This window comes from Phragmites australis, chromosome 24, assembly GCF_958298935.1.
Source record: "Phragmites australis chromosome 24, lpPhrAust1.1, whole genome shotgun sequence".
Lineage (NCBI taxonomy): Eukaryota > Viridiplantae > Streptophyta > Magnoliopsida > Poales > Poaceae > Phragmites > Phragmites australis.
The window spans coordinates 14440843-14512931 of NC_084944.1; the positions used below are offsets into that span (position 1 = coordinate 14440843).

The 72089-nt window shown below is 48.5% G+C and overlaps 1 protein-coding gene across 1 annotated transcript; it reads right to left on the bottom strand.

The window, feature by feature from the left end:
- Window positions 1-29043: 29043 nt before the first annotated feature.
- On the bottom strand, window positions 29044-29939 carry LOC133908096 (mediator of RNA polymerase II transcription subunit 32). The gene has a single exon (XM_062350222.1). The coding sequence runs from the start codon at window positions 29739-29741 to the stop codon at window positions 29241-29243; it is 501 nt and encodes a 166-aa protein (XP_062206206.1). The 5' UTR covers window positions 29742-29939; the 3' UTR covers window positions 29044-29240.
- Window positions 29940-72089: the final 42150 nt, after the last annotated feature.

The window sequence follows — 72089 nt, forward strand, 5'->3', positions numbered from 1 at the left end:
TCACCGGTTCCTTCGACCGTACGGTGTGGTACCTACTTCAGAGTTCTGCTTGGAGGCCACGGTTACTCTTGGTCAGTGGAGGTGACCATGTTTGAGAAGTCCACCGACGATGGTCTTCGCCGAGTTCGCTGTGTACAGCAGGTGAGGAGTAGAGTCGAGCTAGGAGGATATCCCTAGCTGAATAAATCATTTAGTCTCATGTGTTCTAGTTGTCTTCTATCATTTGTGCTTGTGTCTGTAGTGTAAACCTTATTTTGAGTTAGATCTTTGCATGAGTGTTGGTGTAATATGAGGGTTTCCCCTCTACATTGCATTAGTTAATAATATAATAATAGTTGAGAGTCCCTTCCTTTCTTTCTTTCTTTCGTGCTTATCTATTTTTTTCTATTCTTTTCTTGTTTATCCGCCCCTTTTCCCTTATGTTCCCCGCTCGAACCTTGGCTACCAATAGATGGTGAACACCAGGCATGACAATAACAACAACGTCATCAAGTAATAACCATTCTCCATGGCTTAGTCCCGGCTATCAACCAGCAACCCCAAGGCCAGTAAGCACCGCCGTAACAGCCACAGTGCAGACTTAGAACTTTCTTCAGCACTTAGCCAACCACCTTCTCTCAGGCAGTTGAGCCCATGGAGGCTGATGACTGGCTGAAGATAATAGAAAGCAATCTGCAGATAGCTCAGTGCACTGGATGGGACAAGGTTCTTTTCGCATCGCATCAACTGATTGGTCCAGCTCAAGAATGGTGGACAGCTTACACTGCCGCCCACGAGGATCCCCCAGGAGATCACTTGGGCAAAGTTCTAAAATAGCTTTCTTCCACACCATGTCCCCGCAGGTGAAGTGAATCTGAAGAGGAAGGAGTTCCTCAGTGTGAAGTAAGGACCCATGTCAGTAAGGGAATACCTCACCAAGTTCACCTAGCTCTCCCCCTACGCCCCCAATGATGTGGATACTGATGAAAAGAAACAAGATTGTTTCTTGGAGGGTCTCAACACTGGCTTATAGTATGCCCTCTCAGTCAACGAGTACCCTAGTTTCCAGAAGCTGGTGGATGGAGCTCTCATCATGGAGAAGAAGCGCCGAAATTTGGGAGAAAAATGCAAGCGCGATCTGCAAGGTCAGTCTTCTAGCTGCAACACTCCTCCCGACTTCAACTCTCCTGCCATAGATCCAATGTTCTATCATGGAGGGCAGAATCAGCAGCAGAGGCCACCACAGAAGATGCCTAATCAGGTTTTAGGGTCGTACAAGCCGCTAGTGCAGCTAGCACAGTAGCAACAGCAGTAGTCTCGCCCCAACTATCACCAACAGCGACCCAAAAACAACCAGCCCTAGCAACATCGGCCCATGTTTAAGTTGTGGCAACTTAGGGAACCTTGCCAACAAGTGTCTAGAGAAGCAAAAGGGCCAAGCAGAGGCCCAGGGCGACAACAATCAGCAGCAGTAGCCTCGGTAGAATGCGATGCATGGTCGAGTCAATCACGTTGCGGTGGAAGAAGTCGAGGATGCTCATGATGTAGTGTTGGGTATGTTTTCTACAAACTCTCACCCTGCTACAGTTTTGTTCGATTTTGGAGCTTCACATTCTTTCATATCATCTTAGTTTGTGAATACATATAAATTACCAAGAGCATTAATGAAAAATCATGTGCTAGTTAGTTCTCCTGGAGGAGAAATGGAATCAAGGCATGTATGCCCTAAAATAGGTATATGCATAAGGGGGGTAGACTTTCTTTCTAACCTCATCATTCTGGATTCCAAGGGAATTGATATCATATTGGGAATGAACTAGTTGACCAAGTATAATGGAATCATTGGATCTGCCACAAAGTCAGTACAGTTGACACACAGATGGAACCAAATTGGAATTCCAAGCCATAACAGAGTCAACTATCAACGCTAGTCTCAACAAGGCCAATGCAGTGGTTAGTGAATTTCCAGACGACTTCCCAGAGGATTTGCCAAGCATGCCACCTGATCGCGAAATTAAGTTCGTCATTGAGTTAGTACCTGGAACTGCTCCTATATACAAGAGGCCATATAAAATCGATGCCAATCAGTTGGCTGAGCTCAAGAAGCAAATCCAAGAGCTACTAGACAAAGGGTTTATCCACCCTTGTTCTTCGCCCTGGGGAGCCCCAGTTATCTTCGTACTCAAGAAGGATGGAACTTGAAGGATGTGTATAGATTATCGAGCCCTGAATGAAGTATCAGAACAAGTATCCTCTACCTCCCATTGAAGATCTGTTTGACCAATTGAAAGGATCATGTGTGTTCTCCATGATCAATCTTCAGTCTGGGTATCATCAGCTAAAGTTCATGCTTCAGATATTCCAAAGATGGCATTTGTTACTCGGTATGGTCTATACGAGTACACTATAATGTCTTTTGGGTTGACCAATGCCCCAGCTTACTTCATGTATCTGATGAACAAGGTCTTCATGGAGTATTTGGATAAGTTTATCGTGGTATTTATTGACGTCATTTTGGTTTACTCTAAGAACGAAGAAGAGCATGAGGAACTCAGAGAAAACCAGTTGTATGCTAAGTTGAGAAAATGTGAGTTTTGATTGAAGGAAGTTCCCTTCCTTGGTCACATTATTTCAGCAGGAGGTGTGTTTGTGGACCCATACAAAGTAAGGGATGTTCTGAACTAGAAACCAGCATGGAATGTTTTGGATATCCGCAGTTTCTTGCCCTAGCAGGATACTATAGTCGGTTTATAGAAGGTTCCTCCGAGATAGCGAAGCCTATGATGGAACTGCTAGAAAAAGGAGCAGAGTTCAAGTGGACCACCGCTCGAGAAGCCAGTTTCAATGAGTTGAAGAAAAGATTGACCTCGGCTCTAGTATTAATCATGCCTGACACTCAGAAGCCATTCTCTATGTATTATGATGCATCTTGTCAAGGTTTGGGTGGTGTGCTCATGCAAGAAGGTCATGTTGTAGCATATGCATCCAGGCAGTTAAGGAAGCATGAAGAAAACTAACTGACACATGACTTGGAGCTAGCTGCAGTAATTCATGCACTCAAGATCTGGAGGCATTATTTCATAGGTCAAAGATGTGAGATCTATCATATCATAAGAGCTTGAAGAATATCTTCACTCAACTAGATCTTAACCTCAGACAACGCAGATGGTTAGAGCTCATCAAGGATTACAACTTGGGAATCAACTATAACCTAGGAAAGGCAAATGTAATGGTTGATGCCTTGAGTAGAAAACCTCAGGTCAACGCTATAACTCTTCAAGAGATGAGTATCGAGCTATGCAAGGAGTTTGAGAAGTTGAATCTAGGAATGGTGTGTAACACCGAGATAGTTGCAATAGAAATAAACTCAATGCTTGAACAAGATATAAGGAAGGGTTAGCTTGAGGATAAAAAGATTTTGGAAATCAAGCAGCTGATCAAAGTTGGCAAAGCCCCTGATTTCACTAAAGATGAGCAAGGTACAGTGTGGTACAAGCATAGAATATGTGTTCTAGACATAAAGGCTATTCGGGATATGATTTTAAAAGAAGCTAATGATTCGACATATTTCATTCACCTAGGGAGTACCAAGATGTACCATGATCTTAAAGATCAGTATTGGTGGTATGGAATGAAACGTGCAGTAGCAGAATATGTGGCTTTGTGTGATATCTGTCAGCGAGTCAAAGCCAAGCATCAAAGATCAGCAGGTCTACTACAGCCATTGAAAGTACCTAAATGGAGGTGGGAAGAAATTAGCATGGACTTTAGTGGGTCTACCTTGAACTCAGTCAGGATGTGATTCCATATGGGTCATAGTTGACCAGTTGATAAGAGTAGCTCACTTCATTCTAGTCAAAGAATCCTATCGAGGTCCAAAACTAGCTGAGTTATATATGTCCAAGATTGTGTGTCTGCATGGAGTACAAGATAATTGTATCTGGTCGGGGTAGTCAGTTTACCTCACAGTTCTGGCAACATCTACATGAATCTATGGATACAAGGTTGAATTTCAGCTCAGCATATCACCCGCAAACTAGGATAGACATAAAGAGTGAATCAAATCCTTGAAGACATTTTGAGAGCGTGTGCACTAAAGAACTGTAATAGTTGGGACAAGAATCTGCCATATGCAGAGTTCTCGTACAATAATAGTTATCAAACTAGCCTCAAGATGTCTCCTTTTGAAGCCTTATATGGAAGGAAGTGTAGAACCCCGTTGTTCTGGAACCAGACCGGGGAAAGCCAAGTTTTTTGTCCCGAAGTTCTGAGAGAAGCAGAAAGACAAGACCAAGAAATCAGAGGTAATCTAAAGATTGCTCAATCAAGACAAAAGAGCTATGCAGATAATCAACACCGAAGACTAACTTTCAAAGGAGACTTCGTGTATCTCAAAATATCACCGATCAGAGGTCTACGTAGATTCAAGGTCAAAGGAAAGCTTTCACCTCGGTTTATTAGTATGTACATGATATTGGGAAGACTAGGAGAAGTGCTTACCAGCTTGAGTTACCACCTCAACTATCAGGAGTACACGATGTTTTTCATGTGTCACAGTTAAAAAAGTGTTTGAAAGTTCACGAAGAGGAGCGACCAGTAGAAGAACTGGATGTGACTCTCCTACTCAGAATATCCAATCAAGATTCTTGACATGTCAAAATGGGTTACCAGAAATAGGTGAGTCCATATGTGCAAGGTGCAGTGGAACCATCACTCAGAAGAGGAAGCAACTTGGAAAAGAGAAGATGATCTAAAGGCCGAGTTGCCCCATCTCATTTCTGATCCTTCCGAATATCGAGGGCGAGATTCAACCTAAGGTGGTAGATTTGTAACACCCTAAATTTCAATTTTTGCAATAGTTTTAAATTTTGCTAGAATTTTAAATAGGAGATGCAATTTCGTTCAATAGAAGAAATTAATTTCTAAATTTAAATTTGACATAGGTTATATAAGTTTGATGCATTCAAGTTGTCATAGTTGCAATAGGCTTTTATGTGTGAAAAAGATTTGAAAAAAGATCACTAGAAGTCTCTCATTTAAAACCTGTTTTGAAATTTTGCTCAAATCTAAAAAGAAAAGGGATTTAAAAAATGTTAAGATTCTCGGGCCGAATTCCTTTTCCCCAGCCCATTTCTTCCCCCTCCCTCTCCCTTTCATTCTTTTCGCTTGGGCCGCCCTTCCTTATCCCCGCACTAGGCCGTACTCGAGCCAGCCTACCTTAGCGTCAAGCAGCCCCCTCCCCACCCTCTCTCACTGTCATTTAGGCTCGAGCCGAGCCAAGCCACGCAGCCAAGCCGCACGCCCAAGCCGCCGGCTCACTTTCTTCCTCCTCCCATCGCTCGCCTGGACTGCCCTCAAATCCCATGCGCCGTTCAAAACCACCGCCTCCCCGAGTCGTTTCACTCCAATTAAAGCCCGTGGTCGCAATCCCCGCCCCCTAATCACTCATTTCAGGCCGTTTCCCCCTCCTTCACCCCTCTCAAATGCGGAAAACAACGCATTCATCTCCATCAAGCCGTCGGTCAATTCACTTCAAATCCAGCCATTTCGCTCCCTCTCTCACGCATATAAGTCGCCCATCGACTTCTTTGCGACGGTCCGCACACATTCCATCAATTTCCCACTCATTTCCTGCTCGGTTTTGTCCTCACCGCCGTCGTCTGCTTCGTTTCCAGTGAGATCTCTACCGCCACTGCAATTCTACATGGTCGAGCTCCTCTAACCCCTTTTCTCCCCTCTAAAGCACTGCAAGGTCACCGTAGAAGCTTCCTGCCGCTCCTTGGCCTCCCTCCACCGCCGGAGCACCATCCTTGCTGTGACCGAGCTCCTCCGATCGCTCCTCTCTGTCACTGGCCTCCCTCCGTCCTTCTCCGCCGATGTGATGCCCACGGTGATGATCCCCTTCACCTCCTCTCTCTTTTGCGCTCATCCCCATCGTGATCCATGGCCGGTAGCGCATTTTGCGCTACTCTGATGATGTTTCGGTGACCCCGCCACCATCGGCCGGCTACCTCCCTGTTCGGCGCTGCCTGGCCAAGCCTCTGAACCCGGCCACCCGATTTTCATCCATCAGCCGAAATAGTATACCCCTTCGTTTCATGATTTTGGTCCACCGTGGACCCATGGACCGGCCTCCAGGCCGTGGTCCATGGGCCCATAAACCTTTTCCATTAGTTTTTCAATTGAAAAATAATTTGGTATTTGATTTATGATGTCATAAATAGAATTTTTAGTATAAAATCAATTTGGTTTATTCTCGAAAATCAAGTATAATTTGTTGATTAGTCCCTAAAACTTGAAAAGCTCAATACATTTTTCTTGTACCTCCGATTTGGGAGATTTTCACCCTCAAATTCTCATAGCGTCATGTAGAATATTTTTATAGGATTTTTACCTAGTTTTAGTACTGCTTGGTGTACTTTTAGTAGTTTTCATTGTGTGCTTTCTCCGGTATGTCGTTTAGGAGGTGAGCAGTTCTGGAATCTTCAAGATCAAGCTTTTGAGAACATTGAGCAACCTTCCGCTAAAGGCAAGTGTCCTTGAAAATTTTGCCCTGTTCTAGGAATCTTGTGTAGCTATTTTATTCCTTCTATACATGTTTGTCTAAATTGGGATCCTATATTAGGGTTTACTAGATTTGTATGATCATTCCTTATCGATGTTGTTTAACCATGTGTTAAAATGGGTAGTATATGCTAATGCAATCATAGCCTGTGCAACATAAATTGGGAGTGGTAAGCTTTTGTAGAAACATGGTATAGTGATCCTAATAGGATGGTTGGTTTGCGGTGGTGCTATACAACAGGCTTGAGTTTGTTCCTATGTGGGGTCCTAAGGACCGGTTCTTGAACATGTAACGAAGTGAATCTGCACAACCACGAGGCCTATATGGGTATTGTCTGGCCAACTAATTAGCCACCCATTTAACTCTATGGGCACTGTTGGACGGTTGAGTGGCATAAGAGGGGGCTTCTGCAACGATGTAACTGTCTGTTAGCGGTGAAACCTTAGTGGGTGCCTGCAAGTTAGTGAGAGCTTTGTAAAGGCCTTGTAGTGAGACCCCGACTCTACACCCAGAAGTGTGAAGCAGCATGGGAATCATGACTCATGGGAAAGATATGCAAACTCTGCAGAGTATCAATCTAGTCGATCAGCCATGCTCGCTGACAAGAGCGGACTTGGACTTTTTCAGGATTAGATGGGATCAGGGTTGGTATTGTTGGTTGGGTAGCCGGGTAATGGAATTCCCTGGTTAGTCTTGGTAGTCGGATGGAATCTGATGAGTCAATATTTTTGTTACAGTGGTGTCTTCAATCTTAGCAAATAGGATACCTATTGTTGGAGTCATTTGGTTAAAGTTTGCTTAGTACAGTTAACCGTGTCTAACCTTTCCTTGATGCAAGCTCCATAGCATGTTTTCCCTTCACTTGCTGAGTACATTTTTGTACTCACACCCGTTGTCCCTTCTCTTGCATTCTACCGCTTTTCAGAAGCCGTCAATGAAGCTGCAACCTTTGATGAAGACGACTTTGACCCAGAGTTGTTGTTCTAGGCTGGAGTGCCCCTAGTTGAAACCTGTGGAAGATGGAAGCCCCACTGGCACTGAAGATCTTTAGTTCTATTGTGGTCTCTTTTAGACCCTCTGGTATTTTTGTATTAAGTTAATTACGTTATTGTAATAATGGCACCATGATGATACATTGATGATGTAAACGCATATATGAAACTTGATCCTGGCATACATGTGTTGTGCCTGGTTTTGTTCCTTCAAAACTTGGTGTTACAGAAAATAACTGCAGACACGACTAAGAAGTTCATGAGGAGCATAATTACTTGATATAGAATTCTACATCGAATAATTATAGACAATAGTAGCTAGTTTAGAAGTGAAACATTTACTACATTCTGTGAAGAATTTGGTATCAAAACTTGTTTTTCTTCAGGAGCTCACCCTCAAAGTAACGGTCAGGTCGAGCATGGCAATGCTATAGTCTTGGAGGGTATCAAAATTCAGGTCTTTGGTAGGCTGAAAGCTTACTTGAAACGCTGGGTGAAAGAACTTCCCTCGATGCTATGGGTCATTCGTACCTCAACTAAAAGGGCCACTGGTGAAACTCCTTTCTTTTTAGTGTATGAAGCAGAGACAATGCTTCCGACTGAACTATAGTTTTGGTTGCCACGAGTGGAAAGTTACTTAGAAGAGAGCAAGAGCAATTACAAGAAGACGATATCAATCTACTCGATAAGTATTGTGATTAAGCATCCATTAGAGTGGCTAAGGGTTGTGCAGGTATCACAGTCAGAAAGTCCAGCCCAGGAAATTCACTACTGGAGACCTTGTTCTACTAAAGGTGCATAAACAGGCTAGACGCCATAAGTTATCACCTATTTGGGAAGGGCCCTACATAGTAGTCAAAGTCACTCGACTTGGATCAGTGCAGTCATCTACTACAAATGGTGAGATACTCGAATACTCGTGGAACATTGATCAGCTCCAATAGTTTCATTCATAGATAAGGTAAATTAAAGGTAAGTTGATTACATTTGATCAGACTGGCTATCCTATTATATATTTCTCCTTGCAACCTACGTGTCTCTCGCAAAGATGACAGAAAGGATTCCCTAGCTCATGCAAATAGTGAAGATCCACAACCTCCAAGAGTTCAGAAGTATGTGGACCCCTACTTGTGCTCGAATGAGTCAAGGAACCTCCTCTGCTCCTCCTTGGGACGGCAGCTGATCACCCTGGGGACCAGCCACCGACTAGCGTTAGGGCGAGGGAGAGTGGCCAAGGCGAAGACACTACCTGTACTGGAGCTACTGACTGGTACCGGTGATGCCAAGGGACCCTCTGCAAGACACAGAGGCGATCTGGCAGTTGTCAACGGAGAAGATGACCTCGTTTTCTTCACCACCAAAGGCTCGAGGGCTCCATCACCGAAGACCTCGTTGGTGACCTGGTCGATAATCTTGTCAAGATCACTACCAGCTTCATCTCCCTCTAGCACAGCCCGCGTTGCTAACTCCTACACCGCTCGCTCCGCGCGTCGATGTCAAGGAGTGCTGGAGGCACCAGGTGAAGGGTCGACGACCACTGACAGATATTCTATTCCTTCTTCTCCTAGGACTCTCATTTGATTCCACCTCATTAGAAGAAATGATGATGACTCCAAGTGGAACCATAGCGAGAGGCTTTGGGGCGAGAGATCCTATTTCATTTTCTGAATATTGCTCAAGAGACAATAGTGGAGTGGAGACCATGATCTCAAAATCTATGAGTGCTATTGAGCAATGCACAAGGAAGAATATAAGAAGATTGGGGTGAAAATTAATGGCTTCGGGTCCCTTCTTTTTATAGTCACGGGAACGCGTCGAACGGAAAGGTATGGAGCCGTCAAGATCCGATAATGACGGTTGAAATTCTAAGGTCACATCAGGTGCACGACATTCGTAGGCTAACATGTCAGGCGGAAGTCAAGATATCACCAAGGCATTATGACATGTCCAATCACTATGTAAAGGGATGTAGCATCATTATGGCATGTCACATCAAAGATTGCAGTGAAAACGAGCACAAACGGGAATGGGTTTCTAATGTTCTCCTACCCAACCGTTCGAATTCACTCAATGACAATGACATAATTATAGCCATACGCTCATAAGTTTACGCCTTCGAGCTTGTGTTTGAGAATGATGAGTCGATGCTTATGCTCTACTATTTGTCTTAATTATCACACCAAGCAAAGAGTTGGGGGCTACATCACGCATGTTTTATGCTTATGCTCTACGCTCCACTCGATCCAATCATCGAACAGAGAGTCGAGGGCTACATCATATGTTTTCAATGCTTATGCTTCACTCTCTATTTTAATCATCATGTTAACCATTGAGCTAGGAGTTATGTTGTTTAATGTCAGCACATATACTCTAGTTTCTACTCAATTCAGTCATTAAGAAATGAGTCAGGGGCCACGTCGTGTATCCTTTGATGCTACAACTCTACTCTTAGTTTCTATTATCACATCAAACAGAAAGTCAGAGGCTACATTGTATACTTTCGATGTTGCGGCTTTACTCTCCACTCGATCCAGTCATCGAGCAGAGTGTTAGAGGCTGCATCATATATTTTTGATGGTACAGGTATATTCTTTCTTACTCTCCGATCGGAAAATCTTCTCCACAACCAGAGAGTCGAGGCTACATAGTAATACCATATTTTCATAAATACATATTTTTTGCAAAAGTTTATCTTGCTTTGCATTGAATACAGTGGATAGAACCAACGAAGGCATGTGTTGGGTTGATGACGAACAACTATACCTCATAAGGCATAATGACATTAGAGATTATCAGACATCTCATGCCTAATGGCCCACAAGGTTCCGAAGTTCTAGTTGGCCCCATATGTGTTCTCTAGCAAGTTCATGTTCGTGTGCTGGTTAAATACACAAGTCGGCGAAAGTTTGCAAAAATCATCATGATATTTTCTTTTCCTAGTTTTGTACTAGTCTTTTCTTTATTCTTGTGGTTACCTCAAGTGATTACTCGAGGACCAAGGCATTTAACAATATGTTTAGTTGAGTTTTCAAGTGTCAATGGATATAAAGTTAACTAGTTTTGAGGATGGTCATAGCATGTACTAATCAATTTTGCAGGGAATAGTGGCAAAAGCATACTGGACAAGCAAAATAACAGTAATGTTTACAGACATCTCCAAAATACTGATCAAGTTTCAAATGTTTTGAGTCAATAACTACAGGAAATTAGGTAGAAGGGCTGCACTCAATTTTGTCATTAGGCAGTCTAAGTACTAGGGCTTCAAGTAAGGTAGGGATCAGAGGTCCCATGTTGTGTATAATCTATGTTTCCTACTCTGTAGAACATCCGAACCCTTCTGTCACCACCGATGTGTCGAGGTTGGGGTCATAGCTCTTGAGGAGACCAAGCATTATCTCGATGCTGATGGAGGCTGACTAGTTCATGCAGTTGAGTGTTTGATCCCTCAACTTTTGAAGTGCTTTAACCATAGTGTCCCAACTGGCTGCCAAGGCATCCCGATCAGCTTTTGTTTGATTCAAAGCACTTCTAAGGTCTTCCAAATATTTATCCTTCTTTGTGATAACTTGCATTACCTCATCAAGAATAGTGTATTTGTTTTTAAGTAGGATTCGAGAGCTAGGAAGGCACATGAAAACAATTATCATCAGTTGCCCGATGTTCGAATCACATACTAGTGATCTGTAGGTAAACTAACTGTCAATTCTTTCTTGGCTAGCTTCAAGTAGCACATTCTTTTCCTCCTAGCAGCTAGTGTGGTCAATCTTCAGATACCAATCTTTGGCGATTGCTACCAGGGCACTTGTAGCCTTAACAAGAGCCTCTATCGCCACCCAAGGATCATTAGTTGAGGTTGATGCTAGGGTCTCAACTTTGTTGGGCTGAACGCTTGTTTTGGGTGCATCAGTGGGGCGATTTTCCACTCAAGGAAGCGAAGGTGACACAACAGGAGAGGCTAGAACCAGCTAATTGGTCGATTCGATGGCAGTTTATTCCTTCAATGTCTCTAGGCGTGATGATCTGTAATCGACAAGATGAGGAAGGGAAAGGAAGGCCGCAAGTTAAGACAAATATTCAAGTCAAACCTTTTGGCAATCGGAATGCATGAAAGAATTTTTGACCTATACCTCTTGATTGTTATTTTCTTCTTAATCATACTGGTAGCTGGGATGTCACGTCCTAAATTCTTAATCATACATTTAAGCAAAATCATGCTTCTTAAGCATTATGCTTAATTTTGTGTAATGGTAATTCAGAGTGCTAATGCACTTCGTTAAAAATCATTTGGATAAGAGAAAGAAAATTGGGAGAGAAAGTAATTGAAGTTGCATTGAAAATACCCATTTTTTCTAACATGTGGGCCCCACATGTGGCCCCACACCTCACCCACTCCCTCTCTCAAGTGGGCAGCACCCCACCTATCCTCTCTCTCCTCTGCTCACGTCCCACAAGCTGCAGCAGCAGCTCCCCTCCCTCTCTCCCTCTCCTACTCAAGAACTCTCTCTTTTCTTCCAAAATCCGAGGTCAAGTGGAGGATTCACGGTATATATGTGGTACCATTGCATTCTCTAGCTCATTAGCTACTCATCTATCCAATCCATTTTTGTTTTCGTGGAAGAATCGAGTAGTTCTTGAAGTTCTTGGCACTCTTGAGCTTTTTGGAGCAAAAATGGAGTTTTGGTTGAAAATGAGCTATAGAGTCGTGTTGGTAGTTGATGAGCAAGTTCCAATACCCTTAGACTATCCCTAACACGTCCCCTTTAGGCTTGGAAAGGATCGCAACTCGAATCAACCAAAATCCACTCGAGAATAACTTTTCTGGGCTAACTCGGATACTTCGGACTCACCCGGATACTCCAGGTTCAGCAGAATTTGTCCGTTGAATTGTGTTCAAAATTGGTTAGGGTTTAGGTATGAGTTTGGTTTAGGATCTCTTAGACAGGGCATGTGCATGTTTAGCACATGTTTGTAAAATGAGTCAAAGCACCTAAGGGAAAAATCGTAAGAACCCAAGTCTGTATCACTGGGATTATCCGGACAAACTCGGAGACTCTGGGTAGTTATGTGATCGTGTAGCCGAGAGCTTCGTTCGAAACGTCACTCGGAGTGTCTGGCACATCACGGATAGTCTAGACCAACCCGGAGGTTCCGAGTCAAGTTAGAATAGTGCTAACCGAGAGCCTTCACCGGAGGATGGCCCGGATACTCGGGAACTTGGACATTCCGGATTCACCTGGATACTACGGGCTAGTCAAATAAAAAGCAGCAACCAAGTGCCTCTTCTAGAGGGTCACCCGGAGGGTCTGATCCCGCATACTTCGAACCAACCCGGATACTCCGGATGGTTGTTATTTTTCCGATTTTCTTTTAGATCATTTAGTATTGCTTTGATTCGCATATCTTATACTTCTAGCATGTTGTTAAGCATTGTGGCATGCCTTGTTACATTCATTCATGCTCATCATTGCACGCGTTCTTGTTTACCTACCGTGGTCAAAGACAACTCCGATCTTCCGGATTTCGAGGAGTGTTGCGTGGGTAACTATAGGCAGCTACCTGAGTAGCAAGGCAACCATCTATCATATTGCACCTTTGTCGAATTGTATGAAATCAAAATATTGATGAACTATGCTTATGTATAGGTTTGCATGTATAGGGAGTCGATGTCAGGTTTTTATGGGTAGAACCTATGTTGATTGCATAATCTCTACCTTAAATTATTCATCTATATCATTGTAGCCTTGGTAACGTGGTAAATGTCTAAAAGTTAATCGAAATGCTTAGCAATGCATAGGTCCTTGGTAGAAGACGAGCAATGGTTCGACCGTTGTTCGCGAGCTTAGGATTTACTACTTGTTCACGTATACGGTTATGTGAATGTTGGTTGGATGAGTGGTGAGTATGAGACAGGATGTGGACGGTGTTAGGGGTGACATCTGGCTCGAAGGAAAGTCCTGGGGGCAGTACGAGAGAGGAATTCGGGCACCTTAGACCGCTTGCATCGTGTAAGGCCGATCGTCGGGGTTGTTGGCTTTAGCACTTAACTTACTCACCACATGCCGATCTAATGGTAAGGCGAGCCGAATACCTTCGCAGCTCTAGCTTTGTGGGCCTAGACATCGATAGTGTGAGCGAGCGGACTTGTAAGTGGTACTAGTTTGCTCCGGGAGTAGTTCTTGTACCGCTGCGTGGAGCGATGCACGATCCAGATGGTTGGGGCTGGTTGGGAAAGGGTGTCACGAGTACCCCCTTATGTGCACATTAGCGGGTGGCACAAGCCGTATGGTCCTCATGTCATGTGGGTCCAGGAGTATCCCCTGCAGGGTGTATAAACAGTTCAAACTACCGCACTCTCGGTCATGAGCATGCTATTATTTCATTTGCACTCGGTCGTAGAGTTCTCGTATGTGGTTGATGGTTCGGGTATGTGGTGGATGGTTCGGTTATTATGGTGGTGGATGAGTTGGTTCAATTTTCTTATATGTTCAAGTACTTATGTTACAGTTTTGTTGCAGTTTCATTTATGTTCATTTGGTTATTGCAAGATAGAATGGCATGTTTGGTTAAGTATAGGTGCTCACACATATATGTCTAGGTTGCTTACCGCATATGCTTTACTTAACCTTATGCTCTGTCCTTTCTAACAGCTCAATGTATAATCCTTGGAGTCGGAATATTATATATCCGTATTATGTAAGTCTTGCGAGTACTTTTGTACTCAAGGTATTGCCCCTTAAGTTGTCGCAGGTATTGCTGTTGCCGAGGAAGAGACTGTTTTTGGCTATTTCGTGCCTGCCGATCAGGGTGGCGGGCAAGAGTAGTGCATCCTACTCTGAAGGTAGCGTGTTGAGACGGTGCCTAAGGGCATGTGGCGCCGTTCTCTTTTGTTGTTCATAAGTTTGACTTTCCGCTGCATAGTTTTTTGTTGTTAGGAGTTGAGGGGTTTGTCTCCTCCTAGCTCGCTTTTGTTGTAAATTATTGAAATCAGTTGCATGCTTAATACTTGTAATATAAATGTTTATTACTCGCTCTTTATTAAGCTATGTTGTGATGTATACGTTGGAAGGCATGTGTTCCGATCCTTGGGTACAAAACATGTACCGGGACTACCGAGATAATATTCTGGTTAATCATCGAGATTGTGATTATGAATAATGATTCTCCGGGTGATTAATTAGAATATTATTTGAATGGTTCCTCAGAGCTTGGTTTAATGAAGTAGCCTAAACATAATTAAAGTGTTGTTTAGTAAGTAGTTAACTTCACTATGCCAACTCACTAAAATTTCCTTTGTGCATTTTCATGAATCAATATGTATGAACCTGTTATATTATGCCCCTAAGTATAACGTATGTAGTTGTGATGCTTGATGGGTGAGATGTATTTGAGAAAGATACGTATAGTTTAGAAGCAAGCATGTCTTCATGTTTCATTACTCATTTTGCATCATGCCTTTGAACATGCATTTTCATCAGTTTATAATGTATGGATCCAAATAAGCAAGGTCCGACTTAGTAAAGTGGCATTAGTTGGAGTTTGCTTTTTCACCAATGTCAGAGTTTAACCTTTCGTGTCTCTTTCTTCTCATATCCACAACAGCATGAGAACCCGTGGCAGTTTGGGAGATCTTCCCGAGAGATTTAATGAGAACAACCCTTCGCCACCTCCACCGCCGAGCATGGCGGATGTCCTAATGCAAATCGAGCAAAACCGCCAAGCTCAGACAGTGCTCCTCGAGGCTCTCATGCGCAACACGGCTCCTCATGGAGGAGGTGGAGCCGGGCGCCGAGATGATTTATCGGATTTCTTGCGAACTCAGCTGCCTACCTACACACGTGCTGAGGATCCACTCGACGTCGACCATTGGCTTCACACTATCGAGCAGAAGCTCGCTCTCCTTCAATGCGAGGACCACAAGAAGGCGCTTTTCGCCACCCATCAACTTCAGGGTGCGGCGAGCACTTGGTGGTCCAACTATTTGGCCATGCAACCTGCCAATCATCGGGTGTCTTGGGCGGAGTTCCGCCAGGCATTCTGTGACTTTCACATACCTAAAGGCCTTATGGACATAAAGAGGTGAGAGTTCATGGACCTCAAGCAAGGAGGCAGAACCATCAAGGAGTACGTGCAAGTGTTCAACCACCTTGTGCAGTATGCTCAGGATGAGGTTGACACCGACGAGCGGAAGCAATACCGCTTTGTCAATGGCCTCAAGTCGAAGATGCAGGACCGGCTGTCTGCACACGAGTTCACCGACTTCAACAAGTTGGTGAGCACATCCCTCATGGTGAAGTTCAAGCTCAAGAACCACCAGGAGGAGAAGAAGCGCGAGAGGGGTCCATCGCCTTCCATGGGCGGGAGCTCTCAACGCGTCCGCACAGAGAGTCAATCTCCACCATCTCACATGTCGGCCTCGACAATCCCACGGCCGATGTGGATGGCGCAACGTCCGTCTTTTTCCGCTCCACAAGGGCAGTTTGCAAGACCTGTTGGCTCTCAAGTGATCGTGATAGGTGGCCCCGGCGACCCGTGCTACAACTGTGACCGTGTCGGCCACTGTGCTCGGGATTACCAATATCCGAAGCCGGGAGCAGTGGTGATCGCTCCAAGGCCACCACCTGCTCAGTTTGCACCGCAGTCCTCTCAGGCTACGCATGTCCCCAAGCGTGGCTGAGCGCGTCACACTGCCGCTGAAGGAGTTCACGAGGGTGACAACGTACTGATAGGTATGTTGAATATGAATTTTAATTCTGTCATCATTTTTGCAATTGTTCTATTTGATTCTAGGGCTTCTCATTCCTTCATAGCTATGACTTATGTTTTGGCGACATGGGCTGAAAGTCAGTACCACTCCTACGCTGTATGTTATAGACGCCCCCGGAGCCAAGGTTTTAGTTAATCAATGTGTGACCAAGGCATCAGTGATCATCAATGAAATTCCCTTTTGTTGCAAATCTATTGGTGATGGACTCGAAGGGGATAGACATCATATTGGGGATGAACTGGCTCTCTAAGAATAAGGCTGTCATGGATTGTGCTCAGCAAACAATTACTCTAAATAGTCCGTCCGGCACCCGAATTCAATGGAAGCTTGAGGGTGTCGATTCTTGTCTTTTTGCTTTGAAGGTTGTCCCCACTATAGATCTGTTGAGTATTCCTGTGGTGTGGGAATTCCCGGATATCATTCCAGATGAATTGTCAGGGATGCCGCCTGACCGTGCAATGGAGTTCTCGATTGATCTCATGCCCGGTGCGACCCCAATTTCGAAGAAGTTGTATAGATATCGTTAGTGGAGCTAGCTGAGTTCAAGAAGAAATTACCAGAGTTGCTTGTAAAGGGATTCATTTGCCCAAGCTCCACACCTTAGGGATGCTCGGCACTCTTTGTGAAGAAGAAGGATAACACTCTGAGGATGTGATGATTACCGTCCGTTGAATGAGGTCTCTATCAAGAACAGGTATCCTCTCCCTAGGATTGATATTCTGTTTGATCAACTGACCAGAGCCCGAGTCTTCTCGAAGATCGACTTGAGACTGGGCTATCACCAAATAAAGATCCGGCCGGAGGATATTCCAAAGACAGCTTTCTCGACCCGCTACGAGCTATATGAATTCACCGTCATGTCCTTCAAATTGACGAATGCGCTGGCATTCTTCATGTATTTGATGAACATGGTGTTCATGGAGGATTTGGATAAGTTTATCGTGGTCTTCATCGATGACATTCCCATATACTCCAAGACAGATGCAGAGCATGTAGAGCACCTCCGTATTGTTTTTGGTCAGCTCAGAGATCATCATCTTTATGCCAAGTTCAGCAAGTGTGAGTTCTGGCTTAGGGCGGTAGCTTTTTTGGGTCATGTTCTGTCAGAAAACGGTGTTACAGTTGACCCAAGCAAGGTACAAGATGTCCTTAAATGGGTACAACCCAAGAATGTCACGGACATCCGGAGTTTTCTCGGACTTGCAGGCTATTACAGCTAGTTCATCGAGAATTTCTCCAAGGTTTCCAAGCCAATGACCAAGTTGTTGAAGCAAGGCAACAAGTTCGAGTGGTCAAGTGAGTGTGAGTTCGCTTTCTAGACTTTGAAGAAGCTGCTCATGACCGCCAGTTTTCACTCAGCCAGATATGACCAAGGGTTTCGATGTCTATTGCGATGCTTCTCGCATGAGCCTCGGATGTGTCCTTATGCAAGAAGGTAGGGTTGTCGCTTATGCCTCATGACAATTGAAGCACCACGAGGATAATTATCTAACACATGACTTAGAGCTGGCTACAGTCATGCACGCTCGGAAGATCTGGCGTCATTATCTGATGGGGAACTTGTGCCATATCTATACGGATCACAAGAGTTTGAAGTACATTTTCACTCAAGCCGATCTAAACATGAGGCAATGATGATGGCTCGAGTTGATCAAAGATTATGAACTGGAGGTTCATTGTCATCCAGGCAAAGCGAATGTGGTCGCCGATGCACTAAGCCAGAAGGCTCATTGTCATTGCCTTAGAGTCGAGCCCGGGAATGCTACACTTTATGATGATTTTCGCCGGCTTGGCTCAAAATGGTTCCAGATGGCTTCCTCGCCAATTTGGAGATCAAATCCACTCTCCTGGATGATATCAAAGCAGCTCAAAAGGATGATAAGGGTATGGCCCAAATTCGGGAGAAGATGAAGATCAACAAGGCCATATGCTTTTTTGAAGATAATTAGGGCATTCTGTGGTTTGGGAACTGACTGGTGGTTCCAAGGGTCGAAGCATTGAGGAAGAAGGTTCTTGATGAGGCTCATAACTCTTTGCTATCCATTCATCCAGGGAGCATGAAAATGTATCAAGACATCAAGCCACGGTTTTGGTGGACTCGCATGAAGCGAGAAATCGCTCGATATGTTACTGAGTTGATGTCTGCCGAAGGGTGAAGGCCGAGCATCTCAAGCCAACCGATACACTTCAACCTTTACCTATTCCCTCCTGGAAGTGGGAGAAAAATGGAATGGATTTCATTACTGGCTTGCTGAAGACCTCGAATGGGTATGACTCTATATGGGTGATTGCGGACCGATTGAAGAAGTCTGTTCATTTTATGCCTGTCAAGACCACATTCTCGGCCAAGTAATATGCAGAGTTGTATCTCACCAGAATTGTGTGCCTACATGGGGTCCCAAAGAAGATCATTTCTGATCGAGGCACACAATTCACTTCTCACTTCTGGAGGAGTTTTCAAGAGGCTGTGCAAACCGAGCTCTTTCATAGCACGACATACCATCCTCAGACTGACAGCCAAACCAAGAGGGTAAATTAGATTTTGGAAGACATGCTTCGAGCTTGTGTCCTCACTTATGGGAAGAGGTGGGACATATGTTTACCTTTCATAGAGTTCTCATACAATAATAGCTTCCAAGCGAGTATTGAGATGTCATTGTTTGAAGCCCTATATGGCTGAAGGTGCCGAACACCGCTGAGTTGCTCCGAATCCGATGAACGGGCTTTCCTAGGTCTGGATTTGGTCAAAGAGGTAGAAGATTATGTTCTGAATATCCTCAAGAGCCTTCTCATGGCTCAATCCCAGCAAAAGAGCTATGCGGATCATCGCCGCTAAGACCTCAAGTTCGCAATTGGAGATCATGTGTATCTTAAGGTTTCGCTGCTCAAGCGTGTTCGTCGATTCCAAGTTCGAGGAAAATTAGCGCCTCGATACGTGGGACCAATCCAAATTGTTGCTCGATGTGGAGATGTGGCATATCAACTAGACTTGCCTCCGTCTCTCTCCACTGTGCATAACGTCTTCCACGCGTCGCAACTTAAGAAATGCCTCGCAACTTAAGAAATGCCTCCGAGTTCCAACCGAGGTCGTTGATGTTGCACCTCAAGAGTTGCAGCCAGATCTTACATATTGTGAGAGACCGATCCGGATATTGGATGTAGCGGAACACAAAACTCGGCATCATTCTATAAAATTCATCAAAGTACAATGGAGCAACCACACCGAGCATGAGGCAACTTGGGAGCATGATGATAAAATCTGCTCCGAGTATCCTGAGCTCTTTGCGAGCTTGCAAACATCATGTAAATTTTGCACAATTGGGACCTCTTGCATATCTATGCTTATCACTATGTCGAATAAAAGTATTGCATTAGGTTCTGTACTTCACCGCTTGATATCTCTCACAGCGTGGTTCCTAGTCTCATCATCCTCTCCCCGACTCGTGCCGAATCTCGCATTTAAGCAAAATCATGCTTCTTAAGCATTATGCTTAATTTTGCGTAATGGTAATTCAGAGCGCTAATGTACTTCATTAAAAATCATTTGGATAAGAGAAAGAAAATTGGAGGAGAAGTAATTAAAATTGCATTGGAAATACTCATTTTCTCTAACATGAGGGTCCCACATGTGGCCCCACACCTCACCCACTCCCTCTTTGAAGTGGGCAGCACCCCACCTGCCCTCTCTCTCTCCTCTCCTCACTTCCCATGTGCCCCAAGCTGCAGCAGCAGCTCCCCTCCCTCTCTCCCTCTCTCCCTCTCTCACTCAAGCACTCTCTCATTTCTTCCAAAATCCGAGCTCAAGTGGAGGATTCAAGACATGCATATGGTACCATTGCATTCTCTAGCTTATGAGCTACTCATCTATCCAATCCATTTTCATTTTCATGGAAGAATCAAGTAGTTCTTGAAGTTCTTGGCATTCTTGAGCTTTTTGGAGCAAAAATGGAGTTTTGATGGAAAATGAGCTATAGAGTCATGTTGGTAGTTGATGAGCAAGTTCCAATACCCTTAGACTATCCCTAACATGTCCCCTTTAGGCTTGGAAATGATCACAACTCGACTCAACAAAAAATCGACTCGAGAACAACTTTTCTGGGTTGACCCTCGCTGGAGCAGGAGCCCGGCCGGGTGCCGGGGCTCTTGCGGGAGCCGGTGCCCTAGCTGGTGCCGGGGCCCGAGGATGGGCCCTGGCAGGGGCCCTTGTGGGCGCGGGCCGTCTGTCGGCGGCCGCCCGGCGCTCTTGCCGTCGGTCGGGCTCTTGGGCCGGCCTATGGGCGGGGCCCTGGGCCGGTTCGACAGGAGCGGCTTCGCGCTTTCTTCTCTTCTTCTTTTCCCGCCTATCGGAACGGGAAGAACTTGGCTGGTCGGCGGTGGGGCGCGGAGCATGCCACGCCCGGGCCTCCGCCGCCTTGGCGCACTTATCGGCCAGTGCGAAGAGCTCCGCAGTGGTTTCGATTTCGTGCGTACCTAGCTTTTCGAGCATCCGCTCGTCGCGGACGCCTTGCCGGAAGGCGACGATGACAGCGTGGGGGGCCACCCGCGGTATGGTGTTGCGGACCTGGCTGAAACGCTGGATGAAGCGTCGCAGCGTCTCCCCCTCCTGCTGCTTGACGGCGTGGAGGTCGCACTCCAAACCGGAGCGCGTGAATGTGCCCTGAAAATTAGCCACAAACTGGTGGCAGAGATCATCCCAGGAGCTAATAGACCCTGAGGGTAAGTTCATGAGCCAAGAACGGGCAGAGCCCCTCAAGGCAACATGAAAATAATTTGCCATCACCTTTTCACTGCCCCTGGCCGCTTGGATGGCCGTAGGGTAGATCTGGAGGAACTCGACGGGGTCGATGGACCCGTCGTACTTCTCCGGCAGCTCGGGGCGGAACTTGGAGGGCCACTTGACCCGACGGAGCTCAGTGGTAAAGGCACGGCAACTGGTGCCGTACCCCATGGCGCGGGCGGTGTTTCTTGGCGGCGAACGCCGACAGGCCGCGGATTCCTGGCGATCGTGGGTCGGAACAGAGGAGGCCTGGTCCTCAGCCTCGGCCTCCTGCCGGGTTTCCCACTGACGCTCGAGGGTGACGCGCGCATCCTCGTGGCCCCTCCGCTCGTTGAGACGCAAGCGGAGGTCTTGGGCTTCGGACACGGCCAGGGGGGTGGCGCTCCGCCTAGAGGCCCCCCGGCCCGTGCGAACGTTGCCCGTTGATGAGCCGGTTCTGGCAGCGCCACGCTAGGTGGTGGCGCGAGAACTCCCGGCCAGCACCTGGCGGCGAGCAGTGCCGACCAAGGCGACGACGTCTTGGATCCACCGGCCTTTCGGAGTATTCGGCGTTGCCTGGACGGGCGGGTGCTTGAGAGCATGCGCCGCAAGCAGCGCGCTCCCCGGGCCGGCCTCGCTAAAGGCGAGTCTACGCCGAAGTGGCACCCGGCGCTGTCCAGAGGCGGACCTGGCGGCCGGAGTTTCGACCACCTGCTGGGGGTCGGATGGTGCACCGGCGGCGGTGGCCCTGCTGGTCCCAGCACCCTGGTCCCCTTGGGAGGGGAAAGCCGCGCGCACAGATAGTGGCTGCTGCTGGAATGCAGTAGCGACTGGGGCCTCCTGGACGTCGGGCAGCACTCCGTCACTGGAAGTGGAGCCGGAACGCTGGAGACGGTGTCCACCGGCCATCTTTTCCTGTGGAAGAAAACAAACGAACAGATTCAGGGATGTTCCCCCCTACCTGGCGCGCCAGCTGTCGGAGGATTAACTCCTGTCGCAGGGATCCCAAGAGACCCCTTTTTAGAGATTCGGCCGGGGGATGATCCTGAATAAGTTCGTCGGAGAAATAAATGAAAGTGGAAGTAAATGCAACGGCCGGTGGTGGGGGATGATCGACCTAGTGCAAAGGGAAGTAAATGCGCCGGAGTTTAGACAGGTTCGGACCGCACGGGGGCGTAATACCCTACTCCTGTATGGATGCAATAACTTCCCATGAGGGGGATCCCTCAGGAATATATCTGGTTACAAGAATATATTGTCTAACTAAGAGCTTGAGGCTCCTTGTTCTAGCTCTGCTCAGGTTTGCTTGCAATGTTTTCGTCTGTGTGGCACGGTCGACTGCTTGGGCTTGTCCTTTTTCCGATTGTTCTCTCCTCTGATGTTTCGATCGTTGTCCGATATTTCGATCTCTCCTTCTCTCTGTATGCCCATCCTTTTATGCACTCGCCGGCCACGACATACCCCGAACGGGAAGGAAGGGGCACAAGTTCCAAGACGCCACGACTGAGAAAGGTGTCATCATTTCCTCTGGGCAAAGTGACAGGAGCGGTGGAAAAACGCGGCGCGCGTCCGGTCACTCGTCACTGTGGACGCCCTGGCGACGGGCGCCGTTGAGAGGACCCACCGAGCAGCCACAGAGGCACCCGGCGTGCCCGCCCTGTCTTGTTCCTCTGCCACGGCAGGACGGCAAGCGGAACGCCTTGATCCTGGCAACGTTATCCCGAGATACACCGGATAATACGGGACGGGACCCGTGCAATTAATGGCCCCACGCCTCTCTGCCAAAGCATGGCAGGGACTGACACTGCGGCGGGAGCAGTTGGGAATGTCAGGCCGCGCACGCTCATTAAATGCGGCCTCGGACCTCTGACTGGTTGACACCTCATCGGCGGGCCCCTCAGGGGCCCTTCTGGGTCATCGGGGCATCGAGTGCTCGGGGGTACTGTTCACCTCCCCGAGCACTCTCCCGAGCACTCTCGCACGAACCTTCGGGGAATCGAGTGCTCAGGGGCTGCCACGTGCAACCCCGAGCACCCTCTCCCGAGCACTTTTGCTCGAACCTTCGGGGGACCGAGTGCTCGGGGGCTGCCACGTGCAACTCCGAGCACTCTCTCCCGAGCACTTTTGCACTGACCCTCGGGGAACCGGGCGCTCGGGGGCTACCGCACGCCGCCCCCCGAGCGCTCTCTCCCGGAACTTAGCTCTTCTGATCATCGGGGGACTAGGGTGCTCGGGGGCGACCGGGCACCTCCCCGAGCACTTTCTTCCCGAAACTTGGACTCTACAGGTCATCGGGGAATTGGGGTGCTCAGGGACCAGAGGCTGTGGCCCCGAGCACCTTCTCCTGGAACTTAGATTTTCCTCATCCCGCAGGAGGGACCTTGCGGGATGGTGACACGTGGCAGACGGCTGGCCTGGCCTCGGGACTCAGGGATCCCCGGTTCCTGATACACCGACAGTATATCTAGGGTTTAGAAAAAAACTTTTGTAGAGAAATTTGAATAGGGTTTGAATTCGAATTGAGTTTAGAGTGAATTTAAGAAAAACGAAAAATAAGGTTGAACAAGAATAAGAGTAGATAAGAAATTTGAATTTGGATTTGGGTAGAATTTTAGAAAAAGGAGAGATTGACTTTAAACAATGATTTGGATAAGATTTGAATTAAACTAGAAAAGTATCAAGTATGATCAAGGATTGAATAGATGATGAATTCAAGGATTTTGAATTCTAACCAGTAAGATCCTTAACTTATTCACTAATGAATTTTGTATAAACCTTTTCAAAATATTTTTTCACTCAAAACACCAAAGAGAAAAAAAGAAAAAGAACTCTAATACATTTACCTGGCCCCTAAGAAAACTCAGCATGCAATGCACACAAAATAATAACCTATATTGATTGATTGATTAAGAAAATAGGTTTTAAATCTATACTACTGATGAAGCTATTCAATAATCTTGGAAAATTTTGAAAAGTTATAAATTCTGAAAATCAAGGTGTTACAAAGTTTAAGAGGAAAAAAACCACGATGTGTTGATAGTAAAAATATAGCTGGACCTGAGGAGTATCACAGGAATACTTTGTAATTATACTCCTCTGTGCTGTTTTGAGCAGGCTCTTTCTGACCTCCTCTTTCAGGTGACCACGATCCCCTTATTTATAAAGTAGTACGTAGTTTAGTGTATAAGTTATCACGATGTATAAATATCTAAGACAGGGCCAAATTACTGGGTCTTATCCTGGATAACTATCTTTTACCCTATATAGAAGATAAATATCTACCGTGGTAACTATTTTGGTGCCTCCCCACAATTACGGCTCGGCGCCGCTCTGGCAGGGGTGTCAGGACGACTTGTATCGTGTTGGGATGTCAGGATAAGCACCACTTGCACCGACATTAATCGTCTGTCATCTCACGTCAGGTCAGCTGCAAAGGGGTGTCCTTTCTTCCCTGATATTATCTTCGGAGGCCGACGGCTGCGTCTTTAGGCTTTGGAAGGCTGCATGAGCACCGGAGGGGCGACCCGAAGGGGTCCACAACCTTCGAGGATGAGGCCGCCTGCTGAGTTCAGAGGCCGAAGGCTCTGGGAGGACTTGCTGTAGCTTTGAGTCTTCGGAGGACCACGTACGTGCCGGAGAGGTGACCCGAAGGAGTCCGCATCCTCTAGGGGTAAGGCCTCCTACTGAGTCTAAAGGTCGAGGACTCTGGAGGGACCTTTGATAGCGATCATCAACCATTATCCTCAGGCTAGTATATTTTCTCATAACATCTATTTTTTCTATATTCACAATACGTAAAAAATTGGTGGAAGATAGCTTGTAGATTATGGTAGAAAAGAGGGTTAGATTTCAATCTAATTGTATGTTTAGCTTCAGCTTTTAAAAGTAACTTTGCATAATCTAAAGCTAAAACAAACATACTCTAATATACTTCGCTTCCATTCTTCAGCATCTTGTTTGATCAAAAAATTAGGTTGAAGAGCTTAGTTAACCATGCTATCGCTATGTCTCCACACATCAATGAGGATACTATCATAGACTATCACTTTGCCTCCTTTCATCCTTTTTAAAGCTTGCCTGACCTCAGCTTCATGAATCATTGGTACAAATCATCTGTTGGTATCATCAAAAGATTTATCTAACTTAATAGTAGAGCTCTCATTCTCCCTGTTGAACAATTTGTCGAAGTATTCTCGTTGTCTACTCTTGATCTCATCATCTCTCACCAAAGTCGACCGCTTTCATCCTTGATACATTTGACTTGGTTGACGTTCCTCATCTTTCTTTCATGGATCTTAACCATCTTATAGATGTCATTTTCTCCTCCTTTTGTACCCAAGCACCGATAAAGGTTCTCATAAACCCCACCCCTTGCTTCACTCACAGCTCGCTTTGTAGCTTCTTTGCCACTTTGTACTTCTCTACGTTGTTTGTACTCTTGTCAACGTGTAAACATCTAAAACATTCTTTCTTCTCCTTGATAGCCTTCTGAACATCCTCGTTCCACCACCAAATGTATTTAACTTTCGACATACTTCTTTTGGTCACCCTAAACACCTCTAAAGCTATCTTCCTAATACAATTGTCATCTTCATCTACGTGTCATTTGCATTCTCTCTTTTCTTCCAAGAGTCCTAGTTAATAAGCTCCTCCTTAAAATTCTATAACATCTCTCCTTTAAACTTCCACCATATACCTTAAGAGAAACATAATGATTAATGAAATAATTCACATAGATGAAACATAGCATATTAATGATAATTCCCTTAAATAGTGAAGCAGGAACGGCTAAGATCATGGAATGCTACGAGAATATGTCAACAGCCAACTCATCCAAGGAGCAGAAAAAAATTAAACGAAACCAACAGCTACTGTATAATGTAAACAGCCAAATGAAGATCTGTATTAGAATAAGGCAAACAGGCTCCCGGACCTTCTCAGAGAAAATCCTTTATCACATAAAACACCAACAGGGCAATAATTCTGCAATTTATTGGAGAAAAATCTGTAAAATGATAATAAGAAGGCTCTTAACCCTAGTTTTACAATTTTGAAGACGTTTCACATTAAACTATAAATAGCAATTTCAGTGGCTCCTAATAAGCTGGCTCCTGATGAGGACACTAAATAAGGACACTGGAACTAAATCTCTGATTAGAACTAGCGTTGCTGGTGGGCACAAAGGGAAAACTTGCCTTGTGGACTCTTCATACTAGAACTAAGGCTACAAAGAGTAGGCACCATCCTGCCTAGGCCAGCCTAGGCGGTTTTTCCTAGCCCCTCCTGATTGCCAATTACGTGCGAGGCTCTCGTCTACTGCTCTACTAGCACCTAGGGGAACAATGCTGACTAGATATCCCAATTAGCACCAGCACAGCTTGCTATCCCAGTTTCAGCCATCGTGAGCAAAAGAGCCATTTTATCATTACAATCTTTCTTTCAGAAACAAAATCATGCTCATTGTTCTTATTTTAACGTTCTTTCTTGAAAACTGATTAGACATTCATGATATGGGCATAATGGTTCCATGCTGGTTTAAATTTGATTTTGTAGCATAGCTTAGATGATGTTTGTGTTTCTTGTCTCGATTACTTTCTTGCACAACTGACAGCGAGAATAGAAGTCTAACCATAATCAAAGCAGTGATACATTCAATTTTTATTTTTAATGAGAATAAGTTTCAGTGAGCAGAAATCCAATTGAGTTACACTAAGTCACTGATGTTTGTGTTTGTTGATTTTAAATTTGTTTAGTAAGTGAAACATATACTTCGTTATATGATCTGTACTAGTTGAAGCACATTCATGGTATGGTTTACAATATGAAGCTCAAGGAAGCCTGGAGCTAGGTAAACAAATTCTAACGAGAACCGAGCAATAGCTTAAGGAGTTTGGTACTCCCCTCTCTTAAAGGCAATAGCATAAAGGGTTTGGTACTCCCCTATCTTAAAGCCATACTATAAGTCTTCTCCCTGTGGTTGAGTTTTTTTTTAGTATCTACTGACTGCAGGATTCTATCACTCTGTGAACCAAGTCCAAAAGAAGTTTTGAGTCTAACTAACAAGATACGATAGTTTGTGGTCTTGCCTAATTTACTACCTAAACGAATGACATGAGGCATAAAGGTTGCAGAACCAAGAAACACAGTAAATTCATGCAGTTATATATCCCATAGAAAACTTAAAAAATTGTCTGCAACTACTACAAACTACCACAGTGCAAAAATGCATAGCTTGATTCACCAAAAGGAACAGGAAGTATCAATTAAGCCAGCATATTCTAGCCATAATGGCAAAAACTGCATTAGCAAATATCAGTACACGATACATCAGCTATATTCTAACGGCTAAGGTTGCAAGCTCTAATGGTTGCCGATTTGGAGCTTCATAATAAAGACAACAAAATTGTACTCCATCCGGTCACAAATACTTGTCGTTTTAGACAATGACACAGTCTCTTTTATGATATGTTTATGAAATCCAATACACTGCTGATATTATGAAAGTGTTTCTCAAAACGAATCTACACATATGGTTTAATGTTTCCAATCCATGTATTTTAAAATATATTGGTAGTCAAAGTTTAAAAAGTTTGTTCAGAACCTTGTTCAAAAGGTCAAGTATTTGTGAATGGAGGTAGTTGTTACAGAAGTTACATTGAATGCTTGGAAGAAAAAAATGATTGAACTTTAATAACATTGGCCATTGGCTTGTACAAATGCATATGCAAAGTTTGTCACTATGCTTTTCAGTAAAATAGGAACACACCCTGCTTACCAGTGAACTCAAAAACATTTTTCACAGGAAAGGAGCAGAACACAAAGTCATTTCTGGGTGCATAAAGCTAGAGGAAGATGGATACATGCATGCAGAAAAAGAGCAAGATAATTTACCATGCAGGCTGACCATATTTTACATAGTGAGAAGTGGTAAAGTAAGCGGTATGCAGTTATACATGATAAACAATTTAGACATTTATGGTAGGGCATATCCAGGTCTTCGCACACTAAGTACTACGTACAAGCAAGCAAACAAAAAAAGTGAGCAACTGAGGATGTATTAGTGTAATTCCACAAATATAATCACGTAGTTCCAACAAAAAATGACATATACCCAGGTTTCATAGATCCTGACCAAAAATTCACCTGAACTAATTATGGAATCGATAGTCATTTCTTAAGAAACACATTATTCATTGTATATTTCAAATCTTAAAAGCCATTTAGGAGGTGAATTGTGTGAGAACCCTAAGAGGTTCAGAATGGACCCAAACTAATATTCATAGTCACTTGTTAGTTCGATCCAAATAGTTCAACCTTCCTATAGGCCATAGCATTGAAGAAGTGCAACCTTAGGCAAGGCAGTCATTTCCTCAGCTCAAACATGAACTAATGATAATCTACACATCATATAGACAGCTAAACATTTATGGTAGGACGACATATACAAGTCTCGAGCGCTAAATATTACCTACACTCACATTGAATAACGAGAATGAGCAATCAAGCATGTATTAGTGTCATTACCGAAGTGTAAGCCATAGGATTCAACAAAACCAACATATTCCCGAGTTTCACAGATCATGGGGCAAAGTTTTCATGAATTAAATATGGAAAATTATTGCTCGTTGTAAACAATAGTCATTTCTTAAAACAAAACACATTCCTTATTGCATATTTGACACATAAGAAGAATTTTGAATGTTGCTTATCCGAGAACCCTAATATTTTTGCGCCCAAGTTAGTTGATTCCAAATAGGATCTGCAAGCCTTCTCTTATCGGCTGTGACATTGTGCACTGTGCAGTGCATTCTTTTCTTGGACATTGGGTTTATTAACTCGCACAAGCATCACACGAGGGTGACAAGTGTACCTACATCCTAAGGAAGAGCAGCGATTTTCACAATTAAGTACCTATAAGAAACAAGAACTAATAACAACGTATACCTATAATCCTATATATCATGCTCCGCCCAAAGAGTCACGGAAATACAGCCATCAATGTGCAATCTCGCAATTTGCTTCGTTAAGTTCTCCCAAATATCCACACCATAAGGCGTCAAAGTACCAAGCTTTGATATCTCTAATGCTGCCAATCAAGGAGAATTAGGCAAAGCTACAAGCCTACAACCGGTTTTTTCAAAGCTACAGGTTTATTGTTGAGGGACGACAACAGCAACTCCATACCTACTGGGGACCGTCCTCAGGGAAGCGCGCGTCGACCCCGCCGTGCCCGTGCTGCCCCCCGGCGCCGCCGCCGGCTCCGCCAGAGGGGGTCATGGCACCGCCGCCGCCACCGGCCCCGGGGACAGAGGCGCCTCCGGCACCGTGCTGGAGCTCGATGACGAGCCAGCGGACGGCCTTGCTCATCTGCTCGAGGCGGACGGCGCTGATGGGCTTGATGCCGGGCGCGGAGGCGGATCCGGCGGAGGCGCAGACGGAGGAGCCGGTGGCTTCGTCGACGAGGCACTCGGAGCCGATACGCTGCCGGATGGACTCGACGAGCTCCTCGGCGTGGTCGCAGGCGACGCGGAAGAGCTCCCACCGCTGCTTGAAGGCCTCCAGTGCTGCGTCCGTGGCCGCCGTCTTCTCGCCTCCGCCCGACTGCGCGCGCGCCTCCAGCACCGCTGCCGCCGCCGCCACGAACTCGTCGTACGCCGCGCTCAGCTCGTCCACCGTCGCCTCCATCCCTCCGCCCACTCCTGCCGCAGCTTCCGACACGGCTCCACCGATTCGAACCCCCCCCGCCCCCAATTTAACCCTAGGCTACTGCGGCAGAGACGAGCATGCACCAGCCCGATGTTTCAGCCGCCCGGAGACGGAGAGGAGACTAGTTTCGTAGGGGCTACTGGGCTGACCGGTTGAGGGGCTTCCTGGAGATCTGGCATTCTAGACCGTCCGTTTGGCTTTGGAAGTCTTCTCATGTCTTATGAGTTTTTCGATTTCCTCTTGATGGTTTTTTTCTGATCGGGTATAGACCGTTAGAGTTTTTACTTGATCGGTTTTGTATCGGATCGGATAGGTAGTTTATGCTGTATCATCTTTGTGAGATAATTGTTATGTTTGACGGTTGCTATGTAAACACTTTAGTATTTGTTCAGAGGAAGATGATAAGTGTGAATTCCTATTTAGGATTCAAGTTAGAGCCGATCTGAACAGTCTTATAGGACTCCGCTAGGTCTAAGGGAATTGTGTTTACTTCGCTATGGGACTTCACGACCATCTTGGACCTCGAGTTTTTTATTTCCTTGCCAAGTTGATGTTGTGTGGCCATGTCTAGACTCTGTTTGTCACAGTGTAAGTCTACTTTTGAGTACCCCGGACAGTAATGACTTCTTTAGATCTCAAGATCTTCACGCACTGATAAGTATAATTGCGTGACAACCATGAACTTGACCAGGGTGGGCCGTCCTAACATGGCGTTATACGTCAAACATAATTTTCTTCGTCCTGAAGTTGTCATGCTTTCTAAAGGTGATGGAGAGCGATATTTGGTTGATGAGAGTAGCCAAAGGTTTAGATACTATACTATGGAAGGCTTGAGTAATCGACTTGATTGCAAATCAGGAGATCTGCATCCCTTCGAGTGCGTCTGTAAAAAGAATGTTTAGGGAACTCCCTCCATCGATGAGGACTCGGGTGACCTTGCAGTTGTTCATCGAGAAGCATCCTGGTCATATGAAGTTCTCAGAGTAATCGTTTTGGCCGAATGAGATCTCGATGCTTGACCATTTGACATTCTAACGACCATTAGGGATGGCAGCTAAGACTTCTCGGGTCACTATCTTGTACTGCCTCTTGGAGTCACGGGAGGCAGAATCATCGAACATGTTGTTGACCGTCCTCTCGTCTGGCTGAAAAGACATTAGGTTTGTGTCATCCCCGTTGATGCTAGATCTGGAGTCCATACTCTAGGCCGTGACCTGAGTCTTCGTTCCTTTAGCCACTTTCTCGACCTCTTCTTGGACCATCTTTTTCCAAAAGTAGCACTTGTGGAGGCTGTGGTTGTCAGTTTGGTGGAGACCGCACCAAGGCGTACCATTGCGTTTGCTATAGCCTAGTGTGAAGCTCTTACCCCGGGAAGGATGGTAGTGCTTATCGGGGTGGATATCGAGTAGATCTGCAAAAACTTCATCAAATTTAGCTTTTTTGCCCTTACCTTTTATGGTGTTCTTCTTGTGCTTGCTCTTGATCTTGTCACTGTCGAGCCCAAGTTGAGGACGCTTGATGCCCCGTGTCTTCTCCTTAGACAAAGAGGCGCACGACTACAGCCTTGGTGGACTGATTGATGATTCTCATGAGTTCTTTTACTTTCTCGGGCTCTTTTCTGGTGATATCTTCAACACATATCCGACTCTTAACCCCCTTGAGTGAACGCTTGGATGACATCGTAGTCACTGATCTTGGGGATGATGTTCCGGATGTTGATAAAGTGGCATCCGAACTTGCGCAAGGTTTCAGTCTCCATCTGCTCGCAATGGTAGATATCATTTTTCATGCTAGGACGGACATACATACCCTAGAAGTTAGCTCAAAACACGTCGCAAAACTGCTCCCATAAGTAGATTGTCCCTGACGATAAATTGGTCAACCATGCCTTGACTGCCCCTTTAAGGGTTGTGGGGAGATAGTTTGCCATTACCTTCTCATCCTCACAAGCCGCTTAGATGGTTGTGATGTAGATCTGGAGGAATTCAACTAGATTCGTACTCTCATTGTACTTCTCAATTGACATGGGGGCAGTACCTTGCTGGCTAACTTATGTTTCATAAATCCAACAAAAAGGTATATCATCCATTGATGACACCCTACTTGGTTCTAGTGGCCTCGGATATTTTACTCACAGGGGTCAGAGATCGGCCTCAGCTCGAACGGTGTGGAGAAGTCCCCCGATCCTATCGTCGATTGGCAGATGATGCCACCTCGGGTGTGCTCGAGTGTCTCTACTCTTCGATAACCTGATGCAAGTCATTAATCAGATGACCTTTGGATAGTGATGTCATGCCCATTTTCCCTCCCCCTCTGATTTCTCTCCCTATCATGTGGGTTCCGTCGATCATCCCTCTCCTCTCACCCGTATCCTTCTCTGTGAGCACCCGCCTGTTGGAATCTTGTCATCCCTGTGCCTGAGTAATGGAAGGAGGCCACAATTTCTTTGGTAACTGATGCCGCAGTGAAGAAGGAAATCAAGCTGGGCACAATCGCAAAGGAAATCGCGCAGGGAAAATGGAAACTGATGCCCCAATTTTTTTTTGCCGCCGCTTTAATCCTGTTGGTCGAATCAAAATTCACCCTCCTCCCCCTCTATAAAACCCGAATCAAACATTCGGTCGAGCCTTCCTTTTCTCCACCGTGCCCAAGCCCTCAAACCTCATCGAGTTTCCTCCACCCGTGAGCTCTCGCGTCGTCGCTGAAGCTTCACAGCACCCCGTCGTCGTCGCTGTGCCGCTCCGAGCTTAAGACGCCATTCCCTGTCCGCACCTCGTCATCTCCGACCACCCGCCGTTGAGTTTCCGCCACCGCACTGAGTTTCCATCGTTGCCGAACGTTCGTCGTTGAAGCCCACCGTCGTCGAGGTGCTCCGGTCTTCCTCGATGTGCCATGACCTGTTAAAAAGCTTGATGTCGCCTTTCGGTCGCGCTCCGCCATTCTCTGTTGACTCCCGAGCATCGTAGTGCCGTTGCCACCCTTCTCCAGCCATCCTCCGCCATCTCGAGCCGCCGTCGACGTCTTCCCGAGCTGGAGCTGAGGTAGCTCACACCTCTAACGTTAGTTCTCGTCTAATCGGTAGATTAGAAGTAGCATACCCCTTTGCGTTAGATCATCTCAGCCGTTCGTTCGCATATCAACGCGTGTGATTTAAATAGACTTAGACTGAGTCAGCGATCCTAGTCAGCATCCACATCGGCATTTTTGTCCAACATGGTAGTCCAGTCAGCGTGTTTTGCCGAGTCAGCAGCCTAGTCAGCCCAGTGGCATCAACGCTTACTGGAATAATTCATGATAATCCGATTAATTCGTAAATAGGTTTTCTCTTAATAGAAAATTTTCTAGAAAATAGAAAATTGTTTAGATAAATGTTTATGAATGTTTTTGCTCAGTTTTAATTAATGTAAATGTTATTCAATGTTTCTCTAGTGTAAAAATCATTGCAAAAATGTTCGAATAGATGTTTTAGTTTGGAAAATGGTTTAGAAAATCAAGATTAATTCTGATAATGTTTAAAAATATTTTCTTTGATAAAATAAATACTTTTAATATGTTTTTAAGTATATAAAAATAGTTTTATTTTCAGAAAAATGTAAATAAATTCTATAAAATTGTTTTAATTAGCTTTATGCTATAAAATAATTCTAGAAAATTTTGAATAAATGTTTTAAGCCTTTTAGAAATTATATTTGTGGTGTTCTTTCCTCTAAAACTTCATCTTCAAGCTTGAGTCTCCTCCTTAGAAGAAACTCTCACCATATTTGCTAGGGCAAGACGAACTCTTGCTCCAATAGTGGCGCCGTCTATGGGGACTCGAACATAGAAGTGCTAAAGACAGGTAGGAATCCACCAGAAAAACCGCCAACGCATTAGCCACCATATCCACTGTTGCAGTATGGGTGGCTGTCTCAGCCATACACACCACGTGTACCCTCCAGCCCCGCTACTTTATGGGACGACATTCCTCCGGCCTTGACCGACCCAGAACCTTTGGTCGGTATGGAAACTCCAGACAGCATAGAGCCCTTTCAGCCTCTGCATGGCGAAGACCTCATTGCACTAAGAGAGGTCGCGACCGAGGTCACAGCCAACCAGGTCACTTTCTAGTGGTTTTGCGCAGAGGCACAATGCTTCGGAGTGCGTAGATCCCGCCAGCGCCCCCGACGCAGCCCTCGTGACACCAATCACGTGAAGGGAACCCCAAGTCCACCTCGTCCAGGGAGGTGTAGTCAGAGCCACCCCGGCTCCGAAAACTGGTTCACCAGATAATGTCGATGGTCTCCCCAAAGGAAAGGAGACCCTGGGAAACCATGGGCTCTAGGGTGCGCGGCCCCCGGCAGGGACCTCAACGTCAACCACAAGCTTTGGTACCTCCAGAGACATACGGATGTATCCTACACAGACCAGGGTGCGGCCACAACACCAACGACTACCGAACCCTCATGACCTTGGACTACCTTGAAAGTCAAGCAGGATACCTGGCCACAGAGGGAACTAGCAAAGGATGGCACAGGGCTCGGAAGCCTGGGGAAAACTCCCAGGCAAATCCCTGGCCCTCCGACCCCACTCTGTCCCCACCAACTCCGCTACCGACGGTGCATATCCCAGCGACAAGGACCTAGTCGGAGAACACCGTCGCCAGGCTTCAGACGGATTACCTCCAGAGTCGGGCAACGATTAAAAGCCGAAGGGGTCGAGGACCACCTCTCCCGACTAGCCTTCGGCTCCACCTCCAACACGCGGCGTCACCAGGCTCCAAGCGGATTACCTCCAAAGTCAGGCAACGGCTGAGGGTTGAGGAGGTCGAGGACCACCTCTCCTGACTAGCCTTTGGCTCCACCTCTGACACACATCATCGCCAGGCTTTAGACGGGTTACCCCTGGAGCTGGGCAACAGCTAAGGGCCGAGGGGGTCGACAACCACCTCTCTTGACCAGCCTTCGGCTCCACCTCCGACACACGTTGTCGTCAGGCTCCGGACGGGTTACCCCCAGAGCTGGGCAATGGTAAGGGCCGAGGGGGTCAACAACCACCTTTCCCGACCAGCCTTCGGCTCCACCTCCGATACACGCCATTGTCAGTCTTTGAACAGGTTACCCCCGGAGCTGGGCAACGGCTAAGGGTCTAGGGGGTCGAGGATCACCTCTCCCGGCATAGCCGTAGACTTTGAGGCCTTATTATGGCAAAGATAAGCCCACTATTACCTATAGATAGTTTACCTAGCTGGTCTATCTTTCATACAGTACGATAAAAATATGTTGGAGGCCTCCAACCTTACTGCTAGAAGTTCTTATATTATATAGTCATTAGGTAGAAATAGTAAGTCTAGATTACGTCCCTGTTTAGCAGTAAGCAGTAGAACTTAAGTTACATCTTCATTTGACATGAGTTATGAATAGTCGTCTGACATAGCTATGTCTTACTGCAATTAGCTTCTTATTGCCAATAGTAGTAACTAGTACATAACCATGCAAAACCCACGCATGTAGCTGCACCGCATGCCTAGGTTACCCAGAGGGCAGATTATGCCAGGGTGTCCTGGAAGGCACTGCATAGCCTTGATAGTGTTAAAGCCACACCCCGGGGGATGTCCTCAGAGGTGAGGAATGCTGTCGTAAGGAATCCTTGTTGCACGATATGCCTACACACCACGGGCACATCAAACCTAGGTCACCGTGAAGGCATCAAGCTTAGGTTTCCTGGACGGCGATGCATAGCCTCGATAGTGTGTAGATGCTGGTTATCAAGGGACTTCCTTGGTAATGTAGTTGCGGCGCCCCCGAAGGATTTCTTCGGGAGGCATGACACGCCCATGCACCTGTAAGCATTGCTTGCCTAAACCTAAGGTCATCAGAAAAGGTTTCCCGGAGGGTAGGCTTTGCCCTGGTAGGTAGTGAAGCCCACACACCTGCAGTAGCATAGCATGACTAGGTCACCAAGAGGGCAGATTATGCCAAGGTGTCTTGTAAGGCATTACGTAGCCTCGGTAGTGTGGACATCGCATATCAAGGGATGACCTTGATGTGAGGATGCGGTGCTCTAAGGAATGCTGTCGTAAAGAATCCTTGTTGCACGACATGCTTATATACTGCGAGCGCAGCATGCCTAGGTCACCGCGAATGCATCAAGCCTAGGTTTCCTGGAAGGTATTGCATAGCTTCGGTCGTATAAATGCCACGCGCCAAGGCACACCCTTGGTGGACAGTGTTACGGTGCACCCGGGATGTTTACTCAGGAGAACGACAAGCCTACACACCGTGGGCATAGCATGCCTAGGTCACTTGGAAGGCAAGAATGCCTAGGTTTCCTGTAAGGTATTGCGTAGCTCTGATAGTTTGTAGAGCCTTCGGCATTAAGACATGCCAAAGGGGATACAAAACCTCCAGCAAAAACGAAGAGACTTACAAAACTTCTGAGAAAAACGGAGAGTCCTACAAAACCTCCGACAAAAACGGAGAAACTTACAAAACCTCCAGCAAAAAAGGAGAGTCCAACAAAACCTTTGGCAAAAACGGAGAGTCCTACAAAACCTCCGACAAAAACGGAGAGCCCTACAAAACCTCCGGCAAAACCAGAGAAACTTACAAAATCTCCGGCAAAAACAGAGAGTCCTACGAAAGCTCCGGCTAAAATGGAGAGTCTTACAATGTCTTTGGTAAAAATGGAGAAACTTACAAAACCTCCGGCAAAAACGGAGAGTCATGCGAAAGCTCTGGCAAAAACGGCAAAGCCTCTGCAAAAATGGAGAGACTTCTGAAAACCTCTGCGATATGGAGCGTCTTACTAAAACCTCTACCAAAATGGAGAACCTTACCAAACGTCTGCCAAAACGAAGAAAACTTCCAAAACCTCTACAAGACGGAGAGTCTTACAAAACCTCCGCAAGATGGAGAGCTTTGCAGAAACCTCTGCAAGGTGGAGAGTCTTCAAAATACCCCGCAAATGGGGATGTCTTCCAAAAAACCTCCACCAGATGGAGAGGTTCTAGAAAGACCTATCGAACAAAACCCCCCAACATCTTAAGGCAAACGCCTCCATGCCGGAGAAGTGCGAAACACACTAGCCTTCGAGAGGCACTGCCAACAGATCAAAGGGGTACAAATCCCCCTCCTCGAAGGAAGAGGTATGGCCCATGTGACTCAAACACATATGGTAAAAGGTAAAGTCATTACACTATAGTCTCATCTAAGATACGATTCATACGTCGTTTATGAAGATCATGCTAATATTAAGTAAAAACCCACTTTACGTGGCACGAGAAATAGTATGGAATCCCTAACTGTTCATTGCAGGAGCTGGGAAATGGCTAAAGGCCGAGGGGGTCAAGGACCACCTCTCCCGTCTAGTCTTCGGCTTCACCTCCGACGCATCGTCACCAGGCTCTGGGCGGATTACCTCCGGAGCCGGGCAGTGGCTAAGGGTCAAGGACCACCTCTCTTGTCTAGTCTTCGGTTTCGCCTCCAACATGCCGCTGCAAGGCTCCAGATGGATTACCTCCGGAGCTGGGCAGCGGCTAAGGGCCTAGGGGGTCGAGGACCACCTCTCCCGTCTAGCCTTCAGCTTCACCTCCGACCACTGTCGCTAGGCTCTAGGCGGATTACCTCCGAAGTTGGGCAGCAGCTAAGGGCCGAGGAGGTTGAGGACCACCTCTCCCGTCTAGTCTTCGGCTTCGCCTCCGATGCTCCGTTGCTAGGCTCCGGACGTATTGCCTTTGGAGCTAGGCAATGACTAAGGGCCATGAGGGTCGAGGACCACCTCTCCCATCTAGCCTTCACCTTCACCTCTGACACGCAATCACCAGGCTTTAGACGGATCACATTTGAAGCAGGGTAGCGGCTAAGAACTCAAAGGGTCACAGACCACCTCTGGAACTTGTCCCCAAAGGTTCCAAATGGACTTCGTTGGGTCGGAAATTTGGAACAAATTTAGAAGAAGGCCCTACCAACACTGAACCCAAGGAGTACACGATGACTGGGAATGAGGAGGTCGCCACTACTTTGCCCGACCCTTCTTAGTCACCCTACATGTCTACCACTACTAGATTCCCGAGGCCACCTCTCCCCTGGAAGCAATGAAACCGGCTATGATCTATGCGAAGGCTTGGTACCTCAGTTATACAAAAAACTAGCCATCGCCTATGAAGGGGACGAAGAAGCGCGGCACGAAGGCACAGAGGCACACAGACATGCGGTCACCTGCTCGAAGGATCCCCTACACTTCGCCCAAAAAAGACATGCAATCGCCCCCAAAGGTCCAAATTATATTATTAAAGAAATTGTGCATCCAGAGGACACGTGCAAAGAAGCAAACAGTAGAAAGGATGCTACAAAGGAGACAGACCCCAAAAGAGCAAATTGTGGGAGAAAGAGTACAAGGTGGCAAAAGGCAACCATGGGCCCGCAGCAGGGCCATAGTCGAACGATAAGACATGGTTGTCCACGAAGCACCCTCGAAGGACACCTTCGCCTCCTACGGATCCTAGCAGGGGCCGCGCATGGAGCGTCATATGCACTTCATCTGTGGCCTACCGCAAAGGAAGCTGATGCAATAGCTGGCCCTTAAGCTATTGGAAGACGAAGAAGAAACCAAAGGAAACACCGTCGAGGCCTCCTCCCGCTTCTTCCCAGCCTGCTTCTTCCCAGCCCACTCCCTCGCTACCAAAGCCTGCTCCTCCTCGTCACTCTCCCTTCGCAGGAGATTCCAGTCGATCTCCTCATCGTCATTGGAAATATTGATGATCTCGATAGGCGTGGTATTCCGAACCAGGGGTTGAGCAGGAGCGACATGCAGCTATCCACCTCACAGGGACAGAAGCTGGACGGCCACAGTGCCACCACTAGTAGCCGAGACAGCCCAGCCCAGTAGAAGCAGTCGAGATCATCGACAATTTCCGAAGATGATAGGGAGGAAGATGATGCTATATTCATAGTCAAGGTTGAGTATTCGCTCGTGGGGTAATGATAAATTCAGCTGGGTGACCCCAACTTTATATCCGGGCCAACCAACTACGTACGCCCGGGAGGTGGAGCAGAACCAATGCAGCGTCACTCCATGGCATCCCTCATTAATCCCATGGCCATATCCCGGTCGTTCCCCCGACACATGGTAACATCCCACAACAACGCCTCGTTTTCTTGCACGAACGTCCCATCACGTTAATGACCTAGACTCCTTTCGGTGCATACCAGGGGCGTGGGCACAAGACCCTAAATGAACCCACGCATTATCTAGTCAGAATGCACAAGTGACACAACCCATCCTACCGTCCTCAAACTGGCGAACGTGGGGATTCTTCGATCCCACACGTAATCCCCCACTCTGACAAACTCAAATGGCGAGAAGACCCATCTCCAAAGAGGTCTGAAGAATCTAAATCAGCCTCGGCATGGACCCTGGAGCATGTCACCTCCACCAACATCTCTCCAGACTCGGGTCCCAATACCGCACATACCAACTCCAACAGGCTCCGGAGCGTGCCTCCTCTGCTAATCATCTTCGGTCTTCAACTTCGACTTCGACACCAGCTACACCTCCGACCTTAGCATTACCCCAGGGCATGTCACAACCACCAATGCACCATCAACCTTGAGCTTCGCCATCAACGCCTACAGTTCCCGCCGAAAAATTCCTTAGGGATAGGGAAAGGCCTTCGGCCATTCTTGTTACAAACCCAGGCTGGAGTTGGTTTTCCTCTATATCCTCTCACCCCTCCAGATGTCAAGGCCAGAGAATGAGGGGGGGGGGTACTATTAGGGTAAAATAGATCAGCCTGAGGATAATGGTTGACGATCGCTATCAAAGGTTCCTCCAGGGCCTTCGGTCTCCGTACCCTCAGCAGGAGGCCTGGCCCCCAGAGGCTGTGAACCCCTTCGAGACACCTCTCCAGCACATACATGGCCTTCTGAAGACTCAGAGCTACTGCAAGTCCCTCCAGAGCCTTCGGCCTCCAGACTCTCAGTAGGAGGCCTAGCCATCAGAGGCTATGGACCCCTTCAGGCCACCTCTCTAGCACATACGTGGCCTTCTAAAACCTAAAAATGCAGCCGGCCTCCGGAGATAATATCAGGGAAGAAAGGACACCCCCGTGCAGCCGACCCGACGCGAGGTGACGGGTGATTAATGCAGCTACAGGTGGTGCTTATCCTGACACTTCAGTGTGATGAAAGTTGTCCTGACACCCCCGGTAGAGTGGCGCCAGACCACAATTGGCAACCGGCTCACCCCTTAGGGGTAGGCACCACAATAGTTACCATTGTAGATACATATATTCTATGTAGGGTAAAAAGTAGTTATCCAAGATAAGGCACAGTAATTCGGTCAGGTCTTAGATATTTGTACATCATGATAACTTGTACACTAAGCTATGCACCGCCTTATAAATAGGGGGTCGTGGTCATCTGGGGGAACAGGAGGTCACAAGGAGAAGGCTCAAGGCGACACACAGGACACAAAGGTGCCCAAGCGCTAAACCACGCTGTGATACTCCCCCAGACTAATCCATTTTTCTACTATCAATACATTTGTGGTGTTCCTTCCTCTCAAATTTCGTCTCCAAGTTTGAGTCTCGTCCTTAGAAGAAACTCTCGCCATACTTGCTAAGGCAAGATGAACTCTTTCTCCAACAACCGGTTCATGGATCGACCATCCATGAAAATAGTGCAACCACAAGCCTGGTATGGGACAGGCCTAGCCGAGTAATTCACTATCCTCTCAACATTGTGAAGATCATTTTGTGGTGCAAGGACGGAAGGGTGTACTTCCTGGAATCGTAAGGCGCTAGACGCGGCTTCTAGGGTGTAGGGTGTACTCCACTTACCTACAATGGTGAAACCTAAGTGGGTCGACACGTGCTGAGAGAGACGGTTGAAATACTTTGCAGTGGAATCCTGGCCACACAACTCGGAAGTGTGTTAGTGTTTGATCGACACAGGCAAGCAGGAGGATACATCTTGTGGGTTAAGTGTATGACTTCTGCAGAGTGAAAACTGATATATCAGCCGTGGTCACGGTCATGAGCGGCATGGACTCTTCACATGGTTAGTCGGGTAGTTCCCGGTTTGGTTTTGAGTTGGATCTAGTGGATCACAGTGGTGGGAACTCAGGGCTGGTCTGGGGGGGTGGTCGAGCGGGGCGGCCGCTTCGGTCTACCAAAACTGAGGGGCCCCTTGTCATTTACTTGTGTACAGTATGCATGTCTAACAGTTCGTACGACAACCGATATAACTAGGTCTAAAGTAATGGCTAGGCCTAGCAGTCCGCACGGTAGGACGCAAGTGGCCTGGTGCCTCCGGTCCATAAAAAATCAAGTGAACTGCCTACCTAGCCTATTTGTTTGTTTGCTTGTTTCGTGTTTTCTTCCATCTAGACAGTCTAGTTTTCTGTGTTTTGTGGGACCATGACTCTAAGTTGTCCCATATGCCCGTAGCTTCGATCGTGGACATGAGTCAGCCATTGCTATTTGAGTTTTCATCACTGGTTTTTCTCCTCTATAGTTTCTACTCCACCTCAAATGGATCCAATCCTTGTTGAGATCGCATGTTTAAAATATGGAAATATCCCCACTTGCTCCAGTGATCAATGGGTCCAACATTTGTACTGTGGTGCTGGCACCTACGAGCAGATAGCTCCAAAGCTACTATGGCTGCAAGCTACCTGCTGCATGTACCGATGAGTAACTAGAGCTGCACGCAGCATGTTGTACATAGGCATGCGAGTATCTCTACCTAGATAGCATGCATTAACGTAAGTATACGTACATGTACTCTGATCCCTCACAATTTTGTTCCCACGAGCATTTATGATAATTTTGTTCCAGCTTACCATAATGTTCAAGCTTATCATAATTGCTTTTGGACACTACCCAGAATATTATCTTTGTAATTGATATATAAATATTTCAATATTTATGTTCAATGGGGTCCCACTTTTATTTTCACCTTAGGCCATCGAAGTCTTAAGGTCGGCCCTGTGGAAACTTTGATTAAAGTTAGCTTTATTTAGAGGTGGTTGGAACCTCGATTGTGGAAAAAGGTGGTCGGAACCTTGGCTCATGTCTTAAAGAATCATTCATGGAGAAATAGGCAGCTTTTATAACTGTTTTATTACTAAGATGACATGTATGCAAGCAAATCCCTGAGTTAAGTCTATCTTGACTTTTGGCCCCATGTCATATTTTTCCCACACTTGCTGAGTATTCCATATACTCACACTTGTTCTCTCTCCCATAATCTTGTTGCTAATCAGAAGGTGAAGACTACGAGGATTTCCCAAAAGATAGAGTCGAGTTCTAGGCGGACAACTTTTCGGTCGATTGCCTATGGAGCTGGGTGTTGTGCTAAGTTTATTTCCACTGCTTTGTAATCTTCTTTTGGACCCTTAGGTTATTGGTGTAATAAAGTAACATTGTAATAATGGATATTGTGTCTGCTACTCACTTATAATGTCACTAGTGTATGTAACTTGATTCTGACATACATGTAGTTTACATTCGGTTTGCTCCTAAAATCGGGCGTGATAGGTGAGGTCCTGTAGCAGTTAGCTGCTCGGTTGTCATCTCATGATGCCTTGTTCTAGATCCGTTTTTGATACGTCTCGTGACGGGCCATTACGCGATTTCCCCTGATTAGTGATGTTCCCAGCTGGGGCATGATGAGAATCCTCAACTTGAATGAGAACTTCTTTCATCATGTCAATCGCCGAATGCGTCCAGTTCTTACCAGCTAGTTTCATCATATTTGTAGTCGGAGAGCGCATGAGGGTCTCTTGTAGAAGGAGGAGCCTCTGAGCAGTCGTAGATTTAAAGCATCAAGCCCCTGCTCGTGATTGGGAGATTTTGGACCCTGTATGATGGGAGTATGGTCCAATCTTCTTAGAGGTAATTTGATATGTCGATTTGGTGGATCTTTGACATTGATGATCCAAAGACTCTGACCAGAATAGATCGAAAACCCTCACAACTACTACACCACTACTCCATGGTTATAAATTATGCCAAACACGGTTAACCTCGCTAAGAAGGCTTTTCCTGCAAATGAATCAATAACACAAGCAAGAACACAGTAGATACAATATGAATATTTCTAATTACCAATGGAGAACAAGAGTTGGGGTTCCACAAACCGAACAAGCAGCGAAATTGTTTAAAACAGAATAATCTAAACAAAACCGAGTCTAAACTACGATGACTACTGTATATATATAGGAGGGCATGTGAAGGTTGATCATGGGAAGAGGCATACACAACCTAGACTCTGATCCTGACACACATACAAGACCTGACAAAACTCACAACGGTGAGGTAACACATTATTTTATTGACTCTTATTAATATATAAGGATCTAAGGGTTAGACTATATCCATTGGAACGGGCTCGCCACAAGATTTCCAGCAAGTCCAAGAACGGCTCAATTGGACTCCGTATGCGAAATTTATGCTCATTTTATTAATGTGATGTCCTGAGACTCTGAACCGAATTTGCAGTCCGACTTGAGCTTAACTTTGAGTCCGAGTAGACTTGGTTTGCGATACTTCTCCCATATTCCTAAATAACAAGGCATCACATGAATTTAGTTTCAACCCATCTAAGAAAGAATGAACAACAAGGAACGAGTTAACCTGGTGGTTTAATTGTTACGCACGTGCTTTTGTAATTGGTCCTTATATCTTGAGGAGTAGTGTTGCACGTATCTGAAGAAGTGATGTCCTCATCATCCTCCCCTTCTTGAGTTGGAGTCATCCTCGACTCAAGCTCATCTTTTTCTCCCAAATATGGCTTCAAATCTGAAATGTTAAACGTGGAACTGACCCCAAAATCTGCAGGTAGATCCAATTTGTATGCATTATCATTGATTTTCTCAATTATCCTAAATGGACCATCATTTCTATGCACCAACTTTGATTTTCTTAATTCTAGAAACCTATCATTTCTCAAATGCATCTAAACTAAATCACCTGGTTCAAATTTTATTTTTTCCTACCTTTACTTCCAGCATTCCTATACTTTTCAGTCATGCGCTCTATATTTTCTTTAGTTGTTTTATGCAACTTAAGAATAAATTTAGCATGCTTCTTAGCATCCAAATTAATTTTTTTAGAAAGGAGCAAAGGTAGTAAATCAATAGGAGCACAACGATTAAAACCATACACTACCTGAAACGGATTTACCTTGGTGGTGGAGTGTACCAACTTGTTGTAAACAAACTCAATATGCAGTAAACACTCTTCCCATATCTTCAAATTTTTCTTTAAAACAACCCATAACATGGTGGATAATGCACGGTTAACGAACTCTATTTGTCCATCATTTTGGGGATGACACGTAGTAGAAAGCAGCAGCTTCGTACTCAATTTGTTCCAAAATGATCTCAAAAAGTGACTCAAAAACTTTACATCATAATCTGAGACAATAGTATTAGGCACTCCATATATGCGAACGATTTCCCTGAAAAACAAATCAACTATGTTTGTAGCATCATCACTCTCGTGACAAGGTAAAAAATGTGCTATTTTAGAAAAACAATCCAGAACTACAAATATGCCATCCCTCTCCCTCTTTGTTCTAGGCAACCCTAAAATAAAATCCATAGAAATATCGTCCCAAGGTACACTAGGAATAGGAAGAGGCATGTAAAGACTATATGGATTTAAGTGTGACTTAGCTTTATTACAAGTAGTGCAGCGTGACATGTAGCGTTCAACATCATGTCTCATCTTTGGCCAGAAGAAAATTGAAGATGTGTTGGCCAACAGAGCTAGCTGAAATGCATAGCTTTTTAGCACGATAGAGCAAACCATTATTTAGCACATATTTATTCCATGTTTTCCCTTCTCTAAAATGTTAAAGCACTTCTTTAAAGTCCAAATCAGTAGCATATAAGTCTAAACAAAAATCTTATGATCAAGTTGAGATAACATGAATAGCGCTAGAAAGCGCATTGCAATCACATTGTCTTTTCCTTTCTTATGTTTTATGACATATAGAAATGACTCAATATACTCTACCCATTTAGCATTTCGTTTATTCAGTTTAGCTTGACTTCTAATATGTTTTACCAATTCATAATCAGAATGTATAACAAATTCTTTGAGCCATAGATAATGTTGCCAAATTTTTAAGCACACAACCTAAATCATACAATTCTTTATCATAGGTAGAATAATTTGGACTTGGCCCACTTAATTTCTCGCTAAAATAAGCAACCGGTTTACCTTCTTGAATCAAGACACCTCCAATTTCAATCTCGCTATAATCAATTCTGGCTCATAAGTCTTACTGAAATTCCGGAGTTGGAGTAATGGAGAGTGGGTGAGCTTCTCTTTCAACAACTTGAATATTTTTTCTTGTGCAGGTTCCCATTTGAAAGCTACCCCTTTCTTTGTCAACTCATTCAACAGGACATCAATGGTGTTGAAATCCCACACAAAATGCCAATAGAACCCCAAAAGGCCATTAAAGCCGGTACTCCCTATGGAGTAACAACATAGCCAAGAAAAGAGACTCGATCCATACAAAAAGTGCACTTTTCGAGGTTACCAAACAAACGTGCATCTCTCAAAGCTTTAAAAGCACCATTTAGATGATCAAAAGACATCACTGACAGTTCATACATGTCAGACTTAGTTTTACATGTATTCTTCCATTCATATCCAAGTTTCATTCTAATCTAGTGGTATTCACTTGACAAGTCAATTTTCATGAAAATTGTAGAACCACTCAATTCATCAAGCATTTCATATAGCATACGGATAGGATGATGATATCTTATGGTAATATTATTCATAGCTCTACAATCGACACACATACGAAAAGTACCGTCTTTCTTAGGAACCAAAATAATGGGAACAACACAAGGACTAAGGCTTTCTCAAATGTACATGTGGTCCAAAAGGTCTTGGACCTGTCATTGAATTTCCTTAGTCTCCTCTAGGTTGATCCTATATGCAGCATGGTTTGGCAAGGACGTTCCCAGGATCAAATCAATTTGATGCTCTATCCCTCGAATAGATAGTAATCCTGGAGGTATCTAAGCTGGAAATACATCCATATTGTTGGAAACTAGCGTCGCGAGAGTGATAGACCTTCGGACCCCAGAGTGATCCGAAGGCTATGGGGAACAATGCACATGGTGGGGAAGCCCTTTACTGTATCAATGTCACTTGTCCTGTTACTTATAGTCTCGCTCCATTTATAGGCCGTACTCAACCACTTCATATCATAATTTACAAGATTACCTCTCCAGCTGCACATGGTTGGCATATTCGAGGGTATTATGGTACTTTCATAAGTACATTCAAATTATTTACAATCTTGCCCTTCATGGTTTTTGGTCACTACCAACAGCCTCCCCTTCAACCATGCCTTCGCCATCTGCTCTATCTTTGCGCGAGACTTGGGTCACCCATCAGTTGGACTTCCAAAAGTCTCTGCTCGGCTGCACCTTCAGTGTCCCTTCGAGCGACTCCCTCGTGGCATCGGGTGAAGTCATTTGACGGAGGTCCGAATGCCCAACGAAAGGTTCACTTGTCCTGGCTGTCAGAACGGTTCCTTCAGCGCAAAGAGTCAGAAGGGTTCTTACAACACAACAGATCCACAATAACTATAAGTCTTGTTAGTTTGCGGCATCTGCAGAGGTCTTCGACCTGACGTCTTATGGGGCCTGTGAGACCATTCCCTAACAGCAACCCCCCACGGGCAAGGTTCCTCCTTGATGAGCTGAACCCGTGAATTAGATGGTATCATCAAATGCCATCCCCTTTGGTCCATTGAAGACCCCTTGCTGTATGAGTTGCCTTTCGCTAGACAGCCCCCTTGTTCACCCGAAGGGTATAACTTTTCTATGAGTGTTGGTTTTATTCTTGAGATACAGTTCAAATTTTGAAATGTCCATTACTATTCATTTGTATTAACTGCCATTAATGGGATGGTTCAATTTCCAATGCACGCCCTCCTAACTACTCTTGAGATGGTGTTTTGACTGCTATATATAGCCTACCCCACGGTTCATTTGTTTTTAGCGAGCCTATACGTTCAAGCCTGCGTGCTCATCTCTCTACGCTCTGCACGAAGCCATTCTCCACCCTTCACACTTCAAACCAAAGACAAGGCAAATTGACCCGATGTCTCTGAAAAGTAAAATCGGTAATTCGAGGACCTATTGGATCGGGCGGTCGAACATCGACGAAGGAGTCTTGGCTGGTCTTAAGATAGAGTCTTGGCTGGTCTTAAGATAGAAGGGCTGATAAGCGATATTTCAAAGGTCAAGCTACCAAAGGACCAAGAGACTCCAATGTTGGAAGATGACAAAGCTCTTGTATTCGTGTATTACTTCCGATCTAGACTTGACTTACCTTGCGAAGAGATGGTGGTGAAGGTCCTTAAGATGTTTAAGGTCTATCTCCATACGCTAACACTAAATGCCATTATCTGGCTTAGCCTTTTCACATGGGTGGCATGGCCAGAAGAAGCGAAGGCCTTAGCTAGAGCCTTTGTTGCTGCCCACCAGCTCCATCACTAGTTGAAGCCGATTTTAATGGACGGCGTTCATAGCGAAGCCCACTACGGCTATGTGAACTTCTCTTATTGAGTAGGGTTGGCTACACCTGCCGTGGCCTACAAAACAAATGGCCGAAGGACTGGACACACTAGTGGTTCTAGCATAAGGTAGATATGAGGGATTATATTGTGTCTAAATGCCAATATTACAAAGTTAATTATGCCCCAGATGTGCCGCTGAAGAACTCCCAGCAGGCGGCATTCGAATTTGAGTACTCATGAACTCATTGAAGAGTTCGTCGCTGCGGGGATCTGGCCACTGAGCAAAGGTGGTTCATTCCATCCTTTATACCGAAGGGGCCAAAGCGACTTTACCACCCCCAGTTCGATTTTTGGGGAAAACTTGTTACGTTTCGTGGCTTAACTCCCATTAACCTTTGGTTCTGTGCTATTTTCTTAAGTTTTTTGTACTTTGAAATAGCTATGACGGTCACCGAGGTGGAGGTCAAAGCCTGACTTCTTCTTGGGAAAATCACCTTGGCTGAGGGCCAAGCTTGTACCGAACAGGCCCTCGACCGCCAGCTCAACCGAATCTTTGAGCTACGGGGCCTCACCTATGGAGATAGGCCAAAGCTATCTAAGTCCTTATCGGGCCATGCCAAAGAGGGTTGTCCTTCGAACATCAGCACCAGTGAGACCTTTACCATCCAAGCCCAAAGGAAGAGAAAAGGTGGAGACCCTCTGGCTCAAGGATCTTGGAAAAAGAAGGCCATTGCCTTGAAGAAAAGACCTTGCCAATTGGCCTTTGGCGATTCTAGGGGTGATGATGACCTCGAGGGCCTCGAAGCCATTGAAGCAGTGCCCCTTCGACAAGCACCTACAAAGGACATGTCAGATGTGCCCATCCCTTCTCCAAAATGCGCTACAATTTCTACGCAAATTGAATTGGCCCCTCTCCTGATTGATAGCGATGACGAGGACAATGAGCTGTTGGACTCGCAAGTTGCTGTGGAAACTGCAGAGGAGAGGGAGACTGTGCTTGGGCGCGATGAGAGGGTCTAAGGGGCAGAAGATGCCAAAGAAGTTGATGATGAGTCAGACAGCTCATCCTCATCCAAGTTTGACTCCGGCTCCTCTGAAGGTCATAGAGCTTCAGATACCGGAGAGGATGGAAATGCTTTGCCACCGCTACAGCATCATGGTGGTAAAGACCTTATGTCTGTGGGCACCTCATGCAATGCCAGGGTCATAGAGGACGAAGCACTACGAGTGAGCTCGTTTGAACCATGTGCCAAAGAGGTGAAGGACACGAAGAACATTTTCGATAGCTTCGTCCTCCATGAGTTAGAGATCCCATTAGGGCGGAAATCTCCTTATGAATTTATGTATGCCTTCGACATCTTGGTAGCACAGGTACCTTTGATTATTATTATGTTGTCCTTCGCATACTCGTTCTTATAATTTTGTTACAGGGCAAGCTTCTCGCGTGCTCTATGCACAAACATGCGGAATAGGAAGAGGCCTGCTGGAAGGAGCTGGAGGCGATGAGGGAGCTGCTACTCAAAAGTGCAAAGAAGGACCAAAGCAAATATCAGGAATATCTTCAGCAGACGAAGGAGGCTATATTTAGCATGCAAGAGTTGGAAAAAAAGGTTGACACCCTTCACTAATATGTAGAGATGTCCAGAGCACATGTATCATAGCTTGACACCCTATGCACGGCTGAAAAATTAAAAATCAACACCTAAGAGAAGCACTGTGCGAGGTGAAGCAACTTTCTTCAGATGCTGCCTAGAAATAGGTAGCAGTTCTAGAGCCAAAGGCGTTAAGGCCAGTGAAGTTATCAGCAATATTCTTTAAAAATTGGGTGCTTCGGCCTCGACTCCAGCCTTCGACCACGGTGACCTCGACGGCCTTCTTGGGTGGATTGCTGAATCATCTGAAGGCCTTCAGCAAGCTAGACACTTATATGGTGATTTCTACACCATGATTTCTGGCCAAAGCCTTATACAATGTCTGGAGATGATAGGCTGTGACCACCACAAGGTGCTCTAGAGTCCTTTGTTCCGCTACTCACCGGACATGTCGAAGGCCACCGCGAAAGCTTTCACCAGCTACTATTAGTGTTAACACGAGTGCGACCTCGCCCTTCGAGAGGTGGAGAATAACCAGTGAAGTGTAAGTATTTTTTCAATTTGCAATGCATTAGCATTATTTTATTATTCTCGCACTTATTTTTGTCTGTGCTTTTGTTGTAGGCTGCCGCGAAGACCACAGATCCATTGGGGGGCATGAGTAGATCGACTTAGGGTTGTGCAGCTATGGGGAGAGGTCTACACAATCTGGACTCCGACCCCGGCACGCTTCAAAGACCCAACAAGGCCCACAATGGTGATACAACACATTGTTTCATCAACTCTTATTAATCTATAGGGAATCTAAGGGTAATACTAGATCTATTGGAAAGGGCTCATCATAAGCTTTCCATACTTAGTATACAAAAGTTGAGCTTGTTTTATTGATGTGGTGTCCTGAGTCTCTGAACCAAATTTGGAGTCCAATTTGAGCTCAACTTTGAGTCCGACTAGACTTAGATTTCGAGGGATGATGTTCAAGTGAGCTTGTGATGCTTCTCCCATATTCCTAAGCCACAAGACATCGCAATATTTAGTAGTAATCTATCCAAGAAAGCATAAATAACAAGGAACGAGTCACCTGGTGGTTTAATTGCTGTGCACGTGCTCTTGTAATTGATTCTTGTATATCTTGAGGAGTAGTGTTGTACGTATCCGAAGGAGTGATGGACTCAACATTGCACCCCATTAGGGTTCAGGATCTGGGGTAGCGTGTTCAGCTATTGTTGACTGTCACCTGGACCCGAAGCGGGAAGGACCTGCATGTTTGCGGGATCATCATCATGATTGCCCGGACCATCACCCCCTTTCCGATAGAGAAGACTTCTTAGGGGTAACCTCCACTAGAGGAAGTGTACAAATCTATCATGGATTTTTCATCGGATTGCTCCAAATAACTAGATAATCCATATTGTCAGAAGTTATGGGGGAAGATCTCGAATTGTGGTAAATTGGACATTCACGGTTGTCTTGGCAGCCAAGCGGTTCAAACTTGATGCCATAATCCTTTATGCAGTGATTCATAAAGCGACTTACCTCATTGCTAGAATCGTCACTAGAAAGATCTTCATCGAAATTCACCCGATCGATCGCTGGTTCGTCGGGGGGAGAGGTAAAGTTGTTGTAGAACCCCTCATCCCAAAAGCCGGTCTTCAACGCAGATTTGGTTGAAGCTGATGACATGTTATGTGTAGAATCTTCAACACCTTTTTTCATAATCCCCACGGACGACACCAGCTGTTAACGATTGGTGAACTACCGATCTTACGAATTTATACAATAGACAGAGGATGCCTTGGGCAAATGAATAAAAGGAATACACAGAGGTGTTTTTTTATAGGTTCAGGCCTGCTTAAGGATAATAACCTTACGACATGCTTATCTTGTATTGATCAGAGCCTGTTACAAGGGGGGTGATTAGCTAGCCTAGATGGATATATCCTAGTCAGCGACTTCCTTGCTTGGCTTGTGTTGTCTTCTAGCATGTGCGACTTGTTCAACTTGTCCTCCGCAGGGGACCCAAGCTCCTTATATATAGGGGGGCGCCTACGTCTTCAAGGGAGCTTAGCTTATTAGTTTATGTTTTGGGCTCTCTCCTTTATTCAATTTTAGTAGGTAGGTCTGAAAGGATCGGTGACATCCTAAGAATGGGGGGGGGGGGTGAATTAGGACACTTAAAACTAATCGGCTCTAAAAACTTCACAAGATAAATATATATCAATTTGTATCTAAATGTGCTCTAGTTTCTCTAGTGTGTTTACTCTACTGTTCAAAAGGATTGTAACTTATAGCCAATCCTAGCAAATTACTCTAGGAAGGTAATCATGCAAATGATAGATTGTAAGAAATAAATGCGAAATGTAAATAAGGTAGATAGAGAAAACTCGGTACAAGAGATTTTTATCCCGTACTATTAATGGCATAAACACCACCATAGTCTACGTTGGAGCAGCCACCTAGGCTATAGCTCCTAGACGACACCCACTCATGACTCTTGAGCCACTTAGGCCTCAATTAGGTTGAGCCGCCAAGCCACCAAGGCAAGGCCTTACCACAAGCATCTCTTTTGGTCACTTGCCACCATTTTCACTTCAGAGCTTGAGCCACCAAGGCAAGGGTCTCCTCGTCCCCATAAAAGAGTTTCGCTGTTGCCCCACACCAAGTTGGTGCGTCAACAAGCTTGAGCCACCAAAGTCCAAGATGCCGGTGAGACACTAAGACTCTAAGGTACTGACATACCACATGGTACAAGCTAGGATCACTCCTTGATCCTCTCTCTAGGTAGCAAGACCTAGCAACAACTCTCTCTAGGCCTATTAGTACTAATCGCTCCTTAATCATGTGCTTAATTGCCTTGGATAATCATTTTAAGCACTTTGGTGGCTTAGATATCTTCTTAAGTGTTTATGAGCTTCCTTAGACTCCAGCACACTCAAATGGTCGAGTGGGGGAGGGGGTATTTATAGCCTCAAACCCACGCACTAGCCATTGCTCTAATGGCCACAAAAGATTGTTTACATCAGAAGATCCGGCATTAACAATAGTACAAACATCGTAACATTCGATGTACAACAGTAGAAAACTAGTTGTTGGAACTCTAATCAAACACATTATGAACATCGAATGCTCTAACATATTCTTTAACTCCATCACCGGACTATCCGATGTGTATACATCAGCTGATCGAGCCCTTCTACACTGTTCATTGTGCGGCATGTGGATCTTCAGGACACCGGACCATCCGGCGAATACAACCACACCAATCTAGCCGTTGAGAGCTCCTCTTGGAAAATACTCTTGTGTGCACATCTTGCTGAGCATTGGACCATTCAGTGTAGCATTCCTTTTCTCATCTGAGCTAAAAAATACTCCAGTGTTTATAACCTTCAGAACACCGAACTATCCAGTGAGTTCATCCTTCTTATGAAAATTGCACACTGCACTTCTCTTGTAAAACACTCCGGTGTTCATACCACTTCAACCGTGGACTATCCAGTGTATTATTTCTGAAAAGCTTCTTTTGAGCCACACTCTGGTGTGTACAACAATCTGAGCACCGTACCATCCGTTGAGTACAATTTATCTGAACCAATCCAATTCAATCTTTCTTGAGTTTAGCTTTGATAGCTTCTTCATGTATTGCATCCATAAGACCTAGTAAAGCATATATTTAACAAACATGTTAGTTCTACTGACTATATTGTCATTAATCACCCAAATCTCATATATACCCTTAAAGGGCCACGTTCTCTACACCGGTCTTATGTTATGCTAACGTGTATGATGCGGAGCTGCGGCATGTCTCACCAATGGTGGTCAATTGTGCAAACAATATCAGGTGACTTGAGAATAGCAAACTCGTATAAATTGGTCCATAATTATAAGTACATACACCTCACCATTTTTAGTTGTTATTGAGAAATATTCGTGTTGCGGGTCATTATCAAGGACCCCCGATGGCCCCTTGGCTTAATCAGCCTGGCCTTCCAAAAGCTCGGCCTCTAGAAGCCTCCGCCTTCCGAAGCCCTGGCCTTCCGGAGCCCTATCTCCCAAAGGCTCAGCCCCCCCCCCCCAAAAGCTCGGCCTCTAGAAGCCTCCGCCTTCCGAAGCCCTGGCCTTCCGGAGCCCTACCTCCCAAAGGCTCAGCCCCCCAAAGGCTCGGTCCCCTGAAGCCTTCGCCTTTTGGAGCCCTACGTCCCGAAGGCTCGGTCTCAGAGGCCATGGCCTCCCGCTACCCAGGCTGGCTTCCTGGAGGTTACTAGGTGAGTCATCAAGCATCAGGAAAGATCTGCTAAAAGGGAAGCACCAGTCATACTTTGGCTGCGAGGAGGTGACCGTCATTAAATATCTAGGCTAGTGGACGCCGCTCTAACACCCTGGCATGATGGAGGCTACTCTGACACCCCTGACAGTGCGGCGTCGGGCCGCAGTTGGCGATCGGCTCGCCCCCTTCAGGGGGCAGGCACCACAATAATTACCATGACGGATATTGATCTCCCAGATAGGGTAGAAGGTAGTTATCCGGGATAAGGCCCAGTAATTCGGTCAGATCCCGGATATTTGTATATTATAATAACTTGTACGCCAAGCTACGCATGGCCTTATAAATAGGAGACCATGGTCCTCTAGAGGGAGGATAGGCAAGAAAGCAAAACAAAAGACACAAAGTTGAAAACACACCAAGTCACGTTGTGATACTCCCCTAGAGTGATCCATTTTTCTACCATTAATACATTATGGTGTTCCTTCCTCTTAAACTTCGTCTCCAAGCTTGAGTCTCCAAGCTTGAGTCTCTGGCAGGAAGGCCTCGACCACGAAGTCCGGCAGCTAGTGCTCCAGTGCTTCGAAGGGACCAACCCCCGCCTGGTGCAGCAGGGTCATCTGAAGCATAGCGGCCACACGAGCGTTGGACCTCGAATCGACCTCCGCCGTCCTAACCATGACCTTCACGGTGGACCGAAGCTAGAAGAGCGGCATGATTGACCCCTCTGAGTCGAAGGGCAGTGGTGGGCACTGAGCCCCTAGGCTGCTCAAGGCATCAGAGGTAATTCGGGCCACCTTCGACGCAAGTACTGTTAACTACTAGCATTCCAAACACAATGCCCCTTTGATGCCCGAGCCTCCTCCAGCTCTCGCCGCATACTTACCATCGCTGCCCGAAGGGTGTCAATGTTGCTCTCGGCGGACACACGGGCTGCGTTGGCCGCATCGACAACCTCCCTCGCCTCCTGGAGGTCTTCGGCAGCCTTCTGCGCCTCAGCCTCCGCACGCTCGCGAAGCGCCATCTCCTCCCGAAGACGACCCTCCGTGGACTCCACCCGCTTTCGGGCCTCTTCCAAGGCCTGGCGATGGCCCTCAACCTCGTCACAGGCCACATCAAAAGCCTGGCGCCCTCCACCTCCCAGCGCCCTCGTCAAAATTACTTGCTACAAGGCACCACGAAAGATGGGAAAAGACAAAATGAGCTACTCAGGACCCAACACGGGACCTGACAAAACATAACCAATACTACCAACCTGAAGCGCCACCGCTACCAACCGCGCCTCCAGCTCCTCCAGAGGACACTAGGCCAACGATCGCTCGACCTCTCCACTCTGGAGAAGAGAGGAGGCCCCAGTGAAGGCCTATGACACCTCCAGGCGCAACACGAAGTCGTCCAGAGTTAAGACCCCATGGCCAGGGCTCCCTTCAACCGCTCCAAAGGGAAACCCGGCAGAGGGCACGGTGCCTCTAGCACTAGCCACCACGGGTAGGTCACCAGCTAGCTCCGATCCCCGCAGAAACAAAGCCACGTCCCCCGGGACAACCCTTGGAGACTCCTCTGGTGGAGTCCCCGATCTCCGCTGGGCCTCCGGGGCCTCGGGGGGGTGGAGTCAAGGACGCATCCACCTTGAAGGTCGCTACAAAAAAGAAACACAAATCAAGATCCCAATGCACGACCAAAACAGGATATGACTAACGAAGCAAATCACATCTAGTTCCTCCGAACCCCTTACAGGAGGACTCGTAGCGTCCTCAATGTCCGAGCCAACGATACTGAAGTCGTATCCCACGGAGTCCACGCCTCTCTGTTGGCTCTGGCCGTGACCCGCAATATCCGAGGAGGCCCAGCCCTTCCCCCGGTCATCGCCGCCACCCTTGGCCCTTGCCTACGGACTGGTCGCTCACGCTCCCAACCTGCCTCAGGCGCTTCTTGCAAACCAGGGGCACCACCGATGACTTGACCGTTGAACCGGTATGCGAGCCACCGAAGGCTGAAGGCCGCTGGGCCTGGAGCGTCCTCGCACGGATGAGGGGACCTGCACGAGCTCGTTTTCCAGCAACCCTAGGCTCTGGATGATCCCGCCATGCCGGAGCCCCCACGCTCAGGTAAAAGCAGATACGGTTGTACCGCTCTCAACTCCATACCAGGGCCACCCACCGCTCCCACTCCGCGAGAGTAGGGGGGCCTAAGATCACCTCCGCGATCTCCGTCGCGCGCTCCACTGGGAGGCAGCTCTTTGGAAGAAAAAAGACGGCTCACATCGGCAGATCAAAAACCTAAGTACAAAGAGAACTCACCAGCACTGACGGGTCGGCCAGCATACACCTTTGGCCACTCTTCTGCACCTTGCTCAAAGATGCAGTTCCAGCCTGTTTGAAGGGGCCGTACACGCAACATGCTAAACTCCTCCATGAGGTCACGCATGCTCATCTTTTCGACCACTCTCCGAAGAAGGGCTAGCTGTGAGGCAAATTGGTTGTCCGTAATCCCCGTCTCTGGCTCTGGAACATACGCAATATCCTGGTTCATGGAACGAAGTGGCGATGCAGGGCCGACATTGTACTAGAACTACCGCTGCAACCAGCCGGTATACCACCGGCCATTAATGGCCTTCGCCGGGAAGGCATCATGATATTGCGGCCGTATCTGGAAGTTGACACTCCCGAAGTTAAGGGGCCTCTTCGTTCCCTCAACCTTGATCAGCTTCGGTTGGCAGCTGGCAAAGTGCAGGGCCGCGAAGAAATCCGCCCTCCCTTCGCACCCCTCCACCCGCATGGGCCACTCAAAGGTGTCTAGGCGGGCAATGGCGTTGGCATGGAGCTGCGGAAGCTTCACGTAGAAGTGGCGGAGCACCTCCTCAAGCAATGGCACCGAGGGAAAACCCAGGCCTGCCTCAAAGAAGGCCTCAAAGACCATGACCTCATTTGCCAGGGGCTTTGGGACCTCCTCGCCCAGCAGAGGCCAAGCGACAGCTCAGGAGGGAATCTTCCCCTCCCTAACCATTCAGTCAAGCTCCTCGTCACCAATGATAGACTCCCCCAGCGCGGTGGTTTGCTGCGAGTGGCTTTTGCTGGCACGTCAGAGCTCCACTCCTGGCGATGGCCCCATCAATGACGGGAAAGCCGGCGCCATCTGAGGTTCCCCCGCCGCGGCTACTCTGGCTATCTCCCCCATCGCCCAGTTCTGGCTTCACTCGGGGTACTCAAGCCAGCCATACGAATCGCAGGAGGATGGTGAAAGGCACTGGATTATGGGAGAGAGAAGAGTAGGGATCAAATGACAACTCGTGCAAAGTAAAAGACGCCGAAGACAAAGGTAGATGAGAATGAGGTGTTGGCGAAAAGGTCGCTCTGAGCAATCCCCCTCCTGCTACAAATTGGGAGCAACTTGCCCCCCCAGGCGGCAGGTGTAGCGCCGTCCTTTTGCCTGCCAGGACGAAATCATGGGGGAGCAAAACCGACTCCCTTGACCCCCCCCCCAACGATAAGACAACACGCATCCCACGCCCCGCCTGACAGGGTAGGACTGCACCTCTCACCAGGGTGCATTCAATGCCCCCTATCGCCAACGTCATCCAGCATGTCATTCTCTTACCCGGGTCAAACCGTCCCAGACAAGCCAAGCAATACTTGAACCACAAGCCATTAACCACAAGCCAGGGACCGCTGGGGGCCCTGCTTTGAAGGAACCGCAGGCCCGACCACTCCACTGGCCACCCTCACGAGGGGCTACTGTTGGGGGTTGTTATCAAGGACCCCCTACAGCCCCTTGGCTTAATCAGCCTAGCCTCCCAAAATCTTGGCCTCTCGAAGCCTCTGCCTTCTGAAGCCCCGGCCTTCCGGAGCCCTGCCTCCTGAAGGCTCAGCCCCCCAAAGGCTCAGTCTCCCGAAGCCTCTGTTTTCCGGAGCCCAGGCCTTCAGGAGCCCTACCTCTCGAAGGCTTAGCCTCCCAAAGGCTCAATCTTTGAGGCCTCAGCTCCCGAAGCATCGGCCTTCCGGAGTCCCGCCTCCCAGAGGCTCAGCCTCCCAAAGGCTCGACCTCCCGAGGCCTCCTCCTTCTGCTGCCCGAGCCAGCTTCCCGAAGGTTACTGGGTGAGTCATCAGGCCTCAGGAAAGATCTGCCAAAAGGTAAGTACCGGTCGTACTTTGCCTGCGAGGAGGTGATGTACATTAAATACCTAGACTAGTGGACACCGCTCTGACACCCCGGCATGATGGAGGCTGCTCTGACACCCCTGACAGTGCGGCGTCGGGCCGCTGTTGGCGACCGGCTCGCCCCCTTCAGGGGGCAGGCACCACAATAATTTCCACGATGGAGATTTATCTCCCTGATACGGTATAAGGTAGTTATCCGAGATAAGGTCCAGTATTTCGGTCAGATCTTAGATATTTGTACATTATGATGACTTGTACGCCAAGCTACGCACGGCCCTATAAATAGGAGGCCATGGTCCTCTGGGTGGAGGATGGGCAACACAGCAAAGAAAAGACACAAAGGTGAAAACACACCAAGTCACGCTGTGATACTCCCCCTCAGAGTGATCCATTTTTCTACCATCAATACATCGTGGTGTTCATTCCTCTTAAACTTCATCTCCAAGCTTGAGTCTCCTCCTTAGAAGAAACTCTCGCCATACTTGCTGGGGCAAGACGAACTATTGCTCCAAAATTTCAAAATTAATCATGCTCAGATATGTAGAATAAGCTAAATGGTACCGTATAAATTTCAATATTTAGCTACAGCTCAATAATCCAACTACCCCAACAATAAGTCAGCTTGACAAATAGGCTGCCTTGGCTTCCAGCTAACCTGCTTTGCAAGGCAACCAGTCCGAGAAGCATTGGGAGAAGCTCCTGGCTAAGAAAACTGGTCGTTAGCCACATAAACATGGGTGATTTTCAGAACCCTGATTTGAAGTCTTGACGTTTTTGAAAACCTTGCTCAGTATAATACATGATACATACCAATGTGTGTAAGTGAAATAAAATAACTCATACTAGCGAGTTTTGTCTTGATCGCGCCACCAGAAAAGATTTGTATGTTGTTTATCGCAGAAGACTTGAATTCTGGCAGCTCTTACGTCCTAAAATAGCTAGCAATAAAATAAGCTTAAAACATCATTTGTTTCAAAGTGGCGCACGCGCCGTCCTTTCGCATGCCAGTCCGAAATCATGGGGGAGCGAAACTGACTCCCTTGACCCCCAAATGACAAGACAATACAGGTCACACACCCCGCCTGACAGGGCAGGACTGCACCTCACCCTAGGGCGCATTCAATGCTCCCTATCGCCAATGTCATCCAATATGTCGTTCTGTCACCCGGGTCAAACCGTCACAAACAAGCCAAGCAATACTTGTACCACGAGCCATCAACCACAAGCCATGGACTGCTGGGGGCCCTGCTCCGAAGGAACCATGGGCCCAATCGCTCCGCTGGCTACCCTCACAAGGGGCTACTGTTGGGGGTTGTTATCCAGAACCCCCGACGGCCCCTTGGCTTAATCAGCCCGGCCTCATAAAGGCTCGGCCTTCCGAAGCCCTGCCTCCCCTCTCCGCCCTTGCGGAGCGGGTGAAGTGGGCTGAAGCCCAGGCGACCGGCGCGGCCGGGGGACAGGGCTTCGAGGAGCGGCTGCGGCGCGCGACGGAGGAGCTCGAGGCCGCCGAGACGGAACGGGCCAATGTGAAGCGGATGATGGAAGACATCCTCCGGTAGACGCAGAGGTCTGTAAGGGTGGCTGGGCTCGGGCGAGTCGACGTGGAGGCGGGATTGGCCTCGGCCGGATTGCCCTTGGCTTTCAGAGGATCAGCCAGTGCCTCGAGGCGCTGCCCCAAGCCGTCCAGGAACTCGCCGCCCGGGAAGGGCGTGGTTTGGCCCAAGCAGTGGCCGAACATGTCCTGGCCTGCTACCGTAGTCGGGACCCGAACTTTCCGCTGGAACCAGCTCGGGAAGGGCTGTCCTTTTTTGTGAATATAATGGAAACATTTCTTTGGGGTCGCAACTCCAGTATTCTTCTGAGTGCTTGATGAAGTTTCTGCTGTTTTCACTTGATGCCCCGAGGAGTACTCAGTCGGACCGAGCCCGACCTTTCCTTCCCCGAGAACGAAATCACCCCGACCGGCCATCTCAGCGCGTTCAGCCCCCGAGCCCTCGCGAGTCCGTAACGGCTAAGTCAAAAGACAAAGGCACGAACTTCCTTGCTCGGGAGATAGATCGATCCAGCACGGAGCACGCCATGACCAGTGAACACTTTCCCACTTGCGACCACTCAAACAAGTAGGCTGGAGACACGTACGGGCGGGAATAAGACCAAGAGTCCCCACGGTTTGGTGGTGCCCAGGCTAGGACGGACCGGACCGAGCACCGACAGCCCGCCCCCAGAGTCTAGGCTCCCGACCGCTCGAGCAGCTCGAGCCGTGAGATAACCTGAGAACCCCAGAGGCTCGGTAGTGCCCGGGGCCTTTTAAGTGGACTGAACACCACGACCACCATGAAAGACTTCGGTCAGACATTGCCGTACGTACGGTACACCTTCCTACTGTCCGTTCTGTCGTTTTAGAAAAAGTGGACACGTGGAAGGGTTTTGTGCGCGAGGAGACCATCTCGCCGAACAGATTAGAGTACGAGGGCCCTCGAGGACGACTCCGGAACAAAATATAACTGAATGTAAATTCGTCTGAATCTAACCACTCACCGGACAGCTGTCAGCCTTCCGACCAACCGATCCAGGAGGGGCATACGCTCCGAGCTCGGAGTGCCCGGGAAGCTTGGTTCCCACAGCTGGGGTGCCCGAGTAGGGGAAGGCGCAAAGGGGCCCGGATCAGGTGATCCTGACCACTCATGCCTGAGCAGTAGGACCACCCGAGGACCCTTAGGGCCGAGCAGTGACCTGGGCGCCGAGGCCTTCGCATTCAAGCTGCTTTTACTTTTGATTGTCGATCTGTGACTTGAGAAAAATAGAGAAATTCTTTGCTTGGTGCGCTCTGTTAGTGCGGTACTCATTATGGACCACTCTCGTTTTCGACCCGAGACCTCTCGAATGCCCAGACCGGCGGACAAGAGCAGGCAGGGGCATAACCCAGAGGTCCTATGGTTTGGTGGCGCCCAGGTATGACAGACCAGACCGAGCACCGACAGCCCGCCCCTGGGGCCTAGGCTCCGGACTACTCGAGTGGCTCGAGCGATGGGATTACCCGAGAACCCCAGGGGCTCGGTAGTGCTCGGAAGACTGTCACGACACCGAAAACCACAGCCTACCACAACAGACGTAAGTCAGCGGCAACTGCCCGCGCGCATACCGATCGGGATTCTTTTATCTACGGGGAAAATGAGAGAGCGAATTTTTCTCACACAATTGAGCATTTCACCAGACAAAATTGACATAAGGATTGCAGATTGATATACATATTGTATTGATAATTTTTTTTTACAAGGTTGGGTGATTTACTCAGTTAGTGGTAGCCCCCGGTCAATTTGGGCGGGGGGAAGCCCCCAGCCTGGTTGACCTGAGTCTGCAAACATTGTCATCTACGGGAAGAACTTGCGCAGGTGCTTGATGTTCCACGGGTTGGAGAGCGGTTGCCCATCTTCTGCAGCCAGCCGGAAGGAGCCTTCTCACGGGACACTGATCACGGTAAAGGGGCCTTCCCACATAGAGGACAATTTATTCCTTCTTTCGCGTGATTGGACACGTCGGAGAACTAGATCCCCCACCTCGAGAGACCAGGCCCGGACGTGACGCTGATGGTAGCGCCGCAAGCTTTGCTGGTAGCGGGCTGCCTGGACGGCGGTACGCCGGCGGCACTCTTCCAAATAGTTGACGTCGTGGCGCCTTCGCTGCTCCTGTTCGCCTTCAGAGTATGCATGCACCCGAGGGGAGCCTAGAGTGAGCTCGGAGGGGAGGACCGCCTCAGCGCCATACACAAGGAAGAAAGGAGTCTCCGCGGTACCGCGACTTGGCGTGGTCCGGTTGGCCCATAGCACAGCTGGCAGCTCGTCGATCCACCCTTTCCCGTGCTTTGCGAGCACGTTGTAGGTCCGGGTTCTGAGCCCCTTCAGTATCTCCGTGTTGGCGCACTCGACTTGCCCATTGCTCCGAGGATGAGCGACAAAGGCGAAGCAGAGCTTGATGCCGAGGTCTTCGCAGTAGTCCCCGAACAGGGCACTTGTGAATTGCGTGCCATTGTCGGTAATGATCCGGTTCGGGACACCAAAGCGACTAGTGATACCGCGGATAAACTGGAGCGCCGTGTTCTTGGTCACCTTGACGACTGGAACCGCCTTCGGCCACTTGGTGAATTTGTCGATGGCGACGTAGAGGTACTCATAGCCCCCGATTGCTCGGGGGAATGGACCCAGAATGTCCAGCTCCTAGACCGCGAAAGGCCATGACAGGGGGATGGTTTGAAGAGCCTGAGCTAGCTGGTGAATCTGCTTTGCGTGGAACTGGCACGCTCTGCAGTGCCGAACCAGCTCGGAAGCATCCTGGAGGGCTGTAGGCCAGTAGAAACCTTGCCGGAAAGCCTTCCCGACCAACTTGCGGAACGATGCATGGCCACGGCACTCGCCCTCGTGGACCTCAGCGAGAAGCTCGCCGCCTTCTGCCCGGGAGATGCATTTCAGGAGAATACTGCCTGCGCTATGCCGGTAGAGATCCCCATCTATTATGGCATAGCGTTTGGACTGCCGAGCAACTCTTTCGGCAGAAGCCTCATCCCCGGGGAGGAACTTTTCCTTCAAGTACCCTCGGATCTCGTCCATCCACGAGGCATCTTGAGAACAATCAGCAAGCGCAGCGCACTCACCGGACGGCGGCACCCTGTCGGGGTTTCCCACTAAGGGCGCCGCCGGAGTCCCCTGAATTAAGCTCGAGGTTTCCCCTTCGTCCTGTTCGGCAGGCAGGACGGAAGGCCGTGTGAGCCTTTCTTCAAAGACTCCGGCAAGGACGCGCGCATGGGAGGAGGCCAGGCGGGAGAGGTCGTCGGCCAGAGCGTTGTCGCGGCGAGGGATGTACCGCAGCTGCAGGCCGTCGAAGCGCTCCTCCAGCTTCCTGACTGCCGCCACGTACGCCGCTATTTGAGGATCCGTGCACTGGTACTCTTTCGACACCTGGTTGACCACTAGCTGGGAGTCTCCCTTGATCAGGAGGCGACAAATCCCGAGGCCCATCGCGGCTCGGAGGCCGGCGATGAGGCCCTCTTATTCCGCCATGTTGTTGGATGCACGGAACTGCAATTGCACGATGTACCGGAGTTCTTCACCCGTTGGGGAGGTGAGAACCACTCCGGTCCCCGTGCCTTTCAGCGTGAGGGAATCGTCGAAATGCATAATCCAGTACCCAGGCGCATCGTGCCCAGGATCTGTGGATATTTCTTCTTGGACGATCTCAGGGACGAGCGTCCACTCCGCCACGAAGTCAGAGAGTGCCTGGCTTTTGATCGCCTGGCGGCTGACAAAGTGCAGGTCGAACTCCGCTAGTTCCACCGCCCACTTGACTACACGCCCGGTGCCTTCTCGGTTCCGAAGGATGGGCCCTAGTGGGTACGTGGTAACCACTGAGACCTTGTGTGCCTGGAAGTAGTGGCGCAGCTTCCGGGAAGCGATGAGCACAGCGTAGAGCAGCTTCTGAGCTTGGGGTACCTTGTCTTGACCTCCCGGAGGACTTCACTGACGAAGTACACCGATCGCTGGACCCGGTGGGCCCAGATTGCGACTTCACCTGAGGGCCTGCTACAGCCCCCTGGCTCGGCGACGTGGTTGGGGCTGACCGGGTGCTCGGGCTCTACTCCCTGGTCGGGAAGAGCCAAGTGCTCGGGCTCGACCCCCTGCTCGGGGGGAACCGAGTGCTCGGGCTCGACCCCCTGCTCGGGGGGAGCCCACTGCTCTGGCTCGACCCCCTGCTCGAGGGGAGCCGCGAGGACGGGGGAGTGCTCGGTGGCAGCCGGGAGCTGGGACCCAGCACCTGACCCCGTGCACTCATCGCGCTCCACCACCAGCACCATGCTTACGACCTGAGGAGTGGCCGACACGTAGAGTAGCAGTGGCTCGCCTTCGGACGGGGCCACCAACACGGGTGGTTAGGTGAGATACTTCTTCAGATCGCGGAAGGCCTGCTCGGCCTCCAGCGTCCAGTCAAAACGATCGGTCTTCTTCAGAAGCTTGAAGTGGGGGAGCCCCCGCTCCCCAAGTTTGGAGATGAAGCGCCCGAGGGCCGCCATGCAACCAGCGAGATGCTGAACCTCCTTCAGTCGAGCCGGGGGTCGCATCTGCTCGATGGCCCGGATCTTCTCTGGATTGGCCTCGAACCCTCGGCTGGAAACCAAGAAACCGAGGAGCTTGCCCGCAGGTACCCCAAAGACACACTTCTCGGGGTTGAGCTTCAGGCGGGTAGTGCGGAGACTATTAAAAGCCTCGGCAAGGTCTTCGAACACGGTGGCGCGGTCTCGGGACTTGACCATGAGATCGTCGATGTAGGCCTCGACGTTGCGGCCAACCTGCGAATCAAGGGTGATGCGGATAGCGCGCTGGAAAGAAGACCCAGCGTTGTGCAAACCAAAAGGCATCGACACATAGCAATAAGTCCCCATCGGAGTGGTAAAAGCAGTTTTTTCTTCATCCTCTATGGCCATGCAAATCTGGTGATAACCAGAGTTTGCATCTAAAAAACACAAAAGATCATATCCCGCGGTTGCATCTACAATTTGATCTATACGGGGCAAAGGAAAAGGATCTTTGGGGCAAACCTTGTTTAGATCGGTGTAGTCCACGCACATGTGGAGCTTGCCGTTGGCCTTCGGGACGATAACTGGGTTTGCCAACCACTCGGGGTGGAGGACCTCTCGGATAAATCCGACGTCAAGGAGCTTGCTGACCTGCTCCCGGATGAACTCCTGGCGCTCGGGCGCCTGCCGCCGGACCTTCTTCTTCACCGGGCGTGCGTCCGGACGCACAGCCAGGTGGTGCTCGATCACCTCCCTAGGGATCCCGGGCATATCGGACGGCTGCCATGCAAACACGTCGACGTTAGCCCGGAGGAAGGCGACGAGCGTGCTTTCCTATTTACCGCCCAAGGCACCACCGATTCGGATGATCTGGGAGGCGCCTTCGCCCAACGCGACGTCCTTCTTAGGAACGGAGGCATCGGCAGCGAGTCGGGGTTTGGATGTAGTGGGTCCCGGGCCCCCTGGACGACATTCGACCTCGGCTCGGGCTGAGACCAAGGCCGAGTATAACTGCTCGGCGCAGGAGGCGGCGCTGCTGGTCTCGGCGGATACGGAGATGGGGCCTGTTGGGCCTGGCATCTTGACCGTGAGGTACGCGTAGTGCGTGACCACCATGAACGGAGCGAGCGCCAAGCGCCCGAGGATGGCATTGTAGGGGAGGGGGAGCTCCACGACGTCGAAGATGACGTTCTCTGTCCGGAAGTTGTCCCGGCTCCCGAATGTCACGGACAACTCGACCTGGCCGAGGGGCAGGGAGTACCCGGGCATCACCCTGTAAAACGGGAGCGACGGCTTTAGGCGCCTAGAGGGCACCTGCAGCTGCTCGAAAGCCTCCTTGGAGAGGAGGTTAAGGCCTGCTCCCCCGTCGATTAGCACCCTGTTGACCTTCACGTTGCAGATGGTGGGGGACACTACCAGGGGTAGTCGCCCCACGCCTGCAGTACTGGCGGGGTGGTCGGACAAGCTGAACGTGATCGGTGCGCCCGACCACTTCAGAGGCCTCGCGGCCTCTTCACTCAGGGTCGCCGAGCACACCTCACGCCGCATGGTTTTGACGCTGCGGCGGGAGGAGGGCGTGTATGCGCCTCTGTCGATGAAGGCAACGGTGTGCTCAGGCTCCTGGAAGCCGAGTTCTGGGTTGTTGGGGCAGCTTCATCGTCGCCACCCCCGCGGAGCTCGTCGCGATCCCTTTGACGCTGCTCGACGAGGCCCTTGACCGTGCGGCACTCTGTGAGGTCATACCATCTGGTCTGGTGGATCAGGCACCACTTCCCTGGCTCGGGCCACGCGGGAGCGGGGGCCCTTGTTGGAGCGGGAGCCTTGGTGGGAGCCGGAGCCCTTGCGGGAACCGGAGCCCTTGCGGGAGCCGGAGCCCTAGGAGGGGCTCGGGCCGGGGCTCTCGCGGGCGCAGGCTGTCTGTCGGCAGTCGCCCGGCGTGCTTGCCGGCGGTTGGGCTCTTAGGTCGGCCCACGGGCGGGGCCCTGGGCCGGCTCGACGGGGACAGCCTCGCGCCTACTTCTCTTTTTCTCTTCCCGCCTGTCGGAGCGGGAAGGACCTTGTTGATCGGTGGCGGGGTGCTCAGGGCGCGGAACGTGCCAAGCCCGAGCTTCCGCAGCCTTAGCGCACTTGTCGGCCAGCACGAAAAGTTCCGCAGTGGTCTCGACCTTGTGCATGGCTAGCTTCTCGAGCATCCGCTCATCGCGGACGTACTGTCGGAAAGCGACAATGACAGCATGGGGGGTTATCCGCGGGATAGTGTTGCGGACCTGGCTGAAGCGCTGAATAAAGCGCCGCAACATCTCCCCCTCCTGCTGCTTGACGGCATGGAGATGCACTCCAGGCCGGGGCGCATGAATGTACCCTGAAAATTAGCCACGAACTGGTGGCAAAGATCATCCCAGGAGCTAATAGATCCTGGGGTAGGTTCATAAGCCAAGAGCGGGCAGAGCCCCTCAAGGCAACATGAAAGTAGTTAGCCATCACCTTTTCGCTGCCACCAGCCATCTGGACAGCGGTGGTGTAAATCTGGAGGAACTCGACGGGGTCGATAGACCCGTCGTACTTCTCTGGCAGCTCGGGGCGGAACTTGGTGGGCCATTTGACCCGGCGGAGCTCACTGGCGAAGGCACGACACCCGATGCCGTACCCTGCAGCGCGGGCAGCACCCTTCGACGGCGAACGCCGGCGAGGCGGGGAGCCCCGACGGTCATGGGCCAGCAAGGAGGAAGCCTGGTCCTCAGCATCAACCTCCTGCCAGGTCTCCCGCTGGCGCTCGAGAGTGACGCGCGCGTCTTCGATGCCCCTCCGCTCATTGAGGTGCAAGCGGAGGTCCTGGGTTCCGGAAGCGGCCAGGGAAGCGGCGCTCCGCCTGGAGGCCCCCCGGCCAGCGCGAACGCCACCTGACGATGGGCCGGTCCTAGCGACGCCACGCAGGGTGGTGACACGGGAACTCTCGGCCAGCACCTGGCGGCGGGCATTGCCGACCAGGGCAGTGACTTCCTGGAGCCAGCGGCCCTCCGAGGTTTTCCCCGCCGCCTGGACTGGTGGATGCCTGAGGAGAGTGTGCGCTGCAAGCAGCGCGCTCCCGGGGCTGGCCTCGTCGAAGGATGGTGCACCGGCGCTGTCCAGACGCGGACCTGGCGGTAGCAGTTTCGGCCACCGGCTGGGGGTCGGATGGTGCACCGGCGACGGTGGCGGTGGCCCTGCTGGGCCCAGCGCCCTGGTCCCCTTGGGAGGGGAATCCTGCGCGTGCAAATCATGGCTGCTGCTGGGACGCAGCAGCGACTGGGGCATCCTGCACGAGGGGCTGCATTTCCCCGCTGGAACTGGAGCTGGAACGCTGGAGGCGATGATCACCGGCCATTTTTTCTGCGGAAGAAAACAAACAAACAGATTCAGGGATGCTTCCCCCCTACCTCGCGCGCCAGCTGTCGGAGGGTGAACTCCTATCGCAGGGATCCTGGGGGACCCCTTTTTAGAGATTCGGCCGGGGGGATGATCCTGAATATATTCGCCTGAGAAATAAATGGGTATGAATGCGATGGCCGGCGGTGCGGAATGATCTAATGCGGAAAGGAGTAAATGCACTGGTGTTTAGACAGGTTCGGGCCGCACGGGGGCGTAACACCCTACTCCTGTATGGATACTATAAATGCCCTGAGGAAGTCCCTCAAGGATGTTGTTGGTTACAAGAATATTGGTCTATCTTAGAGCCTGGGGGTCTTTGTTCTTCAGCCTGTCTCGTGTTGTTCACTTCTTAGCCGTTGTTTCTCTTGTGCTGTGTTTTTCCACACTATTGAGCTCTCTCTTTTTTTTTGTACCGCCGACGGCTTTAAATACCCGCCGGTAGCAGCGTGCCCCGAACGGGAGGGGGAGCACGAGTTCCGAGACACCATAAATGGAAAGGGCGTCATCATTTCCTCTGGGCGAAGTGACCAGGGGTGGAAAATACGTCGCACGCCCGGTCATCCGTCATCATAAATACATTGGCAACGGGCGCTGTGGAGAGGGCCCACCGGGCAGCCGCAGAGCGGCCCGGCGTGCCCGCCCTGTCTTGTTCCCCTGCCACAGCAGCGCGGCAGACGGAACGCCTTGGCCCTTACGACATTATCCCAAGACGGGCCGGATGGCACGGGATGGGACCCGTGCAATTAATAACCCCACGCTCCTCTGCCAGAACGTGGCAGGAACTGATGCTGAGCGCGGCGGGAGCAGTTGGAGGTGACAGGCCACGCACGCTCTTTAAATGCGGCCTTGGGCCTTTGACTGGCCGACACCTCATCGGTGGGCCCCTCGGGGGTCAGTGCCAGGGGGTTCCCTGGGTCGTCGGGGTACCGAGTGCTCGGGGGTCGCCGTTAGCCTCCCCGAGCACTCTCTCCCGAGAATGCCCTTTCTTGTCGTCGGGGTACCGAGTGCTCGGGGGTACTGTTCACTTCCCCGAGCACTTTCTCCCAGGCACACTTGTACGGATCCTCGGGGAACCGAGTGCTCGGGGGCTGCTGCACGCAGCCCCGAGCACTCTCTCCCGGAACTTCCTTCGGTGGGTCCTCGGGATACTTGGGTGCCTAGGGGGCCACCGCTAGCGACCCCGGGCACGTTTCTCCCGGTACTTAGCTTTCCTGGTCGTCGGGGGACTTGGGTGCTCGGAGGTCACCGTACACCTTCCCGAGTACTTTCTTCTCGGTACTTAGAGTTCATGGATTATCGGGAAACTGGGGTACTTCGGGGGCCACCGACTGTGGCCCCGAGTGCCTTCTCCCGGGACTCGATCTTTTTCACCTTCCGGGAGAGACTCCGCGGGATGGCGCCATGTGGCGGATTGCTGGCCTAGCCTCGGGATTCGGGGACCCCCGGTTCCTGATACACCGACATCGGCCTTCCGGAGTCCCGCCTCCCAAAGGCTCGGTTTCCTGAGGCCTTGGCCTCCCGCTGCCCGGGTCGGCTTCCCGGAGGCTACTGGGTGAGTCATCAAGCCTCAGGAAAGATCTACCAAAAGGGAAGCACTGGTCGTACTTTGCCTGTGAGGAGGTGATCGATATTAAATACCTAGGCTAGTGGACGCTACTTTGACACCCCAACATGATGGAGGCTGCCCTGACACCCCTGATAGTGCAACGCTTGGCCGCAGTTTGTGACCGGCTCACCCCCTTCAGGTGGCCGGCACCACGATAATTACCAGGGTGGATATTTATTTTCCAGATAGGGTAGAAGGTAGTTATCCGGGGTAAGGCCTAATAATTCGATCAGATCTCGGATATTTGTACATTACGATAACTTGTACGCCACGCTACGTACGGCCCTATAAATACGAGGCCATGGTCCTTTCGGGGAAAAACGGGCAAGACAGCAAGAAAAGATAGAAAGGTGAAAACACACCAAGTCACGCTATTATACTCCTCCCATAGTGATAAATTTTTCTAACATCAATACATTCATGGTGTTCCTTCTCTTAAACTTCGTCTCCAAGCTTAAGTCTCCTCCTTAGAAGAAACTCTCGCCGTACTTGCTGGAGCAAGACGAACTCTTGCTCCAACACCACCCAAAACCGATTGAAGGATGAGACCAATTGAAGCAACATTGATTCAAAAGAGGCAGAGCGATCAAAAGAGGCCACCAAGAAAAATTCCTTTGACGAGGGCGAAGAGGAAAAAGAAATTGGAGTTCTGAACCTAGCGTGAACCTTCTTCTCGAGATCAAGGCCAGGGCCAAAATCCAAGTCTGAGAGGCTTTCCATGGAAGGGATCAGAGAAGAGCGCCATGGCGATTACCAGAGGCAGAGAGGAGAGGAGACACCATCTCTTGTTAGGTCCAGCTTGGTGAATGCATCATTACCCAAATCATTGTTTCTTGCTGCCGTGTCGATCTCCCTCCACGAGCCCCCTCCCCCTTATATAAACCCATCCTGAGCACCGCGCGTTCCTTTCCCACCCCGTCCGGTTGCTTTTTCCCTCTCTCCCTCACTGTAGTGTTGTCACTGTGCCATTCTTCCCCGTTACCGGTAAAAAGCTTCGTGGCTGCTCATTTCTCCATGGATGAGCCATCTCTAACCCCCTTTCTTCCCTCTACGACATCACAGGGTCACCAGTGGACTTCCCGGCCGCTTCTCAGCATCACATGGCCCCCAGGGCGCCACCACACTGAGTTCGAGTTCCACCTGACCATCCCTCTCCATTGCTGGCCTCTCTCCATCCCTCTGCCGTTGTGAAGCCCTCGGTAATGCTCCCCGTGTCCCGCTCTCTCTTTTGCGCCTCTTCTCATCGCAATCCATGGCCAGATGCGCAATTTCGCGCATCTCTAGTGAGGCTTCGGCCACCTGCCGTCACCGGCTGCCGCCCCACCCAAGTTCATCCACCCTATATCAAACCCCAGCTGTCCGATCTTGACCCAACGGCTGAGATCACGTACCTCCTTCGGTCTTGTGTAATTAGTCCATCGTGGACCAATGGACCAGCCTCCAGGACATGGTCCATGGGTCCATGGACCTATTTCATGCATTTTTCAATTGAAAAATAATTCTGTTTTGATTTATGATGTCATAAATAAGATTTTTAGTATAAAAACAAATCTGTTTATTCTCAAAAATCAAGTAAAATTTGCAAAAAAGCCTCTGGAACTTCAAAAGCTTATAACTTTTTGTTCGTAGCTCCGATTTGGGCAATTTTTATGCTCAAATATTCGTAGCGATGTGTAGAATCTTTTTATAGGGTTTTCCTCCTAGTTTTAGTACTGTTTGGTGTACTGTTCTTAGTAGTTTCTTTGTATGCTTTTCTGGTGTATCAATTAGGAGGTAATCAATTTGGGAATCTGCAAGATCATGTTTTTGAAGACTTCGAGCAACCCTTAGTTGAAGGCAAGTATCCTTGAATATCTTGCTCCTATTTTAGAATATTTATGTAGTTGTTTATCCTTTATTGCATTCTTGTCTAAAATGGTATCCCATATTAGGGTTTACTAGATTCTGTATGATTATCCTTGTCGCCGTTGATGAATCATGGGTAATGATGAGTAGTTATGCTAGTGCTGTCATAATTGGGTAAATGTTAATCTTTACTAATGTCTATGCAACAAGATCGGATATAGTAATTTTTTAGCAATATGGTATAAGGATCCCAACAGAATGTTTGTGTGATGATGGTGCGGGAATGCATCTGTGTTGGTAATGCATAGTTGGTTTGTGGTTGTTCCTGTGTGGGATCGTAAGGACTGGTTCTTGAAGCATGTAACCCGGTAAACTCACACAACCACGAGGTCTATATGGGTACAGCCTGGCCAATTAATTAGCCTCCTCTCTGATTCTGTGGGAACTAGTGGATGGTTATGTGACACAAGAGGGGGCTTCTCTAGTGATGGAATCACAGTTAGCGGTGAAACATCAGTGGGTGCCTGCAAATTGGTGGGACCTTTGTAAAGGCCTTGTAGTGAGACCCCGACTTCACACCCCGGAAGTTTGAAGCAACATGTGATGAGGACATCTCCACTATTGTTACGCCCACTACACCAACATCTGCTACCACTTCTCCAACAATACAAGGACCACTCACTAGAGCTCGTGCTCATCAACTTAATCATCAGGTGAATGCGTTCCTAGGGATGCATACGAATGTTTCAAAGAATGGGATACTATTTAATTCTTGTGATGATTTCCTTGTCCTTAGGAACCAGGGAGAGGAACCGAACATGCCCAAGTGCAGAAGTGGAGTCACCAAGCGTAAAACAAGTCCTATCCACGAGTTCGATTCGGATTCGGTTGTATGACAGCATCAATTTAGTTCGGCCATACCGACTTCATCCGGACTCCGTTTGGGACGTTCTAGGACTTCATGGAAAGCTTATCAAGTCTACTTTCCAACGGATCCGGCCTCATCTCTAAATTCAGCCCGAGTCGATCTCTATCATCAATTTAAAACCGAGTCTGTTTCTGCAAACAGGTGTTGCGCCACCTTATTTAGGTCCGATGGGCCTTGTATCAAGTAGAGCCTTTGAGGGGCGCGTCCTAGGGTAGGATTACGACTCCAACACCTCCTGGTCATCCTCTACCCTTATATACCCAGGAACCGCCGCAGAATAGACGGGTTTTGTTAGATTGGTTTAGCTACGTGCAAACTTTGAGTCTTCGAGTTGTGCTGGACAGCCACCTTGTCAAGATCATCAATAGAACCCCACTTTGTTCGTTTTTTTTCAATATCATTGCGATTTCAGATTGCTTTTACTTGAGTTCTTGCTTGTTCTTTGGTTACTCGCAGGAATTGAACCTCGTGTTCAGGTTGATCGTGCTCACGGCAAGGTCAACAACCCTCCGGAGTTGGTTTAGCGATTGCTAAGGCGCATCGTCGTCGTACGGTGTAGTCGGATCGTCAAAGTCACTTCCACCAAATCGAAAGAATCTCTCTCATCGAAAGATTGAGACCAATCCCCTTATCAAGTGGTATCAGATTTCTAGGTTGATCGGTGAGACATTTCCTGTTTTTATTACTAGTTGATTGTTTCATCCCTAGAGTCCAGAAAAAGCCAAAAAAAAAGGTTAGATCATAACATCCGAATCATTGTTTTAGCCATTAGCAATTTTATCATCTAGTTTTTGCTTGGTTGAATTTGTGCTGCATCCATCTAGAAGTTGCCGGTCTTGTTCCTTTTGCATCACTTAAGCCGTTGCCTTTTGTTCCACTCTGTTTCGTTGTTTCGTTCGTGTTTTGTTATCGGAATCTAGTGTTTCTTGATC

What these genes read in the sequence shown, in the direction of transcription:
- LOC133908096 (XM_062350222.1), bottom strand. Translation starts at nt 29,741, where the DNA reads ATGGAGGCGACGGTGGACGAGCTGAGCGCGGCGTACGACGAGTTCGTG.